Genomic DNA, 72,089 nt, shown 5'->3' with positions numbered 1-72,089 from the left:
GTTCCATAAGTTACAATAAAAAAAAAAGTTATTTTTTTATTAATTAGTTTAAAGTCTTCCATAACTTGTCCTCAAGTTATGGAACTTGAAGAGTTTTTTTTTTAATTAAAACTACTTTAAACTCATAAGTTATGGAATTAATTAGTTTTGAATACTTTCAAAACTTGCCCTCAAGTTTTGGAATTTGAAAAGTTTTCACTTATGAATACTTTAATTCCAAGTTAGCCCTTAGAATTTTAAAATTTAAAATTCAACCCTTATACTTTATAATATTATAAGTTAATAATATTTATATATATGTATAAGAGTAAAGTCAGTCTTACCGTTAGTAGGCCTCATTCACGAAACCGGTCTATAAGGGGGGTATAAGGTTACTGCCTATAAAATGGCAGTTTAATGGGTGTCCACTCTCACCCACCGCTTCCTTGACTGGTGGAGGGTCGTTAGCCGAACGGGTAGGACAAGGACTAGAATTCTCCTTTCATTAAAAGTATTAATGATAAATACTAAGTAACTAAACTCTTATTAATACCCAATCTTAGTTACTTAGGAAAATGTGAATTTGGTGCTAACCCATGAAATTACACTTTGCACTTTGCTTAAGTCGTTAGTGAAGCGTGTGTGGTTAACCGACACACTAACCTGGACTTAACAAGGTAGGCAAAGGGTAACTTAATATTTATCATAGTATCGGTGGAGCGTGTGTGGTTAACCGGCACACTGATTAAGGGGTAAATATTAAGGGTACCAAGTATATTTGCATGGTTATTCACACCTTGTTTTGTGATCCTCGGTATCCCAGTCACAAAACCTGAAGGGCACACTCGAGATTGAAACATGCCTTTGAACAGTTCAATGAATCTCAAAGATCTAGGACTTTCAAATCCAATTAAAACCTAATAAATTATTTCGTTTTTCATGGTGGAAATTGGTGAATCGTCATTCACCTACCTTCAAATATTTTATAGCTTGGATTACGGCTTCCCTCTTCTAAGTTATAAAATAGTTTGTTGGGTCCTAGCCTTAATATTTCATATTGGGTGTCATATTAAGGACTTTAAATCAACTATCTTGAATATCTCCCAAAAAGATGTCTGGTCTAGACATTTATGATCTTCCCAAATCTCTTGAAACAAGCTTTCCTAAATAAAGATGATGTCCCATGGATATCATACTTCTTTCACCTCCTCCAATTATTCTCCCTAACCCACAAGTTCCTAAAAATTTTAAGGTCACTCAAGCCCTATTGGCAAGGCAAGGTCTAGGTGTGATCACATCTTGGAGATGTAGTCACATATTGACAAGCCGGGAGAGTTGGGTGTCAAAGTCTTGAGAAAGTTGGTGGCTCAACTACTTTCTAAGTCACATAATGACTTCTTTTGGGAATCCTATGAAACAGACTAAGACAAGACCCTTAATGATCTTATCTATTTGCTAAGATCAACTTCCTAAAACGCTATGGACATTGACAATGATGACATTGGATATCTAGTAAAGCTCTCTCTTCCCAATGGAAAGGGATCGGCCATAGTCAGCTCGGTTGACCCAATGGTAAAGAGAGAGGCGAAGTGTGAGATAGTCCCATTATCAAGGGTCCATAGGTAACTATTGCCAAAGGAAGGGGCATTGGTTACGAAGCTGCCAAATTTACCTAAGGATGTTAAAGTCAATAAGTTTGGCTCTACTTCAGGTAAAGTCCATTGTCTAACTCTATTAAGTACATGCTGATTCTGATCGCGAAGATGGATTTCAATCGCATGGTTCGGTGATCAGAATTTTGGGCTATTACTTAAGAGTTATGATATTTATATTGCTTAGGAATAGATAACAACAAGGTTTTCATATGGATTGTAAGGATAAGTTTTTCCGCAAAGTTTTAAAATAAAAGAAAAAGGTTTTGATTTTATTTATTTTAAGTATCCTTACAATGGCATTTGTGAAAAGTTGTTGCTTATAAGATTCCATTGATAGCAATATTGGCAAAATGGATTTGATTCTTTCAGTTGTGGTAGTGTCTAATATTACCAAATAAGGAAAGATTCTCATCACCCAAGGTTCAATTGGACCGAAACTTGGAATCATGCAAGTTGTATAGTATGATGAATGAGAACTTTCAGCTTGGAAAATTAAGACTAATTCCTTATGTGAATAAGGAAAGGACTAAGGGATCGAGTACACATTCTTGTGCACTGGTCAAGTCCACCACAAAAGATCAAGAAGACTATTCGTCATGATTTACTTAAGTTCAGTAAATATGCTTATACTTATAAGTTTAAGTATAAGTCTGTAGCATTGGAGAAGTTTCAATGTGAGACAGAACGAATAAGAAGAATCAAAGTATGGCAGAAAGATAAAAGTTTCTCAAATCTGAAAAGATGGGAGAGTACTTTAGTATCATGTTTATGATCATCTTAATGATTAAGATACCATATCATAATTGGTCCTCTAAAGTCATCTTAGTGCATTCTTATGACTAAGAAGAGGAGTCATGAATTGTTGAAATGGTTAAATCAAAAAGATGAGTCATACTTCGTTCCAAAACAATTCTTAGAGTCATACTCCAAGATTGTAACTTGAGTGACATATCTTAAATAGGGTTTGTTAACACTAGTCAAATGTAAGAGTAAAAGGTTATTTACTCTTGTACATTTGAAATTGGTAAGTTGTGATGTTTTGGATAAAACAGAGACCAACTTAGGCCAATTGTGTAAAGTGTTAGTCTTGATAAAGAATCCGCACTATCTCTTGAATATTTGACAAGGGAGTCTTATATGTGAAGAGGACAGTGGGAGTCTTAAAGCTCTTGAAAGTTTCAAGACTTAATCAAGAATAAAACCTAAAGTCCTTCACTAGCACACGACTTGAGGTTTATAACCTATCGTGTTGAAATTTTTGTGCCTATTCAAGTTGGCTTTGCATAGGAGTTCTGAGAGTTCTCAATTGGTTGCATAACTACTTGGAAGCAATGGCAGGCACCTGAGCTGCCAAATGGCAAGAATTTAAGATTGCACAAGTTTAATCAATATGAGTTTGGATTTGTCACTAACCTTGTCTTGTGATTATGGTTTTGACAAATTCACATGGATAAGAACACATACACTATTAAATCTAAGTGTCATAAGGTTTCTCTCCGATTCATGAAAATGATGGTGAGGAAACACTTTTACTAAGTAGATTTTAGCTAGATAGAAATTGTGATATTTGCATTCTCAAAGTCGTTAGTGGAGCGTGTGTTGTTTACCGGCACACTAACATGGACTTGTGAGAAGTGGCAAAGGTCTAAACAATTGAGACTATGATTACGGCATCCCTTTTCATAGTTCTAAAATTGTTTAGACACACATGTGAGCTATCTAAGAGAGGTGTATGATTTTGATAAAGTTTTATCAAAACAATCTAGTATCAGAAATCTGAACTTTGGTAAGAAAGTCAGCTGATTTCTGAGTACATGTCAAAGCTAGTGGGAGCATAAGTGTTATGCTAATAATCATCATGTTAGTGGGAGCATGATAATTATGACAAAGGTTGCAAGTTAGCAATGTTAATTATAGAAAACAAAAGTTTCAATTCGTGAGGTTGCAGGGGTTGAAAAAGTTGTTTTGCTATAATTAAGGGAGAGGAAATTATACTTTATTTCAATTCTAAAAGCTTAGATTGAGATTTTAATCGTATTTAATCAAGGATATATATATGAATTTCATGTTGGAATGGCTCAACATAAGGAAATTCTATATATGGGTCCATTATTTACGTTCTAAAATTCGATTATGATTACGGCATCCCTTTTCATAATCTGAATTTTGAGAACTTGGCAAATTGAAATGGAAATATTATAGCAAAAGACTGGTTTAGTCTTTATGTGAGACATCATGAATCGTGTCCCACATGCTTCGGATATAGGATCGATTACATGTGCTATATTCATCCTTTCTAAAATTTTCCAAATGCCTGGGGCATTATGAAGGGAAAAGGTCTAGAATTGGATATGACTAAAATGATTAAGCAATTATCGAGGACAATCTAAGGTTTACCAAAGATTGGTTGCTCAAGGACAGTTGGAAGTATAATGTTAATTCTGGAAGGACCATATTGATATAATCTGTAAGGAGGCAACTCTTGTTCAGAAGTGATAGTCAAAATGGAATATGGAAATGTTTCAAAGTTAGAAATTATTCAATCTGTGTAAGATTAGGAAACTTAATGAAAGAAGGATGTTTCCAAGGAGCTGATCTCCTTTGGATTGCTCTGTAATGATTGTTGTCAAGTCTTTCTGACTTCGTGCATAATCATTAAGAGGATCAATGCATATAAGTTTAGAATCTAACAGATTTCAGTAAATGGCATGAATTTGGAATTCTTGCATTTGCAGTAAGGATTTGGGACTGTGAAAAGAGGATCATTGGAGTGATGTTCAATTGATCTATTTTACAAAGTAAAGATCATAGACAAACATAGTATGCATACTTGGTGTATGGCATGACTAGTGTTTAGAAAACATAGTGTACATGCTTGGAGCATGGGACAACTATTGTTTTAAATTCAAGTATAAAGTTGATAAAACCGAAACAATGAATAATGAGTAATCAGTATGGGATAAATAAAAGTGTTTATTTATATTCATAGGGTTTGATACCATATTTGATTCATTTATTCTTGTGTTTCACTTTGCATGTTTTGACTTCCAGAATAACTAAGTCGCTCTTCCTGAATGATTAAGTTATTCAAACCATCCACAGTCGGTCATATGTTGGAAGTAGATATGAATCAAGACTGTCATGGGTTGGTTTGTAGAGGTCCAAGTTGGTGGACAAAGTGGTGCTACAACACTCATGAGTGCTCATAAGTTCTGAGTATTGGATTCAACCCGCGCTCATTTGAATCACTTCATGGATTTTATCACGAGTGATCATGAGATGATAATATCTTATATTCTTCAAACCTAGAGATATGAGTTGTTACTATGAGTTGGTTATATATTGATTGCACGAAAACGCATTGGTAACTCGATGTTATAAAACGTGCCTTTGTGTATGATTCAACAAGTAGTAGAACAAGCCATATGAGTCGAAGTTTATCCATTCCTTTTACCTTCGGGATAAAAGCGATATATGTGGGCCCCTCGATGATTTAAAGATGATACATGTGAGTGCTTGGCCAAGCCAGGACTGATTTGATTTGTTCAATCAGTCAGTCATCATGAATCGGAAATCGGGAAACAACAAATGGACAGAGAGAATGATTGATAATCCATGTCTCAGTCCATATGATATCTATAATGGAGGAATATATGATCCCTTATCTACTGGACAAGTCATTGACAAAGGTCAGAGTTTGACAGAAGCTTTTGAGAGCTACGATTGCTGATCGGTTCCTGAAGTCATACGCAATAATAGTTTTAGAATTATCCAAGTGGGAGACTGTTGGATTAATGTCTAAGTCCATAACTATAATTGGTAAGACTTGACCCGACCCGGCATGGTTCATTTGGGTTGCATGGCATCATGCATTTGGATAGACTATAATGAGAGAAATAACACTTAAGGTTGGTTAATATATTATAAGTTCTAATATATTAATAAGGTTATTTAATTAGTATTGATCAAGAATTAATTTGGAATTAATTAAGTGATCAAAAGGAGACTAATTATATATATGGGTTGATTGTGTAAATCATTCATTCTTATATATGTGGGCTTGTGATCCAAGATTCCTTATGTTGGACTAAGTCCATGGGGTGACCCATGGATACTCCATGGAGGTTAAAATCCATGGAGCATAAGGAATGGGTAAAGTTATGAGTTACATGGTGTAACCCTAATAGCCACCATATAAAAGAATCCCATGGCCCAAGAAATCGTGCACTAATGTGTGAGTGTGAGGGCTAGACGATTTCAAGGAGTGTTCAAGTTTCTCTCAAGTTATTCCAAGTGTATTTGGTGTTGTGTGAACCATTTGAGGTGTCACACTTGGGGCACTAGGCACTCAAGCTTCATGAAGACATTCTACATCAAAGAGGTATGTATTCTATCTTGTTATATTTATTATTTTGTATGCTAGATTAGGATAATACCTTGGATGTTCATAATTGTATGTATAATAGAGAAAACATAGATCCAAGGTATTTAGGGTTGCATGTACACTTAGGAGTGTTAGAATGCTCATAACCCAACAGAATATACATACATATTCATATGTGAAAAAGAAAATGAATATATATGTTTTATTTAGATATTTATTTGTGAATATCAAATTCATTTATCTTCTACTCACTACTGAATGAAGGTAAGAAGACTAACATTTCCGATAAAGACTCACCAACAATGAGAGAAACATGATCAATGCTGAAAAATCAAAAAGGTATAAAATACATATCATATCTTTTATATCCCTGCTATAATTTATAAATAACTTGTATATCCCACCTATAATTTTCTTCTATTAACATATGAATAATTCAATCTGTATATGTTTTATATTAAAAAAACTATTGAATTCTTTTATTCATATATGAATAAATATACGGCTTAGCTTTGTTTGTATTCAAAAGCTAATCATATGTGAATGGAAACAAGTATTCATACCTTTATGTTGTTTTGTTTTGGAACATTTTTCTTTTGAAATTGGTGATTGATCTTTAGTGTCTTCACATATGAATATAGCATACACACACACACACACACACACACACATATATATATATATATATATATATATATATATATATTCACATGTGAATATATAAATATGTATACATTTGTTATATTCATTTATGAATAACTTATATATCCCAGCTATAATTTTCTTCTATTAACATATCAATAATTCAATCACAATCTTGATATGCTTTATAATAAAAAAACTATTGAATTCGTGTATTCATATAATAATAAATGTATATGGCTTAGATTTGTTTGTATTCAAAAACTAATCTTTATGGAAACAATTATTCATACATTTATGTTGTTTTGTTTTGGAACATTTTTCTTTTGAAATTGGTGATTGATCTTCAGTAACTTCACATATGAATATATATATATATATATATATATATATATATATATATATATATATATATATATATATAGGTTCAAATGTGGATTAACAAATATTGTGTGGATATAGGGATTAATATGAGCCAAGTACTATTTAATTTTAATAAATAATTAATTAAATCATCCACCCTTTAATTTAGGCAAATTACTTTATTTAAAACCCTATTGCCTCTTCCATCATCAACACCCACAAAATCATATCCCTCCTGCTTCTACACTTCTACCCATCTCAATCTCTTACCGGCGATCAATCCTAACCCACCCACGTTCGAAGATGACAAGATCGTTGGATGGAACGACTTCAAAATTGAAATCAGAATCGAGAACCAACCCTCCAGGGCTCGTTCAATCGATGTGCGTTCAATGTACAGTTACAATAAAATCTGATCAACCATGTGCAATCGTTCATATCAACTTCATTATCTTCACACACTATCGATGCCCTTAATACAAAGAGAAGGAACGAATTTTCTTCCACCTGCTCGAATTTTCATTTCCAAAACCCTATGGTATGATGTCCCTCACTGTCTCTCTCCTTCTTTCTCACAAATACACGTTCTCATCAATTCCAATACGCAATCGATTCCCCAATTCAGTTTTGATTTGAAATTCAAATGGGTTTCCATAAATGTTGTTCCTTTTTTCATTATCAATCTCATATGCAATCGTTAATAAGATTTAACTCATATGGGGAATTCTTATTATTGGAAATTGGTAAATGGTAAGGGTCATTTCAGTATGCCTTACAAGTGTTCGATGTAATGCCAAAGAATAATTTTCAACAAAATTTGGTGTTTTTTAGAACATGTATGTGTTCTTAACCTACTTTTTACTCAAATCTGTTACTGGAAATGGTGATACAGATGCAAATGCATCTTATATGTAATTTTTTGTTTCAGTTCCTATTTTGATGTGCATCTTATAGGGGGTGCCAGATTCCATGGGATTTGGTGAAATTGGACTTGAATTTTATTCCAATTTGTCGTTGGTTAAAAATGAGTTGGGATTATGTGAAATGGGTTTGGATTCCATCAGATTCTTAGCCATCATTCCACGTACCTTCAAATCACTAAGTGCGTAGATGGTTTCTTTGGGTGTTTTTAATTTTATTTACAATGCATATGTTTTTGGTTTAATTTGATTTATGTTTTTAATGGAAAATGACAATTCTCCTATATTCTATACAAATGCAAATAAGTGAAACAGTAGGAAATGTAATGAATTTTAATTTCCTTTCTTTTTTTGAATGCTAATGAACCTTCACCGCATATTCCCCAAAATCAAAACCTTTTTATTTTGTGTTTATTTTCTATTCTTAATTAAGTTAATTGGAATTTGTGTTTACAATGTAATTTTTTATATATTAATGTTCATTTCGTGTATTACAAAACCTGCATAAAAATTTTTGTTAATTTTATTTTTACTTTATTATAGAATTGTTAATCAAACATCTGTTGTGACTAATTATATGCACGAGGAATATGATGGAATATTTAACATTTTTGAAGAAGTGGATGATGAATTCAAGGATGTTGATAATGAAGCAAGAAGTTTATGCAGCCAAAGGACAATGTAATGTTTAGTTTCATATATGTGATGAAATTTTAATTATTTGAAAGTTGATTATATTTTTTTTGTGGTTTAGGTTTTGAAGAGGTTGTCATTGATGTGGAACAGGAAGAAAACGGAATGAAAGTGTATTCTAGCCAAATACGTTATGTCAGAATATTTAGAATATTTACCACAAAATTTGAAGTGATTCTTAGCAATAATATTCTTTAAGAATGAATTAGTGTTTTTATAGATTTTGATGTTTTTTTAATCATTCTTAGTTTCAGTATTTAAGAATGACTTACTATAAAGCTTGTATTCTTATAGAACGTGACAAAAATTCAAAAAATTATATTGTATTTTTATAGAATGTGACAGTTTAAATTGTTTTTTGTTTATTTTTTGACCTTAGATTCTTCAATAATATTAATAATAGATGATTATTCTTTAAGAATGTTGTTATTCTTGAACTCATGGTTCAAAATTTTGTTATTTTAAAAAATTTCATTCAATCAGAATATGTATTCTATTAGAATATGTATTTTAAACTCTTGGTCCACATTCATCCCTATATCCACACAATATTTACAATCCACATTATAACCTAGCCCTATATATATATATATATATATATATATATATATATATATATATATATATATATATATATATATATATATATATATATATATATATATAACTGTTATCTTCATTTATTCATTTATAAATATAAAATATTTTCTTTGTAAAATGTATTTCAAAATTATTTATCTTCTGCTCACTAATTCATGAAGGTAAGAAGATTGTATTTTTGATAAAGACCCCACAACAATGATAGAAACAGATTTGAAGAGGAAAAATGCGAAAGGTACAAAATTCCTATCATATCTAATATATTCATATATGAATAAAATTGTATATCCTAGTTATATTTTTGTAATAAATAAATATTAATAAATAAACGAGCATATATCGTATTCATATATCAATAACTTATTCAAATATTATATGTTTTCATTTCCCAGATAAAAAAGAAACAAAAACACCAAAGAAAAGAAGGCATCAATGCAGAAAAAGTCCATCAAAAAGGAAAACTCCTGAAAAACGACAACTACATGATTCAGAGTATGATTTTGAAAGTAGTCGGGAATCAAAGAAGGCAAAAAAAAGGAGTCACCAATCAAGAAAGAGAAAAAAACCAGTGGTAAAGGAATTTTACTTGATGAAAAACAGATGTTCACCAGAGTCATTACTATCTATAATCCTTGGGTTGAGCAAAAAACAAAAAGAGTGTGTAAGATCTATGAGTTTTGGAAGTTTGCTAAAAATGAAAATCACAGATATACCACTGAAGTTGTGATTTTATATTCTTCAAAAATTTGATTATGAGAGAATGCTGATAGATGTTGAAGGAAAGGAACAAAAAGTAACAACACAGTCTGTTCATGACATGTTGGGCATTCCAATAGGTGGAACCATACTTACACAACTGGATCAATGACCTAAAGATGATACTAGTTATGATGAATTGAAGCAACAATTTCAAGAAGGATCAATCATCCGATTGAATGCGATCAAAAAAGTTATTGTTAGTACAATAGAAGCTGATTTCAATTTCAAACTGAACTTCTTAGTTCTTTTTGTCAACACGTTGTGTGAGTCAACATCAATGGGAAGATGCAACCTGTTTCCTTTGAGTTATATTTCAATAAAAATAGATATCGGCAACATAAACTGGTGCAGCTATGTTTTGGACTGTCTTGTCAGAACAAAGAACTCGTACATACCATACTCAGATAACAACTACTTTGTTGGACCTTCAGCTTTCTTGGTGGTAAGTTATTATAATGTTTATACTCAATTTTTAATAATATTAATTATTCATAACTAAATAGCACATATTCATATATGAATAAGAAAAATATACTTGTTCACATGTAATGCTTTACATTACTTATTCATATATGAATAAGTAAAAAATAATATTACTTGTTCATATATGAATATATATATATATATATATATATATATATATATATATATATATATATATATATATATTCATGTATGAATAAGTAATGGTTTGAAATACTTATTCATATATGAATATCAATTAGTTATCATTTATGTGTAGTTGTTCTATGCTGATAACATCCACTCAGAAGCTTTAACGGTAACACGTAAACGTCCAACAATTTGTTATTGGAGTTCAGAGAAGATTAGATATCGAGAGACATTTGAACAAATAGAAGGTAAATTTGGACTTGGAGAATTAAATGAAGAATTTGTTAATGAACAAGATGAAGGAGATACAGATCTCGAAGACAGTGATTCTGATAAAGATGAAGATCATTCTGTTGAGGTAATTAGTTTGAACATGTTAATAGTATATGATTACATTAAATTATTATATTAAATTCTAATCATACTTCTTTTTATTACATAGGCATATGAATCAAAAATATCTAAAATGCTTAATAGTTTTGAGAGGATGAAGGAAAAGCTGAATTCAAAGCTCAATGATGCGATAACAAAGTTCCCTGAAAAGGAAAGTTTTAGGATTTCCAAAGAAAAGATGACTAATATAACTGTTGAAGAAAAAACTGAAAGCACAACACTTTTTAATTTCCAAGTAATGAAACTTGAGTTGAAGGAATCAATTTGACACCAATAATGGGTCAAAAAACAAATGATCAAAAAGAAAATGAAGATAAAGAGGAAAATGGTGAAGAAGACAATGATAATGATGAAAGTCAACCGGAAGTAGATTATTTGCTTGATTCAAATGAAACAGAGAATGAAGGAATAAAGAATGATGGAGGTAAGAATCAAAAAGAAGGTGAAACTGAAGTAAAAGAGAAAGATGGAAAGAACAATGAAAATGACAATGATGAAGAGAAAAAAGATGATGATGCTGAAGAAACAAATAATCATGAAGAGACTATTCAACAAACTGAAAATGAAAATTTGTTGGATAAAGTTGTTGACAACATTGTGGATAATGTCCTTGGAATTGGATTTTCCAATTTAAATAGTCAAGAAGATGAAATCTAGAATGACCCTGAAATGAAAACTATTTTGGATAATATTGATATAGGTAAATTTAGTCTTATTTTAATTTTAAAAAAATATATAAAAGTATTAATACACAATAACAATTTTGTTTATTAAATTTTGACCAGGCTCACCAATGACTAGAAGTGAAACTAATACTCTGATCAGTCAAGTTATTCAAGGTATGTTACTATCAACTTATTCTTTAATCACTAATTCATAAATTAATTATATTTAATATATAACATTAAATTGATCTTGCAGAAAAGGGAAAACCAGAAGGTGTACATAAACAAGGAAAAGAAGTTGAAAAAACAAAGGGTTTTGTTTTTTCAACTTCTTTTCCTTGTTTATGTACACCTTCTGGTTTTCCCTTTTCTGCAAGATCAAATTAATGTTATATATTAAATATAATTAATTTATGAAGATGATACAGGTAAATGAATGATTTAAAATATATTACAATATTTATATAGATTTTTTTAATAACATTGTTTATTCATAAGTGAATAATACACTATATAAATGAGTAAAAAATATAAAATATTCATATATGATGTATATGTTTCAGGCAAGGAAAACTCTGAACATGGAAATAAAGGAGGATCAGAAGCTAAGAACACAAAAGATGGAGGTGCAGATAAACAAACAGAAATTGATAAAGGAAATGCAGAAGATAGAGGTAAATAGTTGATTCACTAATAAATGAATGTAATCAGTTTTATTATTCACAAATAAATAACACAATATACGAATAAATAAAAAATATAGTTTTACTTATTCATAAGTAATGATATGCATTACTTATTCATAAATGAATACATTACTTATTCACAAATGAATTACTTAATCAAATTTCTTTATCTTTCAGGAAAGAAAAAGTTAGAAAATGAAAACAAAAAAGGAGAAAAAGCTGACAAGACAAAAGGAAATGAAGGAGGTAACAATTTGGAAAAACATTTCAAAATATAAAAAATTATTATAATTAACTTACAACTTTATATGATAAATCTCCTGACATGCAGATACTCATCCAAGCTTTAGTCTAGGTCTCAGTCAAGATTCAGATCAAACTTCAAGTAAAAAATCTAATGAATCTTCACCAAAAAAACCACTTACAATGAAACAAATCAAAGACGACCATCAGAATGTTGTTATCAGATTAGCAAACAAAAATGTTCTTAATCCAAAACTAATCTCTGTAGCAATTCCTACTGAAGTAGGACCATCAAAGCATAATTTGGATCAACCAAGAGAGAAGAAGCTTGCCGATGTTTTCAAATCACCTTTTAAATGCAGAATAATAGACACAAAACCTAAACTGACACATCAGGAGAGTATTGTCTGTGAGTGGTTGTTCAACTTGCAAGGGAATACATCGTAAGTAACGTTATTTTATATACATTCATATATGATTATCATATAGATAATAATGTATGACATTTTGATTATATATTTGCAGAGATGTGGTTGTCCAGACAAAATATGGTCAGATAACAGAAAGAGAAATTATGGAAAGTCTATATGCAAGCACATAAATTTTTGGAGAAGTTTTAGACACTTGGGCTGATTTACTTAACCACCAAGAACTGGAAAGGGATTTTGGAAATTCACCATACAGACTCTTCTTGAAAGTTGCAGTTTATGTTCTAACCTTAGTTTCTTCTTTATTGATAAATGAACACACCAATATGATGTATTCATTTATGAATATTATATTTTTTTTACAGCTGAAATTCACATATGATTATACCAATATGATGTATTCTTTAATATAATTATGTATATTCAACTGAAATTCACATATGATTATGTATTTATCTTTGAATAAAAAATCAAAAATAAATATCTTTAGTATATACTTATGATTATTATACCAACATGATGAATTCATTTATGATTAACAATTTACTAATCCTTTAAAATTATATTGGTTACAGACTGCTTATCTAACTTCAACATTGTCTGATGAAAGAAAGTACGAAAAATTCAAGGAGAACTTTCATGACAGTACCGATGGGTACAAAAAAATCTTGAACATAAAAGATATTGACATGGTATGCTAATTAAACTTGTTTTTTATATATATTTTATCAACAAAATACTTACCATTATATACATAAAAACATGTATTCTTTCCAGTTGTTAGAAGTGCTCACATTTTTGTGATTGTCTTCAACTTAAAGAAACCATCAATTGAAATTCTGGACAACAGTGCAGTTGAGGGGGATTATGAAGGGAAATACGGAGTACTATTGAAACCTTTGGTATGTACACAATTCACAACAACATAAAAGAACCAATTTATTACATATCTAACTTTTATTTTATTTAATGATCAAAAAAATTTGTTTGTGAGATACTTTAAAGAAATAAACCATCCAAGAGCAAATGAAATCTCAAAAGAAAGTATCACACCCTAACGACTTGAAATGCCATGGAGAACAGTTAAAAACAATGTTGATTGTGGGGTCTTTGCAATGAGACATATGGAGACCTATATGGGACAACCAATCTCAAAGTGGAAACCAGGTCTTCATAAAGAAAGTGCAATTCAACAAACTACTTTAGAGAAGCTCAGGCAAAGGTATGCACACCGAATGCTAACTTCTGAAATTAACATGGTGAAGGCTAAGGTGTTGGATCTTGCTGAAAAATATCAAAAAGTTAAATTCAAAGTGCGTATACAAGGCTATGCAAACAATTCAGAAAATGTTAAAAGAATATTGATGATTGCTTGTGATGAAGTGTGATGGTATAGAACAGTTTGTGTTGGAGATGAATGAATTTGAAGTACATGTAAGATGATTCTGCGAAACAAGTTTTAGATGGTTTGTTAAATGTTATTGAACATCGTTTAAATAGTTTGTGAAATGCTTATGAACATGTTTTATTATCTTGTGTTGAATGATTATGTAATAGAAACAAGTTTGCTTATTTCTGTCATTTTTTTATATTCAAATATTTTCAAAGTTTATTTCTGTTTATTCATAAATGAATACGAATATGATATATTCATTTATGATTAAGTTAGGAGTAATATGTCCGTATAAAAAAGTTCAGATATGAATATAACAAATTTCAGATATGAATATAACTTATTTATTAGTAGAAACAAGTTTGCTTATTTCTGTCATTTTTTTATATTCAAATATTTTCAAAGTTTATTTATGTTTATTCGTAAATGAATACGAATATGATATATTCATTTATGATTAAGTTACGAGTAATATGTTAGTATAACAAAGTTCAGATATGAACATAAAAAAGTTCAGAATGAATATAACTTATTTATTAGTATAACAAAGTTCACATATTTGTATTCATTTATGCTAGTTTTCAATTTTATTTAAGTTTATTCATAATTGAATAACAACATTGTATATCCATTCACTTTTAATATGTAAATAATAACATCTTCAATGATAAATAAATCCACATATTATGTATTCATTTATGAATAATTTACAAATAATATGTGTATTTCACATATAAATTTACCATATCAATATAACTTATTTAAAAAACAAATATGATATATTCATTTTAAAAGAACATATATTTCAAATCTCAATTTACCATATCAATATAAATGTGTATTATTCATACATGAATATTATTGTTTATGGTTATTATCTGCATATATTCATAAATGAATAAAACCAAAAGCATAAAAAAAACAAAAACAAAAACCATAAATGTCTTTTGTTGATTGAGCAGCTGCAATTCTTACTGGACATGTACGTAAATTGTGAGGAACTCGTTTTCCACATCCTGAACACATTCTATGTTCTTTTTTAGAATTTTCATATACTACTTCACCTACACTTGGAATTCTTTTCTTGATTCTAGAACCTTTATTGCTTTGAACTTGAGGAACATGAATATTAATCTCTTTTGGAATAGGAAAAGAAACACCCATAAGCTTGCGTACGACTTCACCATCTGTCTTGCTTTTCAATCCAGCAGATGTATAATCACTCTCACTCTCAAATTCCTTCAACAACATCTGTTGTTTCTCAGCAAACAAAGCCAATTTCTTTTTGTCATCTCTTACAATATCCAAACACGATTCAAAATTATAATATGAATCAGTGACTAGCTTCACATTCTCACAATCCCCTGAATCAGATTGAAGAGAACTAAAACGATAATTTCTTGATATCACATCCTTTCTCCATCTTTCAGAATGTACCTTTCAGGAATTTCTTTCACACCACATCTCATCATTATTGTAAAAGCATGTCTGCATAAAACACTCATACGCTTGAAATGTTCACAACTGCAATTTATTTCTTTCTCTTCAGCTTTTATTTCAACCTGATACAAAAACATAATAAAAAAATTAAAAAACAATTTAAACAAAAATTACACATTTACATTCATATATGAATACTCATATATGAACAATCATATATAAGTATTCATATATGAATATATATAAACATTACATTTTTCTTAAAAAAACTATTAAATTACCTTAAATTCATTTTTAAATTCGCTTTTAGTGTTGTTGTGTTGCACAATATAAACTTCCCACCCATCTTCAATACCAACATAGGAGTATGTACAGAAAACACTTGCTTTATATATTTCCTTTTGCACCTCAAAAAATAATGTACTTGTATAAACCTTTGATGCTTGTAGTTCTATTTCTCGAGGTGTTTGCATTTTATATGATGCTTTCTTTGATGCCTTATAAAGCTCTCATTGAGTATTCCTTTGCTTTTGAATGACAGTGTCGTAATTCATCATGAAATTCAAAAGTAAATTACCACTTTCTGAGTAGGTATTAAAGAATGAATTCATACTCTCTGACCTCGACGTAGTCTTCATCAACCCACACATTGCAATATCATTAAAATATCCAGGTATCCATGAATCACGTTTTGTAAACATGTCTTTAAACCATCTCGTGTCTTCCAGATTGAATTCCTTCATAAGCAAACCCCATTTCACCTCAAATACACCAGGTTTCATATTAATGCCCCAAACAAGCTTCGAGAATCTTTTTCTAAAGTCTGTGTTCGTAAATAAATCATCTGATATCTGTATTAAAACAAAAATAATATAAACTTCTATATTTATTCATAAATGAATAAATATGAATAAGTAAAATATCAATAAATATTTATAAATGAATAAACTAATATTTGAAAAAATTACTATATTCATCTATGAATAACTAAATACTATCATACATATTTGAAATATAATAAAATAATACCTTGTTTTTCAACTTCTTCATTATATGCCACATACATAATCGGTGCTTTGAATTAGGAAAAACATTCTCAATAGCTTGTTTTATTGCAGCATCTTGATCGGTTAAAACAAGTGTTGGTTCTTTCCCATGAGTTTTACGAAACGCTTTAAGCAACCAAGAGTAGGTCTCAATGCTTTCATTTCTTAGAAAACCCGCTCCAACAGTAACTGATTTTTTATGATGGTCAATACCAGTAAATGGAACAAAAACCATTCGATACCTAACACACACAAAAAAAGTGTTCATTAAAGTCAACTTTTGATGTATTCATAAGTAAATATAAAAATATTCATGTATGAATACAATTACAGTATATTATTAGAATAATTTCAACAATAAAAACTGAACATGAAACGTAAAAGTTAAAATATTCATATATGAATAACCAATAAAAAAGTGGATAGAATAACTTACTTGTTTGTTCGGAAAGTCGCATCAAACGAGATAACATCACCAAATTCAGCATAATATGTCTTCTCAATTTCATCAGCCCAAAACATACAGTCCAAAACATTATCTTGACAATTAAACTCAAATGAGTAATTTGGACAGTGAGCTCAATGGTTATTCACTGTGCTTACTATCATTTGGGCATCTTTTTAACCTATAACCCTGTTGATATCTCTCCTTAAATTTTTATAGTCAACTACGTTGGTTTTACAAAATCATACCCACCTCTCAGACTTGACCTCAACTTATGAGCCATAGTTGGGCCAATTTTTGATGTGGAATCACGCACTATAAACTTTTTTTCTGAATATGACATTTGCCTTGCTTTTTTTAAATCACTTCTCTTCTCAAGTGGATGGTTGTGAAGTTCATCAAAGTGAAAAACTTTATAATCTGGAGTTCCATACACAGATTCAAATATAATATTTGCTTGACAACCAATAACTGTTGAATTTGAATTTCGTTTCCTCCTAACACCACTTGTACCCAATGTGTCACAAGATTTCTTTTTCTGTTTGCCACCACGATTACATATAACATGTTTCTTCTTTATAATATTGTTATCAAACCTTGACTGCGTGCTCAGTCTAACATCAAAACCACCAATTTCAGCATACTCAGAAGACATTTTGATGGCCAACTTTATTTTTGAAAGATTAAACCTTTAAATGGAATAAGTTGAACAGGTACATCTGGCTTATAGACATGTTCTCCAATTATATCACCACAATATTGCGCATCATCTACTGAACTCGAAGATTCACCACCTAAAAAATTATAAATCTAAATCAATCTAATAATGCATGAATAAAACAATCATATATGAATACATGAAATTCATATGAATAAAACAAAAAACAATGTTTATTAATGGATTAATAAAACATTTATATATGAATACATAAAATTCATGAGGATTCAAAATATATAAAATAAACTTAACTTATTCATATATAAATAAAACGAAAATAATAATAAATTCGAAATTACAATTATCACACGTTTATTCATATATGAATAAGACAACAATTTATTCATATTAACATATTCATATGTCAATAAATGATAATCAACAAAATTAAAAGCAACAAAATAATTCAATAACTGATACCTTCAAAAAATGAGTTGTTAACATCTTCTTCTTCACTCTCACACATAGAAGAATACAAACCACCATCAATAACACAAGAATTCGACATAATAAACCAAATGATCTGTATAAATAAAAAAAACAATCTTAATATCGAATATATCTCACAAAAAAGTCGTAAATATGAAAACCTGGTTAATTTCGAATATATCTCACATCAACATACAAAATATCTGAAAGCAACTTAAATCAGCTCGATCAGATGATGCACTTAAGCAATCTCTCTAAGTTTAGAGTGTAAAAACTACAACGATATATCCGATTGAAAATTAAATCAGCTTCGATTTGAAATAAAGATCTCAAACTACATAACAAAAATCCGATGAAACAACTCCAATACATATTCGAAACTTCAACAAAAACGAAAATAATACACGTAATTCCAAACAAATTATATAAAGCAATAATCTTGATAATGAACTCCGATATATCTGATTCAAACGATATACATACCTGATCAAATCGGAAACTGAATACGAAGAAGAAAACTGAAACACAGATGCGAAACTTCACGATTAATGGAAAAAATACGTATAATTGCTAACGAGTTATATAAAGAAAAGATTCTTGATAATGAATTCCTCATATCCGATTCAAACGAGCTAAAGATATCATCAAATTGGAAACTGATAACAACGAACATGTTAGTTCTATATAAAAAAGTTGCTAATTTACAAAGATACCCTTAATGAAAAATTACATGCGCATTTTTTAAGGTGTACATGTTATATAAATGATTGGCTGAGAATGATTCCTCCATTCTCAACATTTTTTATTTTCTCAATTGAACATACCTTTCTCTCTCTCTCTCTCTCTCTCTCTCTCTCTCTATATATATATATATATATATATATACATATATATATATATATATATATATATATATATATATATATATATATATATATATATATATATAATGAAAATAATTTTGGCACATGTCACTCTCTCATTAACTTGGACACATGTTATTTTTTAGTATTTTTGAATAAATGTTTTTTCCATTTGTTATTTTTTCATTTTTTAATCTTTTTCTTAATTAACACATCATATTTACACCTCATTTAATAATTGCCTTAATTGAAAATAACCAATAAATTACAATATTACAACTCATATAGTATTTAATATGCTTCCTTTTAAATCCAAAATTTAAATTTCAAACTTCAAATTTAAATAAATTTTTGTTTAAACCTTGATATTTAATTTTTTTATTTTATCCAACCCGTATAACATACGGGTCTCACAACTAGTATATATATATATATATATATATATATATATATATATATATATATATATATATATATATATATATATATATATATATATATCCCTATTTTAATAAAAGAATAAGTTTATTCTCCTTTTGCCATGTGTCATCGTATTAGGTCCATTAATCAATGTCCTGCCACTTGTCAACCTACTAATTCTCCATTTCAAATTTCAATTTTCAAACTTTTCATTCTAATTACATTAAATTAATAACTTTAGAATAAACATTAAAATAACATTAATACAAACTATAAGGTCACGTATTTATTTAAATCAACGATTATAATTTTATATAACTAAAAAAAATATCTCTTAATTAACAATTTAATTAAAATAATTGATTAATAATTTTGATTTTTTTACAATGAAATTTTAATTAGTTTTATAACCGTGGTTCCTACGGATTTATATATATATATATATATATATATATATATATATATATATATATATATATATATATATATATAAGGTAAAGTGAATATACCTAACAACGTTATATAAGCTTAGGTAACTAACATCATCGTATTACGTCGTTTTGTATCAAATATGAATTGTAATCACCCAAGGTTGTTAAACTTCAACCCCATAACTTTGATTTACTTTAAATTTTTTTGAACTTTCACCCTTATCATCCTTTTACATCATGTCATTCTGTCGAATACCTCTTGATTGGCTTCATATACTACCGCTAAAAATGAAATGATGTCTGAGGAAGATAATGGTGAATGTCCGAAAATCTAGGAAGTAAATCAAGTTAAGGCTGTGGGAAGTGGTCACATCCAAACCACCAAAAAAACGTTACAAACTCAGCGTCACGTCAACTCCACCACCAGCTCACTAGACATTGGATATGGTTTCCACTCTATAAAATATTTTTATGATTAAATTAAATAAAAATCATAATTTAAAACATAATAAAATATTTTACATTAATTAAAACCACATTACATTAATTAAAAAACATAGAAATTTATAGCTAAAAACATAAAAAAACATAGAAAAATAAACCTAAATTACTAAAAATAAAATAAAAAACATAGAAAATTAAACCAAAATTACTAAATAAACAACATAAAAACCATAGAATCTAGTTGCAATATTTCTCGAGAACTTCTTGTTAAATTTTTACAAACGCGCTTAAATTTTCCGGGTTGAGATTCGGTTGAGGCACCGTGTTTAAAATTTGAAGATTGGTGAGTGTCATTTTTCGCTGACGAGCTTCCTTCGTTGATTCAAATTTTTTTTGAATAAATAAACTTAGAGTTTTGTCTATTTTGTCCGCTAGTACGTCCTCGTTGGTTGATTTTCCGCTTGAAGACACTCCCTTTCTCGCTTTGTCCCTTCCCGGTGGTCGACGAAGTTGGACGTCTAGTGGACCCTCCCCCTCGGTGGCGTCGAACTCATCATTGAGGTCGAGGCTAACACCAATGTCCGACTCAGAAGTTCTTGCCCTTTTGTTGGAGCCGGTGGTAGATCCTGAATGCGTCATATCAGGATAAACGACTTATTTTGGACCATTACGACAAACTTCTCATGCTTTTTGGTTGGCAAATGGTTTACCATTGTTGGTAATTTTTTATTGGTACAACGCGGTTCATAAAATGTTGAAATCATTGTTACCACTTCTATGCATATTTTTAAGATTGTCAAATACGCTGTTAAATTTGGTGCTAGCCGCTAGAAGGTCACGCCATTTTGCCTTAACCGGGTCGTATGTCTGGTTCGTTTGCCTTCCTAATAACGTGTGGAAGTGGTCTAAAACACGATTCCAAAAACTTTGACCCGTTTGCGTGTTGCCGACATCCCCGTCTTGTGATATGAAAAATCCAAGCTTTAGCAAAAGAATCTTTCTCATCTTCAGTCCATTGCACACTTTTCTTTTTTCTTGGATCTTTTGATTTTTTTGCCTTCTATGATTTGGTTGTGTTTCTTCAACCGGTTTGTTGTCGTCATTTTCGAGGTTTATAGGTTGAGATTGAGATAATGGAACTTGAGATGGTTGTGCGTGAAATTGTTGACGTTGAGAAGTTTGGGGTTGAAACTACAGAGAAGGTTGTTGTTGAAACACTTGAAATTGGGGTTGATTGAATCGTGGTGGTTGTTGTTGGTAGTAGTGTGGGTGGTATGAAAGATTGGTGAACAGAGGTTGTTGTTGGATTGAAGATGTTTTTGGAGAGACTCGACGAGTCGAAGGTCTGACTCGCCGAGTCGTGTCGAGTTGCCCACGTGGATTTAATGAGTGGACTCGACGAGTCAGAGGACTGACTCGCCGAGTAGGTCCTGGGCAGAGAAAACCCTAAGTTTCCGGGGTTGGGGCCTATTTAAGGGAACTTATAACCTATGATGCACCTCACCAGCTGCCCATACCTCCTGTGAGAAACCCTAGATCGCCATTGGAGCCATGAGAGAGTTCTTATGATGAAATCAAGTAATTTGGTGGGTCTTTTGGAAGGAAAAGAGTTTGATTCAAGCAAGAAACGAGATGGGGGCTGTGGATCTAGCACTTCTTCACATAGGGTTGCTGTAGAAGGTATAAGCTTACCTCCTTTTCATCTATTTCGATTATACCTCATGATCTTGGGAGTTTTAGGGTTTTAATCCCCTTCTTTTGTACCTTGAGCTAATTGAGACATGATCTGAGGTGGGAAACCTCAGATCTGAACCTTGTGAGGTCCTTGAAGACTAGATGCCCCAGCTTTAATTGTCCAAATGAGGGTTGATGAGCTAAATCCTTCATGAAGAGCATGTAATCGCGTTTTGAAACAATAGCATCATGCATGAACGTAAAGCTCGAAGCTTTATGTGATTATTGAGCCTTGAGATGATAGATCTATAGTTTAAAGTGATAGATCTGGTTAAAATCGTCTGAATGAGAATGAGACTGGATAGACTCGCCGAGTCAATGAGCCGACTCGACGAGCCGGGTAGGGTTTTCCTGATCGAGCTGAATCGCGTACTAACTCGGCGAGTTGTGGGGTCAACTCGACGAGTTGAACTGAATCTTCTCGAAACTTCGGAGAAAGTGAGTGGACTCGACGAGTCACAAGGGTGCACTCGCCGAGTCGGGTCAAATCCGGACTGTGGACTCGAGTTTGACTTCGGTTGACTTTAGGGTTGAATCAACCATGTGTAATGGAGACCATGGAGGGGTAAAATGGTCTTTTATCCACTTCAAGAATTAGTCAGCGAAAGAGAATAGCCTTGGGTATGTTTGAGTATGAGTAAGTATTGCTAAGAAATGTTTATCCTATATGTTAGGCGGAAGCTAGGTCGAGATTTCTGAGTACGAGGCTATCGCTTGGTTGCTTTCAAGGTGAGTCTTCTCACTATACTTTTCCTGGAAAGGTAACTATGTGTGACCGGAAGGTCTTATGTGTATGTATGAGTTATGAGACTTTATGTGGTATGTGATTGGAAGATCTTATGTATTTATACGAGTTATGTGACTTTATGTGATATGTATATGTTGTATGTTTTGGGACCGGAAGGTCAACGGAGTTAGGGCCGGAAGGCAATTAGAGTATGGAGCCGGAAGGCAAGTCATGGTAGGGCCGAAAGGTCTACCATAGTTGTGGGACTAGAAGGTCCCACTGAGACACATTGACCGGAAGGTCTTACAGAGCTATAGCCTCGAGTGGCTAATATGTTTATGAGGTATTTTGGGGAACTCACTAAGCTTCGTGCTTACCGTGTTATGTGATATGTGTTTCAGGTTTTCTCAGGATCGCGGGAAGGCACTGACTTGATTGTACACAGAAGAGATAGAGTTATGTTTCGAAGATCTTGAAAATTTTAATTAAACAATTATGGAGTTGGGTTTTATAAATTAAATAAATGAGATCTTTGTGAAACGTGTTCCGGGAATATTATGATTTTAAAATGAAAAATTGGTTCTAAAATTTACGGTGTTACAATTTGGTATCAGAGCCTTGGTTTGAGGGATTCGGATACACCTTCGGGTACGTCTGGACTCAAATTGAGGAATTGAGAAAGGTTTTCAAAGAAACGATTTCTACAAATGAGTAAAAAGTTTTAAGAGAAAGAGGTAACGAGCAGTGTGTACAATCAGCCAGCACCCGAACGGTGATTTCCCAAAATACCCTTACTTTATGTGTTATGAGATGATATGAGATATGTTATGCATGATAGAAGTAGGCTAGGTATTTCATGATTTAGGACTAGAGTGGCCTGATTTGTGATGTCTTAGCCTAGGGATCTTGCTATATGTGTTATGCTTTGAATAGAGAAGTAATCTAGGAGAGATACCTAGATGAGCATTGGAGAAGCCTTTTTAAAGAGTAGTAGATACCCACGAGGGGTATAGTTGCTTGAGTTCGATGATACCCTTTTGAGGGTGTGTAGAGCGAGCAGAGTTGTAGCCTAGAGTGGTTTTATGTGTTGATGGAGTATATTCGATGCCCGAATGTTGCTTGCTCCGTGCTTTGTGCGACTCTTGATGATGGGAGTCAGCTACTAAGTGAATATGACGATATTCATGAGGTAGATGACTGGCATCATAAGGAGTTCTTCAGCAGCTGATGGCAGAGAAGTGTGAAGACCTAGGGAGAGCCTAGGGAACGACCTTGGTCAGATGAGCATGCTGATGGAAGAAGAGTATTCGCAGGAGAGCGGACAAGTATGACGGGATTGGTGAATTGAAGAGAATAAGTAGCTACTTAGGAAATCTGGGATGATTCAAATGGAAAGTATGGGTAGATGGGGCAGGTAGTATGGGCCCGTACTACTAAAAGCAGAGGACCCATACTCGATACCAGGAAAATTCTAGAGGTTCTAAGTAGCAGATAAAAGGTGATCGTATGGTTCGAGTACCATGATTCGTAGCAGATGAAAGGTGATCGCATGGTTAGAGTACCATGATCCGTAGCAGATGAGAGGTGATCGCATGGTTCGAGTACCATGATCTGTATCAGATTGAGGGGAGATAGCATGTTTCGAGTGCCATGTTTCGTGGCAGTTAGTGCCTCCGGTTTTACCAGTTATTCCGTTGAGATTGATCAAACTAGGGATCAGATGTGATAGAGTGTAGGGCTAGAGGGCCATGTGAACGAGTTCCAATGGAACATCCCTTAAGGAGGGTGGAAAATCGAGTGGTTTCCGAGAAATTTTGTGAAGAGGTTAATTGGAGTCGCAAGACTCAGGGATGAATAGAAGTGATGCCTTATGGAGGATTGCAGTCTGAGCTGAGCAGTCCGCCGATAGCGGAGATGCCACTTTCGGTGATCAGAGTTGTACTATTTTCTGTGAGAAGCAGAAGGGAATAATGAGATTCCGGTTTCAGGGTTGGAGGTAGACCCTGTGAGGGTAGCAAAGGGTTGTAATCTTTTCACCAGAATGTTTGGGCGGTAAGTTGTGACAGATGTTCTTATCCCATGAGTGAGTCATTAGTGGGGCTATGATGGTTGGGAACGAGGAGGTGCTTTGTTGAGAGTGGTGCATTGTTATTGTCAGTTTCCGGTGGATGAGATGAGTATATCGGGGTGGTGGCCCTCGTGGTCTACATTGTGTATCGACAATGAGGATGAGGTCTGTGCTTTTATGATTATCCCGATGTGGTAAGCGGGGCGAAGAGTTAGAGTCAAAGTGTGTGAGAGGGCACTATTTCCAGATTCGAGACATATTGGATTCGGAACAGTGGGGTTTCCGGTGGTGTATCAGTTTGAGGCCTCGAAGTGTCTAGAGGCAGTTATGTGGGGAGGATTCCGAGATGCTGTCAGGGACGAAATTTTTGGGAATTGTTTGGTTTCCTTGGGGAAGTCCGTGGGATGAATGCGTTATATATTCAAGATTCAAGTGTGACATACCTGGTGGGACAGTCTACTGAGTAGATTGTGGTCGTGCCAAATGGTGATGATTCGAACCCTGAGTGGGGGAGAACTGCTCTCCAGTAAAGGGGATCGGTGATCCATTCAAGTGTGGTCAGAGAAATGGTTATGGGAACCTACGGTACAGACTTATGAGACCTGAGCTAGTGAAGGATGAGGCAAGGTGCCAGGCAGGAAAATGTACGAGTACGTGTTTAGGAAAGGATGAGTGGATCCCCGGCAGGTGACCCTTGGTTGGAGAATTCATTATGGCCTAGGATTTTCGGAATTGCATATGTCGAGTTCGAGTGCGACGGGGTCGCTGGATTCAGGGTGCAATAGCAGAGATTTACAAGTGTAGGTATAGATTGTGATCTATACCCCAGGAAGGGCAGCAGATGATGTGTCAACCAATTTCAGGATCGACATGAGTATTTCTGTATGGGTAGTGATCAGTAGAGGGTGGAGCTTCGAGTTTTCGTCAACGTGTTCTGAACCTTTGACGATGCCTCTGTGTTTCAAATTGGAAATGGAATACTCTGAGGTTACGAGTGATGCGAAAGGAAGACCGGTTGTGAGATTCTGAATGAGCAATGCAGTATTTGAGTATGATGGCGTGAGTGTGAGATCAGTGGTTGAGGCAGAACATCGTGAGATTCTGTGATGGTGTACCGAGGTATCCGAGTATAATGTTCTTAATTCCATATTATTTTGAGTTCTGAGTTAAGAGATGGCAAATGGGTAGCAAGTATCTATGGTTCCAGTGGGAGCCCTTCGACAAATTGATGACAAGCAAGATTATTTAAGAATGTGGATTGCAGCGAGAAAGGAGTTTTGTGATGGCGGTTGCCATCCAAAGTAGTGAATGCTTACTTTTGGATGGGTGTGTGCGCACCTATCAAGGTTGGGCCGTGGAACAAGAGTTAGTGAACGCATTATAGCATCGATTGAGGATGAGATCGTGGGGTGATAAGAGGAAGTGTTGTAAGACTGCGGGGAGCTGCAACATCCATGAGTTAGTGTGAAAGGGTGTGGTGATACTACAGGGAGCCGTAGTATTCACCAGTCAGTGAGAGGGTGTGGTGGTACTGCGGGAAGCCGTAGTGTCCACCAGTCAACAAGATGGTGTGGCGATACTGTGGGGAGCTGTAGTATTCGCCAAGCAGTAAGAGAGAGCATCATGGAACTACGGGGAGCCGTAGTCTTCACTAGTAGAGCATGACACATAAGAGTTCCTAGGTATGGGTAGCCTTATCTTTGGGTCTGTGGGCCTGGTGGTCAGGCCATGTGCGAGACTGGGGTCTCCCTAATGGTCGGAAGTTATCATATTCAGAGCTTCGGTGTGGTGATAGCAATCAGAAGAAATTGGATGTAATGATGTACACGAGAGAGTTGCGAGTCATGGATTATGAGTTGAGTGCTTCGTTGGGGCGAGTGGTTCTAATTTCACGACAGGCCAGATTCTCGAGTTTGAGTTGGCTCTAGTGGTACAATATGAAGACGAGATGAGATTCCGAGCTTAGCGGTGGGTTCCTTTTGAGGGGTATTGTGTATCATCTGATATTTTAGACCTGTGTGGGGATGGTTCGTTTATATGGGAAGGACCTCGGGACGCATTGAGCTAATGAGTAGTAGACGTCTGAGACCGATGGTGTCGAATTCTGGGGGGTGGCAGTATTCGCTTGATTGAAGGGCAAGTTTCGTGACTTGTGTGTCACAATGGGGCGAGATAGTTATTGTGAGAAAGAAGTCAGTGGGACGTTTTGGGGTGTGCAATGGGCGACCTTTGGGGGTTCAATAGTGGGTGGGGAGTTGACCTGGTGCTCAGTGTTTGAAAGAGATATCTGCAGGGGATGCATCTGAGCGAGACTGATCACTTCTTTTGTCTAAGGACAGGATGTTAGGAGTTATCCGATATATAGGATTTCGATTGCAGTGAAGTGGACGGGTCTCTAAGGTAATGTGACCCTTTCGTTCCTTGGAGTTTGATGTGAAGCACTTAGTATGTATGGCATAAGTGATCAGTGGCAAATTATTGGGGCTTCGACTGGTTTCTATCAGTTGCTGCGAGAAAATAAAAAGGGGCAATGAGTTTTCAGGTGTATTAGAGGAAGACAGTGTATGGTATGAAATCCTCTTTGGTGGTGCTTCGCGGGCTTTTGGGTTGTGACCTGTGTAATGCTAAAGAGCGATTTCGAGGGCGAACTCAATTTAAGTGGGGGAGATTTGTAACATCCGGATTTTCAGGAATAATATTTTTGTGTTTCAATTTTGAGGATTAAGAAGAGACTCGACGAGTCGAAGGTCTGACTCGCCGAGTCGTGTCGAGTTGCCCACGTGGATTTAATGAGTGGACTCGACGAGTCAGAGGACTGACTCGCCGAGTAGGTCCTAGGCAGAGAAAACCCTAAGTTTCCGGGGTTGGGGCTTATTTAAGGGAACTTATAACCTAAGATGCGCCTCACCAGCTGCCCATACCTCCTGTGAGAAACCCTAGATCGCCATTGGATCCATGAGAGAGTTCTTATGATGAAATCAAGTAATTTGGTGGGTCTTTTGGAAGGAAAAGAGTTTGATTCAAGCAAGAAACGAGATGGGGGTTGTGGATCTAGCACTTCTTCACGTGGGGTTGCTGTAGAAGGTATAAGCTTACCTCCTTTTCATCTATTTTGATTAGACCTCATGATCTTGGGAGTTTTATGGTTTTACTCCCCTTCTTTTGTACCTATGAGCTAATTGAGACATGATCTGAGGTGGGAAACCTCAGATCTGAACCTTGTGAGGTCCTTGAAGACTAGATGCCCCAGCTTTAGTTGTCCAAATGAGGGTTGACGAGCTAAATCCTTCATGAAGAGCATGTAATCGCGTTTTGAAACAATAAGATCATGCATGAACGTAAAGATCGAAGCTTTATGTGATTATTGAGCCTTGAGATGATAGATCTATTGTTTAGAGTGATAGATCTGGTTAAAATCGTCTGAATAAGAATGAGACTGGATAGACTCGCCGAGTCAATGAGCCGACTCGACGAGCCGGGTAGGGTTTTCCTGATCGAGATGAATCGCGTACTAACTCGGCGAGTTGTGGGGTCAACGCGACGAGTTGAACTGAATCTTCTCGAAACTTTGGAGAAAGTGAGTGTACTCGACGAGTCACAAGGGTGCACTCGCCGAGTCGGGTCAAATCCGGACTGTGGACTCGAGTTTGACTTCGGTTGACTTTAGGGTTGGATCAACCATGTGTAATGGAGACATGGAGGGGTAAAATGGTATTTTATCCACTTCAAGAATTAGTCAGCGAAAGAGAATAGCCTTGGGTATGTTTGAGTATGAGTAAGTATTGCTAAGAAATGTTTATCCTATATGTTAGGCGGAAGCTAGTTCGAGATTTCTGAGTGCGAGGCTGTCGCTTGGTTGCTTTCAAGGTGAGTCTTCTCACTATACTTTACCTGGAAAGGTAACTATGTGTGACCGGAAGGTCTTATGTGTATGTATGAGTTATGAGACTTTATGTGGTATTTGACTGGAAGATCTTATGTATTTATACGAGTTATGTGACTTTATGTGATATGTATATGTTGTATGTTTTGGGACCGGAAGGTCAATGGAGTTAGGGCCGGAAGGCAATTAGAGTATGGAGCCGGAAGGCAAGTCATGGTAGGGCCGGAAGATCTACCAGAGTTGTGGGACCAGAAGGTCCCACTGAGACACATTGACCGGAAGGTCTTACAGAGCTATAGCCTCGAGTGGCTAATATGTTTATGTGGTATTTTGGGGAACTCACTAAGCTTCGTGCTTACCGTGTTATGTGATATGTGTTTCAGCTTTTCTCAGGATCGCGGGAAGGCACCAGCTTGATTGTACACAACAGAGATAGAGTTATGTTTCGAAGATCCTGGAAATTTTAATTAAACAATTATGGAGTTGGGTTTTATAAATTAAATAAATGAGATCTTTGTGAAATGTGTTCCGGGAATATTATGATTTTAAAATGAATAATTGGTTCTAAAATTTACGGTGTTACACATGTAACTAAGATTTGTTAATGGATCATTGAGGGTGTTTGGATTGAGAGGGGTATTTTGATTTGGATCCATATAGAAGATAAAAAAATATATGAGATGAGTGTTTTTGTAGAAGGTAATAAGTATAGAGTGTTTTTTGAAGTGTAAAATGTTAGGAAATTAGTGGGTATTTATAGTTGAGGTTGATAAGTTTTAAAATGAAAGAAGATTTTTTTTATTAATGTTACTAACGGTCAAATGAAATTGGGGACCGTTAAAAATTTCCAACTATTGCTAGCTGCTCCTTCCTCATTGGTCGTCTTCAAGCGTCTTCACAACCACGTCACACGCAAGCCACCGGGTTTGGGGACGGTGTTCATGTGTCTTCAGACCGTCCAGGTCAGCTTCACGCATGATTTGAGGGTGCCACTCCGGATAGCCTAAGGGTTGAAGTTCAAGAACCATGGACGATTTCAATGAAAATATAATACAAAACAACATAGTATGATGATGTTAGGTATCTAAGCTTATATAGTTTTATATATATATATATATATATATATATATATATATATATATATAGATTTACTAAGGCGAAAATATAAAATTAAGAAATCAAGATGTCTTATGAAATTTATATATAAACTAAAGAGAATAAATTCGTACAAATTTGTATATTAGATGTAGCTTAAGCTTTTTACAATCCTTTTTTATTCAACTTCTGATTATATATTAACCTAATTGATTTATAATAACTTTCGTAAATTTAAGATTGTAACAAAGAAGAGACATTGACTTTCAGGGGGTGTTTGGCTAAGCTTGTGACTTTTCATAAGCACTTGTTAACTTATACCTATAACTTATGAGCTAATAAGTTAGAGCGGGACTTACTTATAGATTTTGACTTATTTCCGATATGGCATCTTGATAAGTTATTCTTATCCAAACACCTTTTTAGCTTATACCGGTGTGGAACTGGTAATAAGCTAAAAATGATCTTAAATAAGTTTAGCCAAACACCCTCTTAATGCTAAACCATAAACCACAGTAACAAATACTTTGTTATTGTATTTACAAAACTTTTGGACTGTACAACAAATGAAAATATGGATTTTCTAATATGTGCCCCCTAAGGGCACATATATAAAAGTATTATTTAATGCCCGATGGTTCCAATGTATTACTTAGTTAATCATTTATTTAATTTTCTTAATCATGTAAGTTATGTTGGGCTTAGAGGATTGGGCCTTTATGTGTAGGCTTAGGTAAGGTTATACTGGGTAAGCTTGGTGTACGCGGGGCGTAGAAGGATCACAAGGAAACGCGAAGGCATGCATGTACGCGCAACCTATAAGGTTGTATGCGCACCGTACGTGGTCAGACTCAAAACCCTAATGTCTAGGGTTGAAGCCTTATATAATGTCATTAAGTCCCATGTGTTAGCCTCCTTATCATCCTCTATTTTCCAGAAACCCTAATATCGAGCCCTATAGCATCTTGGTGTGTTCTTGACCTTGTGGAATGCATTTTTGGTAGTTTGGTGCCTTGGAAGGAAGAAGAAGAAGTTGGTGAAGGAGAGTTGTTGGAGTTTGAGCTTGAAGATCCGAGTTATCATCATCTTTTGGCACTCATTTGAGGTATAAAGCTCAGAACTTGCTTCCTTAATACTTAGATCTTTTTTTTTTTGAGTTTTTACTGGTCCCATAGATGAGATCTTGTTGATTATTTTTCATTTCTGAAGCTTAGAGTTACTACTCTTGGTGTTCTTTTGGTCCTAGAGTCATAAAGTTTCCATCTTTGAAGCGTTGAACCATCCATGCATGAGGTTGAGTTCATTTTATGGAAGTAGAGTGTTTTATTTCGAGATTGGGCTCATTTAGGGCATGCAAAACCACCAAGTTTACGACTTTATGGTTTAAGATACTTCATATGACTCAGATTTGTGATTGGGACCCTTAGACTTCAGGATTTAAGAGCTTATTGAAGAAATGGCTTAATGAGTGAGTACGCTGGAGGTACAAGCTCGTACGCGTAGCGTACACGCCATGCAGCCTGTACACTTAGCGTACAGTTGAGTACGCCCTGCGTACTCAATGATTTGGGCTTTGCATATTTTGGGCCTCAGTTGGCATACTTCCTTGGACATTGCTGTTGTGGGCCTTAGTGGGCCATCTAATATCGAACCTTTGGACTAGGGAACATTATTGGACCTTGGGCTAAGGCCATGTGAAGGAATTAGGACCAATTGGAAATTGGGCTATATTGTGGGCCTTGATGGATTGTGTAACTTTTGGGCCCATTGGATTGTGGTTATGGGCTCCATTCTTGGACCAAGCTAGGTTAGGGGTAAAATGGTCTTTCTACCCCAAATAGGGATTTTTGGTTATGATGTGAATTCCAAATGTTAATTCTGACAATTGGCAGTTCAGGGTCAGCAAAAGTCAAACAAGTCAACGAAAGTCAACTAGGTAGGACATAAATTATGGTTTATACTTTGCTTTTAGAGTTTTCAGTTTAGGACCGAAAACACTATGATCTCGCTTTTAGAGTTCTCGGTCTAGGACCGAAAACACTATGATCTCGGTGGTACTTGGACCGAAATCACCATGTGATTTCAGTGGGCTAATGATATTTTCGGTTGGAAAAAAAAAAAGAAAAAAAAGAGTTGACTTGTGACATGAATGATGCATCTTTTCCCAACAAGAAATATTACACAACATATAACAATGCCTTTACCCAACAAATAACAATGCAAACATCACTTCACCCCTACCCTCCCCCTCCTACCCCCCCCCCCCCCCCCCCCCCCCCCGCATTTAAGGTTCGACCGAGAGGGGTATCCCTCACCTCCATCATCTTCATTCTTCAATCTTCTCTTAAGAACAAGTCCAAATCCTCCAAAGGTCAATACTTCCAAATTGGTTCTTAGGATTTTTGGTAAGCATTACTTATTAATCTAGTGTTTCTACACATTTTCATACTAGTTTCATCTCATTTACACACATTATCATGTGTTAAAACCCATAGGATAATACCATCTTCAGAGAGTTCTTCAACCACCTTCAAGTGTTCTAAGCTTGAAGATCTTCATCTTCATCTCCTTACCAACCACAAACACACTCAAAGTGAGTTCATACTCCCATATTTTCGAGATTTTTCATGTTTCATGGGGGGGGGGGGGGGGGAATACAAGATCGTTAAAAAGGGGCAAAAGCATGAAAAATCTCGAAAATATGGGAGTATGAACTCACTTTGAGTGTGTTTGTGGTTGGATAAGGAGATGAAGATGAAGATCTTCAAGCTTAGAACACTTGAAGGTGGTTGAAGAACTCTCTGAAGATGGTATTATCCTATGGGTTTTAACACATGATAATGTGTGTAAATGAGATGAAACTAGTATGAAAATGTGTACAAACACTAGATTAATAAGGAATGCTTACCAAAAATCCTAAGAACTAATTTGGAAGTATTGATATTTGGAGGATTTGGACTTGTTCTTAAGAGAAGATTGAAGAATGAAGATGATGGAGGTGAGGGATACCCCTCTCAGCCGAACCTTAAATGGGGGGGGGGGGGTAGGAGGGGGAGGGTAGGGGTGAAGTGATGTTTGCATTGTTATTTGTTGGGTAAAGGCATTGTTATATGTTATGTAATATTTCTTGTTAGGAAAAGATGCATCATTCATGTCACAAGTAAGTTTTACCAAGTTATATTTGTTTTGTCACCGGTAAATATCGTTAAAAAGGGGCAAAAGCTAGAAATGGACTTTTTCATACCAATTTCTCATACTTGTGTTAGATGTAAGTTTATATGATATAATCTTTTAAAAACATCTAGACAAGATAACTATTACACATTTATATAAATGATTATATAAATAGACTTAACAAAAAATCATAATAAACTATAATTGATATAGTTTGGGAGTCACAAATACTACTTTATCATTTCGGACGAAACAAATAATTATTTAAATGTATAATTATTTTACAATATGTATTTACTATGGAAATGCAATATTTCCGCTTACAAAAGGGTTTTCATAACACTATACGTAAACCTGTTGATACAATTTTGTAAGACATTGTCCTCACCGTACCTACCAAATTACACACTAAAGTCCTGAATTATAACCAGAGTCTCGGTAAGAGAGCATGACACTTGTGTATAGATCTATACGGGACTGACAACCCCACACTCAAGATTTTAGCTACAATTAGACCGAATGGTCTAGGGTGACAAATGTCTAACATTCCGACGCCTGAAGAACGTTGTAGCAGGCCACTAGTCACTAGCACGGTTATAATAACTCATATGGGTATTGACAATACATTTGGTTTAAGGGGCTAATATACATTCAATTAGTTTTGTATAATTATAAAACTACATAATATGATTTTCCAGTACAACATTACTTACATTTTTGGTCTTTGGGTTTAAGACTTACAACTCATTTTTAAAGAAAATATTGGATTTTCTTAAAGCACACTCTATCATTTTACAAGTAAAAGTTACCGATTTTTCTCATACAAACTCTTATGAACTCACCAACTTAATTGTTGACACTTTTTAAAATCACTTGTATTCTTATGAAATCAATAGACAGGTAATCAAAAGAGTTTTGAGGATGGGACGTCGCAACATCACGTTATTTACTGTTGTCATATGTATTTGGTATCAAGTAAACAATGTTTTGGATACAATGTAAACTTCTTAATTATCAATATTATGGTTGTATGGCTTGGATCACTATTATTCATTATGTTATGATACTATACATGAAGTCATTCACCCCAAACGTTTCCGCCGTTCTGGTTTGGGGGTGTGACTGATTGGTATCAGAGTATTGTTTGTAGTGAACTAAGTATATCAAACCATGTAAGATATACAACTATAAATACAATGGGGCTAAAATACTCTGACTAAAAATATACTTTTAAAATATAAGGGTAATTATATAAAAGTGGGCTAATGGCATAAAAACCCTCAAATTTGCACAAAATTGACGGATTTGTCAAAAGTTCAAATTTAGGTCCGTTTTGCCTTAAAATTGCATTTAATGTGTTGTTTTTGCCAAGTAGCCGGTTTCCCTTTAATCAACCGGTTACCACTTGCTTAGGTGGAAGATATGTGACATTTATCATTTAAAAACTCATTCACAGACATCCTCGTGTGCAATTGATCCCTTCGACCCCCACAGTTAGTCACAGAGCTACAACGGAAAAATGACAACTTCGTCTTCAAGATCAAGCTTCAATGGTGGTACAAGAATGAGGAACAAGAAGGTAATAAGATGTGAATGTGGTGATGTTTGTGGTGTATCAGTCTCACGAACACCTGATAACCCAGGACGAAAATTTTGGGGCTGCCCTAATTTTCAGGTAAAATTCTATTTATTTTTGTACTAATTTCTCCCTAAAATTTTAGGGCTGCTCTAACTTCGCAAAGAGGAACGTATGTAATAGAACCCTAATTTTTTTTTGTTGTAGGTGGAAGGAGACAACTGTGGTTTTTTCAAATGGGTGGATGAAGAACTAGGTCAAAATATGGAGATGTGTCATACAGAGGAGATCAAGCCATTGTTAGAAGTGATCATAGGGTTGTTAGTGGTTATATCATTGATGCTAGCAATAGTGGTTATTAAGATGTAGTTTTGTTGGTTTTTCCTGTATTAGTAATATATTAAGGGTAATGAAGAATTGTTACATCTTTGTAATGTTTTTTTTTGAACGGCTGAATGTTACATGTTTGTAATGTATTAAGGGTATTAATGGTAATGTTATTAATGGTAGTTAATTACTATCTCATGTATATGTTGCATGAATGGAAGTATAATGAAAGTACATTGCATAAAAGGAAGGGCTAATGAATGGAAGCACAATGAAAGTACATTGGTTACATTCACAATGAAAGTAAACTTTGCATGAATGGAATTGCACTAACTTGCATAAAAGGAATTGAACTAATGAAAGTACATTGTTAATGCTTAACATTTGCTAGAAAATAAAATAAAAACATCATGGTTACCATAATAGGGGGCATCCATTATAAACCTTAATATAGAGCATCCATTACATAAGTTTTACTAGCATGTAGCAGCCATCCATTTTGTATACCAAAACATGTACCCAAAAGCCTAAAAAATATCCAAAAAAGGCAAGCCATAATGTAACACTAAACAAATGGATGTATGCTGCAAGTAGTGGGTGTATATAAAAAAATAACCAAAAATGGCTACCTATACAACTGCCCAATGATAGCTAGATGTGGAACCCCTTCCATCTTTGTCAAAACAAGGTTTCTTCAGCTTTTGCAGGATGATCCTTTCTGAGGGATTTCTTGTCCTTCTAGGTGGTACATGCCCTTCATCATCAGCATCATTTCCCTCCATATCTGCTGCATCATCCTCACCAGCACCAACACCACCACCTTCATCCTCAATATCACCATCACCCTCTCCATCATCCTCACCAACACCATCGCCCTCTCCATCACCCTCACCAGCACCAGCACCATCACCCTCACCAGCACCATCACCATCACCCTCACCATCACCTGCTACTTCACCAACATCATCAGCATCACCCTCACCCTTATTTCCTTCCATCACACCATAACCATATGGAATATGCTCAACTTCATTCACATCCTGTTAATAAAAATTTGAAAAATACTTATTAATAAAAGATATAAACATGTTTGTTACTAATGTTAGGAATTATAAAATGATGAAGTCAAACTAACCATCTCAACTGGTGGCATATCATCCAATTCAACTTGAACCCCTCTCATGCTCTCTATTTCAGCCATGCTATATCCTGCCCCAAGTAGGTCTGCTACACTTTCTAGATCTAGCATCACCATCTCTGGGAGAACATCACTTGCATTTCCTTCAGTGAATTCAGGTTCAGGATTACCCTCATTCTCAGATTGACTTTTTTCACCAGTACCTTTAAGAATAGCATCCATTGTATCTTCAACCTCATCAAGTGTTTTTGTCAGGTCTGGTTCAACATCCTTAACACCTTTTTCATCATTAGCATGATGAATACTTTGAATAATAGCATCCATTGCATCTTGGAATCAATCACCTTTCTTATAATTATACTTTGGTTGGCTAAGAGAAGCTTCAAAAGTGCACATCATATCAACCAAACTGTCATCATCAATATCTTCTTTGTCAAACAAATCTTTCATTTGTTCCTCACATCCCCTACCTTTAACATGACCATCTAAACCATCATGCTCATCAAGTAGAACTCTATCTTCCACAATGCCACCACCTCTTTTTATCCCCAACTTCTTTTTGCTTCTAACAGATTTAGAACCTGATGCTTGATTTGTGTCATATTGGACCTTTTTCCTTGGCCTTCCTTTCTTCTTTGGTGGCATAGGGACATGTTCCTGCCTCTCAGACCTATCACATGATGCTTGACTAGGTTCACATTGTTCCTTCCTTGGCCTTCCTTTCTTCTTTGGTGGCATAGGGACAGGTTCCCTGGTTGCATTCTTGCATCCCCTCTGGTTATGGCCATACTCAAAGCACTTACCACAACTTACAGTTCTTGGGGTATGTACTCTTCCATCATTTTCAGTTACATGTCTCCTTCTATTGACCTTTGGCCTACCAGGCATTCTCATTGACACTGGTGGCAAGGGCTTTATGAATTCAGTTTGAGGCCATAGATTTGAACCATTCACTGGACTAATGTTAGCAGAGTAACACTTAAGGAATTGTTCCTTGGAAAACATGTGATCAATGTACTCATCAAGTGTTTGCTGGATATAGTTGATGGTTGCAATGACATGAACACATGATATCCCAGCCAGATCCCATAACCTGCAGGTACAATGACTTCCATCTAAATCCACCATGTAGCTATCACATCCTCTCCTTGCTTCAAACACATGTTGTTGACTATGAATTATTAACCAAAACCTACATCCACAAGTTACATGTTAAAGTTTTACCTAATGAAATTAAAACAAAAGTTACATGTTAAAGTTTTACCTAATGAAATTAAAACAAAAGTTACATGTTAAAGTGTTACCTCATGTTCTTCCCAAAAAGCTTCATCTTCTTTAACATTGCTGGACATATACGGGTATTCCATTTAGTGCTTTCCTCAATCATGTGAGCAAACCTATTCATGATGTATATCCTTATTTCTTCAAGCATTGTGATCAATGGTTTTTTCCTAGCATCCACAATGATGGAGTTGAAGCACTCTGATATACCATTCTCCACCGCCTCACATACATACCCTGTACTCATGTAAGCTCTACACCATGTTTGGGGTTCTTTGGACATCAGATGCTCATATGCACAAGGATTGAGCTTTTTAATTGTGTCCATATGTCTCTTGAAATCACCTTCCACACAGCTCATAGCTGCAACCCAAAACAGCTTCTTCAACTCCACCCCAGTGTAAGGTTTTCTAAAATTTGCATATATGTGTCAGGCACATTGCTTGTGCTCCACATTTGGCAATATATCTTTAACAGATTGCAACAAACCCTATACAAAAACCAACATACATGTAAGTATTTATAAGTAATTTGAAAAGGATTAATATGTTATAAAGAAACTTACTTCATGTTGATCTGATATAACTACCAAGCCCCTTCCATCAATAAGGTCTAGATCACCACTGAGTAGCTCAAGGAACCAAGTCCAGTTGGACTTATTTTCCACATCAACAACAACCCAAGCAATTGGATAAACCTGGTTGTTGGCATCTCTACCAATGACTGTTAGCAGTTCACCCTTCACCTGCCCCTTTAGAAAGCACACATCAAGCCTAATTACTCTCCTACACCCTCTTTTCCAGCTATCACTTAGTGCTTTGAAACAAATGTAAAACCTGTGAAAATAATTCTTTCCATCCGGATTGGTTGTTACACCAACTTGACATATGGACCCCGGGTTTGACCTTAACAATTCATGGGCATAATCCCATATCCTTGCATAATGCTCAGCGAGTTTACCTTCTATTAAATTTTTGGCCCATTTCCTTGCCCTTCTAACTTGTCCTATAGATACCACACACCTATACCTTTGTCTGATGTCATCAATCATTTTCTGAAGTTTCATCTTCCGCTTATTTGCAATTTCAGTCACATAATGTCTTCCAATCCATTCAGGGGACACAATGGACCCAAACATAAACTGCCTAGAAAATTTATGGTCACCATTCATAGCTTTGATCTGAAAAGATCTTTCTTTGTACATCCATGCATCATAAATTCTGAAAGGGCATTTATTCTCTTCCTTCCTATTGTCACATCTAGCTACAATTCTTTTACTATCACATTTTTCAAAGTATATTCTATAGCCATGTGACACTGCATAATTGGTGACACAAAACTTCAGTTGGGCAGGGGATTCAAAGATGTCACCAAGCTTTGGTACCGTCTTGTCCCACTGGATGGTTGGGTCATGAATTCTATAGTTGTTTTTCAATACCTCATGTTCATCTTCATCACTCTGCCAATCAATAGCATGGTACACTTGGGCTCTGATTTCATCTGCCATACTAGAATTTCGTAGGTTTTCATCACTTAATAGAACATTTAGGAATATATCCTTACATTTATCGAGTGAGGACAAAAATTCTTCCTCTGGTTCGTGGTCCATGTAAATGCCGTGGAGTTCAAAATCCATTTCACTCAAGCCAGCAAATGGCTCATGTATGCCATCAAAGGGGTCAGCGTACCCTTCGTCTGATGAAGCCATTACACCCTCCAGCATCAACACACTAACTTTAGGAACACATTTCAAGAAATGTTGAATGTAAACGTAATTTCAGTCAACCTGTAAAAACCTTACCTTTCGAAGAAACTTTTACCCTAATCGTCTCCAAGAAAACCCTTTTTTTTCTCTGCGTATACAGTCGATGAAATGGGAAAAGGTGAAGAGTGATTGGGTTATAGAGGGAGATGAGATGCGACAATTTAACGTATGTAACGGAATTGGAGTTTTTTTTGCCAAACGACGTTAATGAGCCTTCCACCTAACCAAGTGGCAACCGGTTGATTAAAGGGAAACCGGATACTTGGCAAAAACGACACATTAAATGCAAGTTTAAGGCAAAAACGGACCTAAATTTGAACTTTTGGCAAATCCGTCAATTTTGTGCAAATTTGAGGGTTTTTATGCCATTAGCCCTATAAAAGTATAGGTATATACATACATACTAGGACTGTGTCATAACAAGAACCATATAAAAGTATTATGATGAGTTAAACACTAGGATTAAGCCTAGATAGTTATGTGATTATATCTGGGATAAATATATCCTGATCAACTATATTTATGCGAGATATGACTAACATGTGTTTGGGAATGGTCGTGGTGAACAACGAATCTAAAACTTACCAACCTTATATACCAAGAAACTCTAGAATCAAAAATAAAGTTTAAAATACTATAGGAGTATTTTAGAATACTACAGAGTCATACACTTATACCCTTTATGTATTTCTCTTACCTCTATTCTTGCACAGACATCATAGAAGGATTCCATATGCCGGGAGAACCCTATTTCCCTAACCAGGGAAATGGCGGTTGGGTCGAGGAGGATCCCGAAGAGGATCCTGAGGAGATAATGGAGGAAGATCCCGAAGAGGATCCAGAGGAGGAAAAAGACGAGGAGGAGATAAAGGAGGACTCAGACGCAGAATCCGAGGTCATTAATCCTCCCTTTGTCGCTCGGGTTCCCGCACATCGTTAGGGCTACCAGGGGCCCACGCCCCGTTGGGCGGAGGACCTGGACAGGTGGAGCAGATAGCAACACTTGCGTTCCCCATACGGAATGGAGCGAGGTTTCTATAACCTTAGTCATGGAGGTCCGGCAGACAGGGCCCTCCCCGTCATGGTTTAGTGGATGCGCATCTCGGGGATCAGACCAGGGCATCATCAAGTCGGATCTTGGAGGTAGGGGCTGCCGTTGAGGTCATTGATGCACGAGCTCGACGACTGGAGAGGAACTACCCCCGGACATGTAGTGTCATCGACCACCTCCAAGAGGATCTCACCACCACCCGAGCGGAAACGAGAGAGTACCAGGAGAGACACTCGACCCTCGAAGAAAGGGTGATCGTGGCTGAGCGCTGGATAGCGGAGATACAGTCCTCCATGACTTCATCCCATGGCCTACAGGAGACCACACGCTGCGAGTAGGGCTTATACAACTCACATTTTGTTATAGATGAGGTTTACGAGTAAGCATTGGTGTTACTCTTTCCTGTATGTAGGTTCGTCCCTACGAATAAGTGATTACACTATTCAAGGGCTCGTTATGCTGCCAAAAAATTTCTTGTCTCTTGATGTATTGTTGACCTTCTTAAAGGTCAATTTTCACAAAGTTATGTACTAATGCTATATTATCAATGAAATGGGCATGCATTTTATTTCATTGGGTGTTGCTATTTGTTTTGTAATTGTTTACTTATTATAGTAAATTCCATATATGAATTACTTTCAAATTACAATAACAATGATACTTAATACATATATAATCGAGACATTCGATTACGGTAATGCCCGACTTATAACCCTTGTCGAAGACTTATCATCATTCCACCTTTAATCGAGACCTAATTGTGATTTGATGAACAAGATGCGGAAAATAAGAACAAACATAATAAAGAAGATATGTCGAATGATCACTTGATTTATTCAAAACATGAGGAATAAATTACACTTTCAGAATAGACTAAAGAATCTAAATCTACATAAGAAACCTCATAATGTTTGGTGGCTACATTTTGCCTCACTCTTAACCCTAATTATGAATAATACATGACTATTTATAGGGAAAAGACAAGTCTTGGGCTTTTAACCTACACTTCATCAAGGGGGCCCATTGCCATAATCCATGAAGTACTTTGAACCCTACAATATCCCCCTCAAATTATGGAATGGATGACAAGGCTTCAACTTCCAAAACAAGCATCTAGCAAATAAGAAAAGATCTCGCAACGAGGAATATTTGAAGCATCCACAAATCTTGATTCTTCAGTAGTCTTCAAAAATGGGTTCTAGGATATACATAAAACAAAAACTGAAGTAATGTGTTTAAACTTCATTTTCTAATGTAATCCCAAAGATCTTCAAGAAAGCCAAACCCGCCATAAAAACCCATTTCAGAATTAAGAAACACAATCACTTCTTGTCTTTGAAGAACTCCCCCTCCAAGTCACAATGATCTTCAGATAAGCTAATGATATAAGCCACTAAAAAGTATCATGTAACAACCAAAATTTTAATATTCGTAACGCCACTTGATCGAGAAAATACTAGAAGTCGGAGATATATCAAGGCCTTAGAAGAGCTCGATGAAGAACTGCTACTGTAAAGGCTACTTCTCTATAAGAACCCAAATTCTCCCCCGATTTATAACAAAAAACGTGATTATAAAATCTTAAAATGGTCATGAGAATGATCTTGAATGGATAAATAATTACTGTGCTACCCCGCGACAAAATGATATAAACAATGAAGTTTAAAATCCGAAATAGTCGAAAAAATTTAACGTTATCGCGAAAAACGACTTTCCGAACCGCCAAGACTTGTTGGAATCCTTATTTTTCTGTTCATGAAAAAAATATGTGCATTAAAGAATCCAAAACTGTTCACCAGCCCTTAAATTTGCAAACTTTTCGAAAAATGGGCTAAAACTGTCACAATGCTGAAATTTTGGGACTGAAAAGGTAATACTGCATCAGTTGCCCCTTTAATTGTAACAATTTCTGGAAATGGACCAAAACAGCCAAGTCACGAAAAATATCGGGACCAAAACCATCAAATCGCTGAAGTTGCAGGGACCAAAAATGTAACTTGAGTCATCTTCCTCATTTGATTAAATAGGAACGGACAGCAACTCGCGATTGAAATCCGAATCCAGGAAATTACCAACCCTCAAGTTAACCGTCGTTCCGAGCACAAAGATGCGAATCCGAGCCATTCGTAGTCGATTGCAAGCCAGTTCACCATTACGAACCCGAGTCCAGTCTTGTTTCCAAGCCGACTGGAACTCCGAATCCATATCAACGTAAGATACGAATCAAAGTCAACAGGTTCGCTGCAAATCAATGTCAACCACAAATCCAAAGCTCCAAACGATCGTGGGAGAAAATGAGTGCGAGCCCAAATTCCGATTCCAAATCTGAATGTTCACAGGTAATCCCTTCGACCCAATTTAATGCTGATGCGAATCAGTATGACCCTGAATGCGAGCATTACAAGCTCCTGAATGTGAGCCTAGTCGAGTCTGAAACCGGTCTTAATTTAGACTTTCGCTAGGATATGAGGGAAACCTAGAATCCCAATCCCGATTACTAGACCATTCGGAGGTAAGATCATTCATATTGATTTTGACTTCCAAGGTTGACCAGTAAAAGCGAGTTATGTGCTCAAATTATTCCGATAAGATCCAATTTCGATTTCATTCGATCGCATTACACTTCCGGTCACGAATATGATTAAGATCGCAATCCCAATTTCGACTTTCTATGGTTTGACCCTCCAAATCGAAATACAATCCAGTTCAACTGACAACCATTCCAACTGAGTTTTCACCCAGATAGCGAAACCCTTCAATAATTCTTGACTATAACAGATGCTCTTACACACAAAGCGATATAATCTGGAAGCCAAATTGATATTCGATGAATGAATATACCGACATAGATCGAACACAAAACCAGATAAATTCAAAATCGATCTTAATAAAGGCTTGATTATGAGAATCGACTCAACAGAAGAAAAAAGGATTTACAGGAACGAAAATCACAAAATCAATATTAGACGAAAGCAGTAAGCAGATTCAAGAATGGGATATATGGGCTTAACCACCAGTGAACAGTGCACGAAAACAGTAACTGGCCCAAGTATATATAAACAAAATTGGATCGGAATCAATAGTGATAAAACGAAATAAGATTCGATTATATGGCCTCAAACGGGATCTATTGATCTCAAGACAAATTAATCAGATCCAAAGAACAGAGAGAAAAAAATATACCACGATGAACAGTAGAGGAATAACATAAAATTTCATGAACAGTAGCTTGAACAGAGTTTTGATTCCAAGATGCCAAAACACCAATAATCTTCAATAACTTGTGAAAAAATCATCAAACCAAGAACCGATACTTCAAAAATCAATAGATCTTCAAAGACCCACTCTGATACCACTTGTTGAGTTGAAAACTAAAGATCGAATAGATTTAAACAGTTAAAAACAATTAAACACATAATATGAATCAAGAATGTGTTGAATGATTAAAAGTCACAGCCTCAGAAGAGCTCGATAAAGAACTGCTACGGTAGACGTGTGTAGGGTTTACAATGACACAATTAACAAATACACGATGCATGCATGCATCTTAAATAGTAAAACCCTAATTAATAACTCACGAGTGGTCAGGCCCAACTCGGATACACAAAATAAACTTAAACATAAAGCCCATAAAGACGCAACACTAAATACCCAACAGAGGGAAGTGATGGAGACGTTGAGGAGGGAGATATTTTTACGAAGTTCTCCAAGTATGAGTTCTAGTTGCGCGAGGTGCATTTTCTGGGGACCTTGTCAACCAGACGGGTATTCTGGTCGATCCGGCCAAGGTCGAGGCCGTGATGCTATAGGAGGTTCCGAGGTCTCCATCCGAGATTTGGAGTTTCCTTGATCTTGGTGGTTAGTATCGGAGATTTATACAAGATTTCTCCAAGATAGTTGTTCCTTTGACCCGTTTGACAAATAAGACTGTTAAATTTTGTTGGGGGCCTGAGTAGCAGGCATCGTTTGATACCTTGAGACAGCGGTAATGCGAGGCACCGATTCTGACTCTGCCGGAGGGTATGGAGGATTTTATGGTTTATTGTGATGCATCGATCACGGGTTTGGGAGCGGTATTGATGCAGAGGGGTCGCGTGATCGTTACGCTTCAAGGAAGCTGAAGCCTCATGAGGCGAATTATCCGGCGCATGACTTGGAGCTGGGGGATGTGGTTTTCGCCCTTAAGGTTTGGCGGCATTAACTCTATGGGGTCCGTTGTACCATTTACACAGATTACAATAGCCTGAGGTATCTGATGGATCAGCCGAATCTAAATTTGAGGCAGTGCCGGTGGTTATATGTGGTGAAGGATTATGATTGTGAGTTCCTTTATCACCCAGGGAAAGGCCAATGTGGTGGTCGATGCTCTCAGCCGCAATGTGGTTGTGGCTCCAATCAGAGATATATGTTTGAGGATGATCGTGATTACTCCGCTGTTGCAGCGGATTCGTGAAGCTCAGGTCGAGGCTATGAAGGAAGAGCACCAGAAGAGTGAGTGTGTTGTGGGTCAGGTGGCTTCCTTCGATTATGATTGTCGTGGGTTGTTGACTCTGCATCGACGGGTTTGGGTTCCATATTGGGGCGGTATGCGTCAGGTTCTGATGGAGGATGCACACAAGTCTAGGTTCCCCATTTATCCCAGGGCGACAAAGATGTTTAGGGATCTTCGTCCTTATTATTTGGTGGCCCTGCATGAAGAGAGATGTGGCTTGGTATGTGGAGCAGTGCTTGACTTGCAGGAAAGTCAAGGCCGAGCATCAGCGATTTCACGGCAAGATGCAGCCGTTGGAGATTCCCGTATGGAAATGGGAGGATCTTACCATGGATTTCATCACAAAGTTACCCCGAACTGCGCACATAGTAGATTCGATTTTGGTCATCATGGATCGTTTGACCAAGAGCATGCATTTCATTCCGATTTAGGAGAGTATTTCTACAGAGAAATTGGAGATTTATGTCAAGGAGGTTGTGGCATGTTATGGGATGCCAGCTTCGGTGGTTTTTGATAGAGCTGTTTGGTTTACTTCCAAGTTTTAGAAGAGCTTCCATGACGAGTTTGGTACTCGTCTCCCTTTCTGCACAACATTCCATCCGCAAACTGATGGTCAGAGCGAGCGGACTATTCAGACCCTAGAGGATATGCTACGGGTATATGTTTTGGACTTTGGTGGGAGTTAGGATACATATCTTCCGTTAGTAGAATATTCGTATAACAACATTTATCACGCCATCATTGAATGACCTCCTTTTAAGATGCTCTATGGAAGGAAATGCAGGACCCCGATTTGTTGGGGCGAGGTCAGTCAGCGGGTTATGAGGAGTACTGAGTTGGTACTAAGACCATGGAGCTGATTCAGCAGGTTCGTTGTAACATCTGGTTTTGAAGTACTTCCATTATTGCTTCTTATATTGATGTGTATTGGGTTTTGGTCCCTAAGTTCAAAAAAGTATGCAAAAGGAGCCCTATTGGCATTGTTGTAATATTGGGCCTTTGGAGTACGCCATGCGTACGTGGTGTACGCTGAGTGTACATTAGTATACGCTGGGTGTACTTGCTTACTGAGGAAACCCTAACTTTTAGGGTTTGGTTGGTATTTAAGCACTCTTATGGCCTCATTTCTACCACTTTAGCTACCTCCATCCCTCTCATTCGTGGTTGTAACCCTAGTTCACCTTGAGAAGCCATTTCTAGTCTAAAAGTGTGTGTTTGTGAGCTTAGAAGAAGAAGGAAGGAAGCCAAACTCATATTGGAAGAGTGAAGCACTTTGGATCTGGGGCTTATTCTTTATTTGCAACCTTTAAAAAGTAAAAAGATTGCAACTTGATCCATCTATCTCATAGATCTAGTTTTGGTTGTTTTATGGAGCTTTTTGGGTCCCAAGATGTTAGATCTTGAATATGGCATGTTCTTGACCTTTGAGTTGTCCTTTAAGACCCTAGGAGGGGTCTTAAATCATAAAAATGGTTCCAAGTGGTTGGTTTTTCTTCACGCATCTTGTAGAATGTCTTAATGGAATAAGACCTTGTATTAAGCACTTGTTAGACATGTTAGATCACAAAATTAGAGAATTTGTGACTCCTAAGAGTATTTTGGCCATGGATCTGAAGTTTAGGCATAAGAGCTTAATCCATTAAGCTATTAAAATGGATTTTGGGCTTGCAAGGATACACCCTGCATACTCAGAGTACACCCTACAGACGACGTCAACCACCCCGATGGTGGTCAACCTACTAGGTCTCGTGTACGCCCTGCGTACGCAGTCTGGGTTGACTCGGTCGAGTTGGTTCGGTTGGGCTGACTCAGTTGACTTATGGACTTTGACCAAGTTTGACCTCAAGGGTATTTTTGGTATTTTGGTATTTTTGGATTTTGATGGATATTGGTCACTTGGATGGATAGGTGTTGGTTGGAGCTGAGATTCAGAGTCGGGACCTCATCAGCTATGGATCAGATCGAGAGGTGAGTTTTCCTCACTATAGTTTTGGGTCGAAGGCAATAAGGCTGGCCCATTGGATTGTTATCCTGATTTATCGCATGTTGGTATGTTGTAGTGATCTGTTAGATCTGTATCTTGGTATATAGGACGATGTTATGTTTAGTGATCTGTAGGATCTGTTTGATTGTCTGTTGCCTGGTTATATGTTAGTTGGTGGTTGAGGTTTTACTGCTATGTGAGTGAGCCAATAGACCGGGGGCATTCCAACCCGATGGTTGATTAGACCCAAGGGTATTCCATCCCGAGGATAACTGGACCCGTTGTATATTGGCATTCCAACCCGATGGTTGATTGGGCCTGGGTTATTCCAACCCGATGGTTGATTGGACCTTACATGTTTGGTATTCCAACCCGATGGTTGTTTGGACCAAACTGCTTCTGATGTAAAGGTATTCCATCCTCAAGATGAGTTGGCTCATCGTAGACATCCCTGGTATTCAAGCCCGAGGCTGATTGGGCCAGGCATGAGTGTTTGAGCAAGCTAGTTTGTATATAATCTCTATTGGTGTGGTAGTAATTTGGGGGAACTCACTAAGCTTTGTGCTTACAATCTTGGTTTATGCTTTTAGGCACTTCAGTGGACTGTGGCAAGGTGAAGGCGTGACCGTACACATCCTTGGTTATATAACTGATTGGATCTTGGGAGACTCTGATTTTAAATAATGTTTTGAAACAATGGTTTTGTAAAACTTCTATTAGACAGAAGGGTTGTTTTGAAAGTTTTAAGTTTGTTAAATTTTGGGATGTTACAAGTTGGTATCAGAGCCTTGGTTTGAGTGAATTGGAGGAACACTCGTGTGAATCCAGTCTCAAAATAAGGAAAAAGGTTTTAAAAATGATTTTCAAATTGTTTTTTATTAAATAATCAAAGAGGATGTGATGTGTACGATCAATTGGAGCCAATATGTTGACCCCAAGTTACCACACTGTTATTTGATATTATGATATGTTAGAGCAACATGCTAGTGATAGGCTAGGGATCTTTAGGAATTGAATGATAGAGGTTTCTGATTGTATGACACCTGATAGCCTAGGATCTTCCTTTTATAAATTTGACATCATTACTGTAGTTGCTTAGTGTATGCATCATAGTTGTAAATAACTAAGATTCTATAGCCTGAGAATGTTTGGTTTGGCCTTATTTCCTGTTCTTGTTTGATGAAGGGCTTAGGGTAGGATCAAGTATTCAATTGTCTATAGGATCCAGTGTTATGTATGACTAGCATCCACGAGTACTGCAGGGTTGGTGGAAGTTTCATGAGTGGGTGCGGTATAGCAGGTCAGCGTGAGAAATGATTAGTCACTCTGGAGAGAGTGCGGGCAGGTTGAAGGTGCATCCGAGATGCTGGGAGATGGAGATCAAGAATTTAGTGTAAGTCCCAAATCTGCTTGTGTATCAATCAGATCCGTTTGATGGTGCGGAATATCAATCAAATGGATAATGCCAGATCAAAATAGAGAAGAAGGAGAAGAAGAATAACTTGAATCTATGATGTAATCAAAGATATGAGTGATGCTCCATACACATTAGATTCTCTCACACACACTATTCTTCTCTCTAGTTTTCTCTCTCTAGAATATGCTCTCCTTCTCTAGCCTTTTTCTCCTCACATGCACTCCTCACTATATATATATATATATATATATATATATATATATATATATATTTATATATATATATATATATATATATATATATATATATATATATATATATTTATATATATATATATATATATATTTATATATATGAGACAGTTGGCCGTACACAGGTTTACGGTCGTAAACCCGTGTACGGCCGTACACACAACCGTAAACACATATATAGCCGTAAACACCGAGCTGTTTACGGTCCTAGACATAAAAATACATTTTCCTAGAAAAGCAAAGTATAAACCATAATTTTGACCCAACAATCTCAACATTGGTTTATAGCTTTCTTTTCTAATTGACCCAATAAACTCCCCCTAAAAAGGTAGCTGTCCTTTCTTTGTCAATCTTCAGTTTGGAGCTTGACTTCAGCGTTTATCTTCAATTTCTTTACAGCTTCAAGATGAACTTGATGAATCTTTCAATGAATGACTTTATCTTGAGCAGTTGGGCTTTTCTTCAGAATTTGGTATTGAACGTACGTTGGGTGAGGAGTCTGCTTGTGTATCAATCAGATCCGTTTGATGGTCCGGAATCCCAATGAAACGGATGATGCCGGATCAAAATAGAGAAGAAGGAGAAGAGGAATAACTTGAATCTATGATGTATTCAAAGATATGAGTGATGCTCCATACACATTAGATTCTCTCACACACACTATTCTTCTCTCTAGTTTTCTCTCTCTAGAATATGCTCTCCTTCTCTAGCCTTTTTCTCCTCACATGCACTCCTCACTATATATATATATATATATATATATATATATATATATATATATATACATACATATATATATATATATATATATATATATATATATATATATATATATATATATATATATATATAAAAGACAGTTGGCCGTACACAGGTTTACGGTCGTAAACCCGTGTACGGCCGTACACACAACCGTAAACACATATATAGACGTAAACACCGAGCTGTTTATGGTCCTAAACATAAAAATACATTTTTCTAGAAAAGCAAAGTATAAACCATAATTTTTACCCAACAATCTCCCCATTGGTTTATAGCTTTCTTTTCTAATTGACCCAACAAACTCCCCCTAAAAAGGTAGCTGTCCTTTCTTTGTCAATCTTCAGTTTGGAGCTTGACTTCAGCGTTTATCTTCAATTTCTTTACAGCTTCAAGATGAACTTGATGAAGCTTTCAATGAATGACTTCATCTTGATCAGTTGGGCTTTTCTTCAGAATTTGGTATTGAACGTACGTTGGGTGAGGAGTCTGCTTGTGTATCAATCAGATCCGTTTGATGGTCCGGAATCCCAATGAAACGGATGATGCCGGATCAAAATAGAGAAGAAGGAGAAGAGGAATAACTTGAATCTATGATGTATTCAAAGATATGAGTGATGCTCCATACACATTAGATTCTCTCACACACACTATTCTTCTCTCTAGTTCTCTCTCTCTAGAATATGCTCTGCTTCTCTAGCCTTTTTCTCCTCACATGCACTCCTCACTATATATATATATATATATATATATATATATATATATATATATATATATATATATATATATATATATATAAAAGACAGTTGGCCGTACATAGGTTTACGGTCGTAAACCCGTGTACGGCCGTACACACAACCGTAAACACATATATAGCCGTAAACACCGAGCTGTTTACGGTCCTAGACATAAAAATACATTTTCCTAGAAAAGCAAAGTATAAACCATAATTTTGACCCAACAATCTCCCCATTGGTTTATAGCTTTCTTTTCTAATTGACCCAACAAACTCCCCCTAAAAAGGTATCTGTCCTTTCTTTGTCAATCTTCAGTTTGGAGCTTGACTTCAGCGTTTATCTTCAATTTCTTTACAGCTTCAAGATGAACTTGATGAATCTTTCAATGAATGACTTCATCTCGAGCAGTTTGGCTTTTCTTCAGAATTTGGTATTGAACGTACGTTGGGTGAGGAGTCTGCTTGTGTATCAATCAGATCCGTTTGATGGTGCGGAATCCCAATCAAACGGATGATGCCGGATCAAAATAGAGAAGAAGGAGAAGAAGAATAACTTGAATCTATGATGTATTCAAAGATATGAGTGATGCTCCATACACATTAGATTCTCTCACACACACTATTCTACTCTCTAGTTTTCTCTCTCTAGAATATGCTCTCCTTCTCTAGCCTTTTTCTCCTCACATGCACTCCTCACTATATATATATATATATATATATATATATATATATATATATATATATATATATATATATATATATATATATATATATATGAGACAGTTGGTCGTACACGGGTTTACGGCCGTACACACAACCGTAAACACATATATAGCCGTAAACACCGAGCTATTTACGGTCCTAGACATAAAAATACATTTTCCTAGAAAAGCAAAGTATAAACCATAATTTTGACCCAACAATCTCCCCCTTGGTTTATAGCTTTCTTTTCTAATTGACCCAACAAACTCCCCCTAAAAAGGTAGCTGGCCTTTCTTTGTCAATCTTCCGTATGGAGCTTGACTTCAGCGTTTATCTTCAATTTCTTTTTACAGCTTGAAGATGAACTTGATGAATCTTTCAATGAATGACTTCATCTTGAGCAGTTGGGCTTTTCTTCAGAATTTGGTATTGAACGTACGTTAGGTGAGGAGGCTTCTTGAAAAGATTCTTGAAAGATAGCGCTTTCAGCTTGAGAATATTCAGAGAGAACAATAGAGAAATCTACTCTTCTGGATCACTTCAGCAGGTACAAGAATAGCAGCAAATTGATTGAGGAGGCTTTAATGCAATCTGTCACATAATCTTCAAGTACAACTTGACCTTGCTTCTAGGGTTGAAGGATTGAAAGTTGAAAGAATAATCTTAATTTCTTGCTCCTTTGAATGAAACTTCTTCGACACTCACGGATGAAGTCTTGGCTCAGAAATTCTTGATACAGTCTCCACGAGTCTCATCTACATCTGAATTCACTTTTCAAGACAAACAAAGCTAAAAATGGAAACAAAACTAAAATAAAACTTAGCGTACAATATTTTTGGATTTTTCATATTTTCTGAAAAAGAAATAAAACAGAAATAACACTATTTTTTTGGATTTTTTTTTTGATTTTTGTTTGATTTTTGATTTTTTTTTAATTCTCCCCCTAAATTTGTGCATAGAGGAAAACTATGAACAAATTTAACAAAAACTAAAATATTTGGGATCAAAGTTGTCAAGCAATCCAATATCGTTTATCAGCACACGCCTGCATGTCTAGATCTGGGCAATCACCGGTATTGTGGTCCACTTAGACACAAAGGATGTTGACAATTTGGACAGATTATAACTGACAAGTCATTGTGATATATATTCCTAAATGGACATTTAGCTGACTAAGACCAAGGATATTGTTGTCCACTTAAATTAAGCAGCAAGATCTATAGACAACCTATTAAATGGTTCAATTTTAGATGTACTAGAACATGTTTCCCACTTCCCGATATACCCCGGTAATAAAGAACTTCCAAAGAACTCCTTACTTTAGGTGAGTAAACAATTATTAAGGAGGAAGTCAGATTTAGAAATAAGTGCATATGTTGTGTCCCAGGTCGGATCTATTTCAATCACGCAGAGGGGACAACATATGTCTAACTAGGATAGAGGGATTGAGAGGTAGAATGTTGCATATGTTGTGTTCCAGGTCGGATCATTTCAATCACGCAAAGGAGACATCATATGACTAACAGATAGAAAGAATTGCATAGATAAAGAAGATGCATAGAAATGGAGTTGCATATGTTGCATTCCAGGTCGGATCTTTTCCAATCATGCAGAGGAAGCAACATATGACTGACAGATAGAAAGCATGAAAATAATTTCCTACATACCTACTTTATCAGAACCCCCCAGTCGCCCTATTAGAACCAGAATTAAGGACATAACTCCGTACATCAAGGAAGAGTTAAGCCACAGTTCTAGATGCGTATTAATTTAGTGTATCTCATGGGTTCCCGTGTTTATCTCACTGCTCAATCTACCCGAGCGTCGTATGGTCAGTCCAAATGAAACTATCTAAGTCTATATTGTCTAGTCCTTTCATAGTCAATCAATGTCTAGTCCTTTTGAATCCTTTGTTCCTACCAGCACATTGAATACAGAGTCTAGACAATTCGGATTTATTGCATTACACACATCATAAATTGCCCTTTAGCGCTATACTTCATATCACTTCCCAAACAATACCTACTAAAGAAAGACATATAAGGAAATTAAAGAAAATTTGTCTTTGAAATGAATCAATGTAAGATAAACTCAGGAGTATCGAGAAGAAAACTCAAACCGTAAGTCACCGATTGAATTTGCATCAAGAAGGTCTGAGAACAACACGCATAATCTCAGAACAGATCCGAAAATTCTTCACATCGTTAAGCACAAACCCCATGAGTGATCCTTTCCTTTATTGCCTTCCCGCAAAGGACACATACTCTCAAACAAATTTCTAAGTGTTGTACAGTTGAGAGATGTCTCCAATCATGTGCCTGGAACAACCACTACCAATAAACCGAAGTCTGGTGATATGCCTCCATAGCTGCTCCAACACATAGCGGGATTAGTTGGTCTTTGGAACCCAGTCCATTTTGAAACTGGGTTGACCTTTATCATCTTTGCAAGGTACTCTCTCCCATGACATGTCCTGTTTATCACAAACAGAATATGTAGAAATATTAGAATCATTAGAATATTTGGGAGATTGAACCTTTGGTACCCATCTGTAGTTGGGTTTAACCCATTTCTTTTTTGAGCGGATGGGTGCCTCGGCACTTGATTTTGAACTTGAAGCCGATCTTCGAGATGAATTTGAGTTAACTGATCTTGGTTTCACAGGAGCATCTCTTGGATTGGACTTCTTGGCCGACATTCCCTTCTTGTCCTTGGGATTTTGATTCTTGGCCTTCTGCGCGTTCTGCCAGCCTTGTGCGTAGTAGGGAATGTATGCATGATTTGGACAATTTCTGGCAATGTGTCCAGGTGTTCCACAATGAAAACATGTCTTTTTCTTCACTGGGAAGTTGTTTCTTCCTGCCCCTGGTGGTGTGTCCATGCCTTGTCTCTTATTGTTCCCATAAGCACAATTACAGCAAGCACTCTGTTTCACTTGTTTTGGTGGCCTGTATTTCTTAATAGCAGGTTGATCAGAAGCAACTGAGTTCGAAGCAACAGATTAAGAGTTCAAGGAGACATTGGTTTGTTCAATAGTTTTCTCCTTGTTCTCATCTTCCGTTACTCTACCTGCACAAGAAGTAGAAGCATTAGAATTGTTCAGCTCAACACTTTCTGGCACAACCACGGCAGAATTATCAAAGATATCATCAAATATATCGAAAAAATTTAAGTCATCAGACTTTGATACAATTTTATTATTAGACACACTCTCTTCAGCTGCTTGCTTGCAATGACTTAGTGGTTGATATGTATAAGAAGTATAAACATTAGTACTTGCAACCTGAGGACCACATCCCGACACAAATACAGCAGGTTTGCCATATTTGAGATGTGCCTCTCTGTCCATTTCCTCTTTTGTCAAAGGGTTATACTGATAGGTGTGATTAAAAGGATGAGGCACTTTATCATACCCTAAACCCTTTTGCTGGTTATTTTTAAACCTCAAACTATTTTCCATCATTGACGCCTACTTCACTCGACACATCAAATTTTCTGAAATTAAAAATCTGCATTTTCAAGCTTATTTTTCAATGTGTCAAGTTCAGCAGTTAACTCAGCAAGTTGTTCTGTCACAAATCTATAGTTTGCAAATTTATTGCTGTATTCTTCCTGAAGTTTTCTAAAATCTTTGGTTTTTGCTTCTAATTGTGCTTTCAGAGGTTTCTGTCCTTTCCTAAGTTGATATCCTTCGTATTTTAGGTCCTCATTTTCCCTTTTTAGCAAAGCAATTTGTTCGCGAAGAAATTTAATCGTAGCTTCACAAGATGGAGTACATGAAACTTTAGTGACCGGGATGTTTGAGGAACTCATTTTTAGCCCTTTGACTAAAAACTCAAAAGTCAACCTTAAAACTCAAGCTTAAAAAGTCAAACTTAAAAGTCAAAGCTAAAATTGAAAATTTAAAGGTTAAACGAGAAAGTCAAAGTTTAAAGTCAAAGGTCAAACTTGAAGATCAAAGTCAAAATTTAAGGTCAAAAGTCAAAAATAAAAAAAAACCTAAAATATAGTTTTTATGAAAATGGATTTTGAAAATTAAAAAAAAAATTGAATTTTGGGCAAAAAGTGTTAAGTTTGCGAAAATAGGAACCAGAAACGACTCCTTTTGAATTAAATTCGGAAGGATTGGAACAAAGCACTTGCTAGTCTAACTGGTAAGACGCGTTGGATGATTACACAAGGATCCGGGTTCGATTCTTGCAACACTCGATTTCTTTTTGATTATTTTTTGCTTGCTGCGAAGACTATATGACTAAAAGGAGGGAAGTGTTAAACGTCTTGCAATGTAGTTGAGCTGGTAAGGCGCGTGTTTGATCAATCAGGGGACCCGGGTTCGATCCCCCTCCACCCCAATATTTTTAATAATAGGACCGCACACCTGCTGAGCCGAGAACGAGGACCGCAAACCACCGACCGTGAACTCCTAGCCGTAAACGCGAGTCTACGACCGTACACCCTTCAAAGGCCGTAAACACTGCTTCCAGGCCGTGAACCAGCTTCAGATACGAAAAAAAAACAGCAATTTCTGCCCCTTTTTGCTCTAAAACTCGATCAAAAACTCGTTTTTAGGAAAAATGCAAAGAAGAACCCCCCCTTAATTTTCAGATATCTACCCAAAAACGCAAAAATCTTTCAAAAAATAAGATCAAATACGCTCCAGATCTGCAAAAATTAATTGATACAATCCAAGCTTTGATACCACTTGTAAGTCCCAAATCTGCTTGTGTATCAATCATATCCGTTTGATGGTGCGGAATCCCAATCAAACGGATGATGCCAGATCAAAATAGAGAAGAAGGAGAAGAAGAATAACTTGAATCTATGATGTATTCAAAGATATGAGTGATGCTCTATACACATTAGATTCTCTCACACACACTATTCTTCTCTCTAGTTTTCTCCCTCTAGAATATGCTCTCCTTCTCTAGCCTTTTTCTCCTCACATGCATTCCTCACTATATATATATATATATATATATATATATATATATATATATATATATATATATATATATATATATATATATATATATATATATGAGACAGTTGGCCGTACACGGGTTTACGGCCGTAAAACCGTGTACGGCTGTACACACAACCGTAAACACATATATAGCCGTAAACACCGAGCTGTTTACGGTCCAAGACATAAAAATACATTTTCCTAGAAAAGCAAAGTATAAACCATAATTTTGACCCAACATTTAGTATGAGGATCTGTCTGATTTTATTGTGTCTTAGTACCAGTCAACTCCACTGCTCGAATGCTGCTTGCTTTGTGCTTTGTGGAACTCACATTGATGTGAGCTGACCATCAAATGAATACACTGAGTTACACGCTATGAAGGTTAAATAATCTCAGAGTGAAGGATTTGGCCATATTGCACAACTTTTGTTTGAGTCTAACAGTTGTAGGGTTGGGTCCATTAGTAGAATAATTATTTACGTTTGTTTGCATGTTATTGTATTCATGAAGTGGTTGGGTGACATTGATGGGAGTTCTTTAGCACTTGATCGCAGGGGAGGTGAGGTAATCCTTGGAGAGCCTAGGAAGTGTTTTAGTGCGGTTGTTTCGCATTTGAGCGGGTGTTGGGAAGTATTATGAGTAGGTCTTGGAGGACCCGAGATGATCATTGAGGAAAGTATGGATAGGTGTGGAAGGTAGTATTGGGCCCGTACTACTGGAAACATAGGATCCATACTCAAATCAAGGTAGGTTTTAGGAATTTAAAAGGTTTGTCGGGGAAAATAGCATGGTTGGATACCATGAGTCGTGGAAGTATCTCTGTATCTGTCGATCTATGGTTATGGTTGCTCGGGCATGAGGTTGGGTCTGGTAATTGTTCGGCCCCAGTGGCGATATCGGTTTGGATTGATTGGTGTAGACCTGCATGAGCTTGTTGGTTTCGAGGTCTCGAGGGATTTGGCTCGAGGCCATGCATTTGAGTCACGGGACTCAAGTATGGAACGACCTTCTTGATCAGCTTGGAAATTGTAGTTGGGAGCATAATGGTTGATTGATGGTTCAGTATGTCGCTATATTTGATGGGGATTTTCCCTTTCAGTTTTTTGAGTTTGGGAAAGGAGTGAGCAGGCTTGCGGCCTTCAAGGATGGGATGTAATCCCAGATGAGGGTCTATTGGTCGCGGGGTTTGGCGAACATATGTCAGCACAGGAGTACGTAGGTTGGTTGATGTGTTATGGACGCTTTGTGATGTGATTAAGGGTCCATGTTCTTGGGTAATAGCAGGACGGGTATCGGATCGTCGGTTGGGATTTCAGGAAAGGAGGGTGCGTTTTGGATCGTAAGTCGTTATTTGCTTATGCTTTGGTGTGAAATCCAATAAGTTAAATTGGTTATGATTGGAAATTTCATACGTCTTCAGCTAAAATTCAGGATTTTCATAGGATTGGTTTCATCCCTATCTGGAAGGTCATCCTGTGTGTGTGGTACATTCCAGGGTCAGGAATGGTTGTACTTGGTTGAGTCGGTTTGAGTTATTGTTTGGTTTCAACACTAGTGGGTGGTATTTCGAACCCTAAATGGGGGAGAACTTGGTATTCTGCTTGGACGATCATCGACCTGTTCAGATTCGTGGTTTGGTGGAAGGGTATTTAGGTATCTGCGGTACGGGTATGTGGGATCTCAGTTCAAGGTTTGGTCAAGGAAGAGATATATAGGAGGTGGTATACGTATGCATGTGATATGGAGACACATGGGTTGTTACTCAGCAAAGAGTGGGTGATCAAGGAGCGTTACAACTATTGGTTCCTTTTGGGGTGCCAATGAATAGAGGAGGAGCCACTTGGATTTCTCAGGTTGAGGATCAATGACGGAGGGAAATTGTCAGATGGTGGTATGGATATCTATTTATAATCTCGCTTGGGTAGAGATCGATCAAGGAATTAGTTTCAAAATATGGTATGTTCAGCTCTGCAAGGGTTTTGGTTCATTAGATTTAATTGAAATGCGTTCTCGATTATTGGTTGCATTGTTCGTCTTTCAGCAAAGGTTCTCTGAAAGTTTCAAGTTGTGTCGGTGGAAGTTCAATGTGTGTGCCATCTTATCATTAAGTTAGTATGTTTTATGTTCCTTTGGTCTTTGGGTATGCTTACCCTCATCGGGGTGTGGAATTTTGGTTCATAGCAACTTGGGTTGGGTGGCATTCTGGATCACTTTAGAAGTCTTCTCGAGTTGGCTGCGTGTTGGTGGAACATGTTCAGTCTCAATCAGGTATGGAGTTTTGTTTCGATCGATCATGAGGATGTCTTCTGTTAATGTTGAGGCTCGTCGTTCGAAAAAACTTGGGTATTTTTTGCTCTTTTGGATGAGGTTATAGTTTCTCTAAGGGTGTGCATTGTAGTAATGCATTGTGTGTATGTGGGCTGGATAAGATGGCTTTTTGGTTGGTTCGAATTATGCGTATGGTTCTTTTGGGTGATAGCCTTTGAATGGGATCAAGGGTGCAACCATTGTCCTGTTCTCGGGTCGTGGGCTGCCATGATTTCATCGGGCTTTACACTGGTAAGAGCTAGTTCTGTGAAAGGAATTGGGCATGGTATAGTTCTACCTTTGTTGTGCTCGGTTCACGTTGGGGTGGGGGGGGGGGAGGGGGAGGGACGCTGATTAGGTCCCTACAAGGCGGTGGAAAGAGTTTGAGAGTTCTTTTGGAAGTGGTGTGAGTCGCGAGTTCTAGATATAGGTTGTGGGCTCAGTGATTGATTGATTAATTTCTTCTGATTACGGTACTTTCGGTATTGGTGCATTGATGGAAGTCCGGAGGCTTGCCAATCAGCAGATTTGGATAAAGGGAACAATTAAAGGTTGTTAGGAGTATGGGTCGTGTATCATAAAGTCTCTGCGGAATGGTTGCATGATAACTCTCATTTGTTCGCAAGCTGTTTTAGGGGTTGATGATCAAGGTTGGGAATCGGTCATAAAGTCTCGAATCAAAAGTTCTTCGTTGATGTTTCGGGTATATGGTCAGATGGGGGGGTACACCTAAGTTGTTAGGGATCGGGGGTAAATATAGAGTTCTTGGGATTCTCGTCTTTGCTCGTAGGAGAAGTGGTTGGAATGGCATGTGAGGGAGTTACGTGTTAATTAGACGCTTTTGGGTGTATCTTATGGTTGGGGATTTAGTGGGAAGTTCATGATTGACGTGGTTGGGTTTTTCTCTCGCATGGTTGGTAGTGATCATACTCTCAGGAAAAGGGCGGATTCAATGAATGGGTAAATGTCAGTTATGGATTATGGGTTTCCGGTCTTGAGAAGCATATGATTCGATTCGATGTTGTAGCCTTGAGGAAGTTCTTGACTTTTGTGGATCTCTCTCAAGACTTCCAATCTTAGACAGGAGGGTATGGATTATGCTGGCATTGTGTGTGCCTTTTTGCAGTGGTTATCTAGTTGAGGCTCGTGTTTGGAGCCACCCTGTTTTCGGATGGAGGTTTTGATAGTAGAGGTTGGTCAAGGGTCCTGAATCCCCACTGGATTCAGCAAGGAAAGTCAGGATCGAAAGGGTTCTGTATAGCTCGGATTGTGAGGAATATCATATCAACTACGTTCTGAGGTGGTTCTGCATGCTTAAGAATCAATTGAGGTAGTGGATGTCTGAAGTTTGTAAATATGGTGATGGTTTCTCCAGTATTGAAAGTTAGCAAGTCAAAGATGGTATGGGTAGGTGGCCGTCGAAATGAGTCGAATTTTAGTTCAGATCGGGTCCTGGGGAAGGACCGTCTGAGTGACTTAAGGCGGAGATTGTGAAACACTACCTTGGGCTAGTTGCGACAACAGACTTCGAGGACGAAGTGAAATACAAGTGGGGGAGAATTGTAACATCTGGTTTTGAAGTACTTCCATTATTGATTCTTGTATTGATGTGTATTGTGTTTTGGTCCCTAAGTTCATGAAAGTATGCAAAAGAAGCCCTCGTGACATTGTTGTAATATTGGGCCTTCGGAGTACGCCATGTGTATGTGGTGTACGATGGGTGTACTAGCGTGTACCCTAGTACGTTGGGCGTACATCAGTATATGCTGGGCGTACTTACTTAATGAGGAAACCCTAATTTTTAGGGTTTGGATGGTATTTAAGCACTCTTATGGCCTCATTTCACCCAATTTAGCTACCTCCATCCCTCTCTAATTCGTAGTTGTAACCCTAGTTCAACTTGAGAAGCCATTTCTAGCCTAAAAGTGTGTGTTTGTGAGCTTAGAAGAAAAATGAAGGAAGCCAAACTCATATTGGAATAGTGAAGCACTTTGGATCTGGGGCTTATTCTTCATTTGCAACCTTTCAAAGGTAAAAAACCTTTCAACCTGATCCCTCAATCTCATATATCTAGTTTTGGTTGTTTTATGTAGCTTTTTGGGTCCCAAAATGTTAGATATTGAATATGGAATGTTCTTGACCTTTGAGTTGTCCTTTCAGAGCCTAGGAGGGGTCTTAAGTCATAAAAATGGGTTCCAAGTGGTTGGTTTACCTTCATGCATCTTGTAGAATGTTTTACTAGACTAAGACCTTGTGTTAAGCACTTATTGGACATATTAGGTCATAAAGTTGGAGACTTTATGACTCCCAAGACTATTTTGGCCATGGATCTGAAGTTTGGGGATAAGAGCGTAAGCCATTAAGCTCTTAAAATGGATTTTGGGCTTGCGAGGGTAAACCTTGCGTACTCGGAGTACGTCCAGTGTACGAGGTCAACCACCTCGATGGTGGTCAACCTTCAAGGCCTCGTGTACGCCCAGCGTACCTCCGGAGTACACCCTGCGTACACAGTCTGGGTTGACTCGATCGAGTTGGCTCAGTTCGGTTGACTCGGTTGGGTTGACTCAGTTGACTTATGGATATTGACCAAGTTTGACCTCAAGGGTATTTTGGGTTTTTTGGTATTTTGGGGTTTTGATGGATATCGGTTACTTGGAAGGATAAGTGATTGTTAGAGCTGAGATTCGGAGTCGGGACCTCATCAGCTATGGATCAGATCGAGAGGTAAGTTTTCCTCACCGTACTTTCGAGTCGAAGGCACCAAGGCCGACCCATTGGATTGTTATCTAGGTTTATCACTGTCACATCCGAATTCCCAGGTATATTATTTTATCATTTAATTTGAGATTTGTGGAGTGACTCGACGAGTTGGTGCCTCAACTCGTCGAGTAGAGTCGCGTCTGGTGACGTGGATTAATGAATGGACTCGGCGAGTCTGTGAGGCGACTCGCCGAGTCAGCGCTGTTGAAGGAAACCCTAAATTCTCAGGCCTGCGGCCTATTTAAGGGCACTTATAGCCTCCATTTCGTCTCATCAGAACCCTTACACCCTTGAGAGAAACCCTAATGTCCATAGTGAGCTAGAGTGGTGTGGATAGCTAATCTTGTGTTCATTTTGGCTCATTTCCTTGAAGAGGAAGGAAGGTTCATCAAAGATCAAGAAGGGAGGGCCAGTTGATCTGTTTCTTCTTCATCTTAGGCTTTAGATCAAGGTAAAAATCTTTTACCTTTCTTGTAGCATGATTAGATCTCATGTGCTTTAGATTTAGGGCTTGTAACACCTTCTTGATGGGGCTATGGATGCATCAATCCCGTTTTCGAGTTTAGACTTTAGATCTGGACCTTGTGAGGTCCAGAGAGTCCAAAAGTTTAGAGCCTTAGTGAATCAACCAAGGAGTTTTGTGTTTTGGAAGCATTAATGGAGTAGTGATGGCATATAGAGCAATATATGCCATGCATGGTCATCAAGATCAAACCTTTACGTGACTTTTGGGTATTAGGAGGCTAGATCTAGAGGTTGGAGTTGCAGATCTGACCTCAGGTGCTCAAATGAGAGATTTGAATGAGTCAAATCGTCAAGTCTATGAGACGACTCGACGAGTCGGATCGGGTTGCCCCAGCGTTCTGGACCTAGTGATAACTCGTCGAGTTGGGGGTCAACTCGACGAGCTGAGTAAAACCCTAGGAAGAGCTCTGAGGATACGAGTGGACTCGGTGAGTCACAAGAATACACTCGGCGAGTCGGGTCAACTTTGACTGTTGACTCGTATTGACTTCTGTTGACTTTATGGTTGGGTCAAGTATGAGCATTTGAGACAAGGGAGGGGTAAAATGGTCTTTTACATATTCCAAGGGTTAGAAAGAGTGTAAGAGAACTTTTGGTGTATTTGAGTAAGAGTGGGATATTGATTAGAGATGCTTATCTAATATGCTAGGCGGAGGCTAGTTCGAGATTTCCCTGTACGTGTCTGTTACTTCCTAGCTTCGAGGTGAGTCTCCTCACTATACTTTACCTAGTGTGGTAATTATGTGTGACCAGAGGGTCTTATATGTTTACTTGAGTGATGCATGTTATGTGTGATATGAACTGTGTACTATATTATGTGATACTTAGACCGGACCGGAGGGTCCAACGAACTATGAGGCCGGAGGGTTCTCACTTAGACCGGACCAGAGGGTCCAACGAGCTATGGGACTGGAGGGTGCCACTGAGACACATTGACCAGAGGGTATTCCAGAGCTATAGCCTCGAGTGGCTAATTGTTTGTGCGTGGTATTTTGGGGAACTCACTAAGCTTCATGCTTACCGTGTTATGTGTTATGTGTTTCAGGTACTTCCGAGGATCGCAGGAAGGCACCGGTGTGATTGTACACACCTGTTCGAGATTATGTTAAGGATTCTGGGATTTGACATTTGTAGTGGATTTATGTTGACTTTGAGAAACTTATGATTTTTATGAAATATAATATATGAGTTTTATGTGTTTTAAAAATGAAAAAAATGGTTTGAAAATTTACCTCGTTACAAGTTGGTATCAGAGCCTTGGTTTGAGGGATTCGGATGCACCTTCGGGTATGTTTGGACTCAAGCTGAGGATTTAAGAAATTTTTCCAAGAGAAACAATTTTTCTAAAATGAGTAAGAGTTTCTAAGAGAAAAACGAGAAAGAGCAGTGTGTACAATCAACCAGTGCCCGAACGGTGATTTTCCCAAAATACCCTTACTTTCAATGTTATGAGATATTTATGAGATGTTATGAGATATATTATGATTGCTAAAGAGTAGGCTAGGTATTTCATATTTAGGACTAGAGTGGCCTGATTTGTGATACCTTAGCCTAGGGGTTACTGCTATCTGTGATTTGCTTTGAGTATGAGTATGTAGCGGAGATGAGCTTGTGAGAGGTCTACTAAGAGAGTAGTCTCTGTTTGACGAGATATAGAGTAATTGTGATCTGGAATCCTAGGAGGAAGACTTGGGATGAACATGGATGCAGTGTGAAAGGTAGTATTGGGCCCGTACTACTGGAAATACCGGATCAGTGAGCAGTCAAAGTAAGAATCTTAGGGTGCTAAGGAACAAGTAGGGGCGAGTGATCGAGTGTTAGTATACTCAAGCGAGTCTCTGATTATTTTATGTTGTGTTTCAGAGACATCATGGTGGCTACGCGCCACAACCTAGGGGGCAGCATTACCAGTGGTACCAGTGACGAGGAGATTCGCAGGATGATCCACGAGGAGGTGGCCGCAACCATACGAGAGGCGATACCAGAGATGTTTGGATTTATTAAGACCACATTGATTGAGACATTTGACGAGCGATATGTTGCTGTTACCGAGGCGGCTGCTGCTGCAGCCACCGCAGCTGTCGCTGCTGCCAGGCCACATGGGGGTGACTCGTTGATGTATCGGGAGTGCAGCAACACGAAGCCACCAACGTTTGATGGGACTCAGGATCCGATAGCCGCGATGAGATGGATATCTGACATCGAGGGGTGTTTCTACACTTGTTCCTGTCCGGAACATTTGAGGGTACGGTTCGCGCTGAACCAGCTTCGCTTGGGAGCGAAGGACTGGTGGAAGTTTGTGACAGCCAGTTTCACTTCTGCAGAGCTCACTGTAGTGTCATGGGAGAGGTTTACTGCTATGTTTCGAGATGAGTATGTTCCCCCTGTGGAGAGGGATCGGTTGGCCCAAGAGTTTCTGTCACTCAAGCAGAGGACAAGGTCAGTGACAGTGATTACGAGGATGTTCCATGAGAGGGCGTTGTTTTGCCCTGAGCACGTATCTACCGAGCAGGCACGTATGAGTCGGTATCTGAGCATTCTGAGGAGGGACATTCGCGAGTTCGTAGGGAACTCGACTTACCGGACATTTGCTGAGCTCCAGGAAAATGCCCGGAAGAGGGAGATAGAGCTGGAGACTCAGGCCAGGGAGGAGGCGGAGTCTCAGGGGAGAGATCGGCGGCCAGCACAGTCTCAGCCGGTAGCCAAGCGGGCAAAGCCCGCTGATTCGAGATCTGGAGGCCAGAAGGGCCACACTTGTGGGAAGTGCGGCAAGAGTCATGATGGGGTTTGTAAAGCAGGTGTGTGCCACAAGTGTGGTAAGGAGGGTCATATCGCGAGGGATTGCCCCAAGGGGTTTGCAGTTTGCTTTCACTGCAACCAGACCGGCCATCGGAAGGCTGAGTGCCCACATCTGCTTCAGGGATCAGCACAAGGATCAGCCCCTGCTGCTACTCGAGCTACAGAGAGCCGGCCAGTGAAGGCCGGGGTACCGAGTGTTCGCGGGAGAGCCTTCCAGCTGACGGCGGAGGAGATCCGTGCAACACCCGATGTTGTGGCCGGTATGTGTTCTTTTATTTTTCTGTTTCGATTTATATTGTGCTTACTTCATGATATGCTTAGGTATTCTTCTTGTGAATTTTGTACCTGCCTTGGTGTTATTTGACTCGGGTGCGTGTCGGTATTTCGTATCGTTAGCGTTTAGTCGTCACATTAGTATCCAGCAAGAGGCGTTGAGCCGACCTTTGAGAGTCTCCATAGCTGACGAGCATGCGGTGTTCGCGACTGATGTGATTCGGGGATGTGTGCTCGAGATTTTTGGTGTTGAGTTCCTGATAGATCTAGTCCCGATCGCGATGGGTGATGTCTGTGTCATTGTGGGCATTGACTGGTTGAGTCGATTTTGAGCTGTGATCGACTGTGAGCGTCAGTTGGTGACCATACGAGACCCTAGTGGGGGAGTGCTCACAGTGTATGGCGAGGGTACTCGATCTGGGCCAGCTTTCTGCTCGGCTGCCAGAGCGAGACAGAGTCTACAGCAGGGTTGCAGGGATTTTGTAGCGTATGTGATGGATACGCAAGTTGCTGTCGAGAGACCTAGTTCCATCGCGGAGGTCCCCATAGTGAGTGAGTTTCCAGATGTTTTTCCCGAGGAGTTGCCGGGTGTGCCTCCCGAGAGGCAAGTGGAGTTCCGGATTGATTTAGTTCCGGGAGCGGCGCCTATCGCCAAGGCACCTTATCGCCTTGCGCCGCCTTAGATGCAGGAGTTATCCTCAAAGATCCAGGAGCTGTTAGGGGAGGGCTTTATCTGACCGAGTAGCTCGCCGTGGGGAGCACTGATCCTTTTTGTCAAGAAAAAGGATGGTTCACACCAGATGTGCATTGATTACCGGGAGTTGAACAAGCTGACGGTCAAGAACCGTTATCCACTTCCGAGGATCGACGATCTGTTCGATCAGTTGCAGGGTGCGTCTTGGTTTTACAAGATCGATTTGAGGTCCGGGTATCATCAGATGAGAGTTCGTGAGGAGGATATCCAGAAGACGACCTTTAGGACTCGTTATGGGCATTACGAGTTCGTGGTGATGCCTTTTGGACTCACCTACGCACCGGCGGTGTTCATGGATCTCATGAACCGGGCGTGCAAGCCTATGCTGGATTGATCGGTGATCGTGTTCATCGACGATATTTTGGTGTATTCGAGATCCAGAGAGCAGCATGGGGAGCATTTGAGAGGGCTTCTTGGAGTATTGAGATCGGAAAGGCTTTATGCCAAATTATCCAAGTGTGATTTCTGGTTACGAGAGGTCCAGTTTCTAGGACACCTTGTTAATCAGAATGGGGTTTTGGTTGATCCGGCCAAGATTGAGGCGGTTATGAGATGGGAGGTGCCGAGATCCCCCGCCGATATCAGGAGTTTTCTGGGATTGGCCGGCTACTATCGGAGATTTATCCGAGATTTCTCCAAGATTGTTGTTCCCCTCACCAGGTTGACCCGGAAGGGCGTCACTTTTACTTGGAGTCCCGAGCAGCGAACCTCATTTGAGACCCTTCGCCAGCGGTTATGCAAAGCCCTAGTGTTAGCTCTTCCCGAGGGAATGGAGGACTTTGTGGTTTATTGTGATGCATCTATATCCGGGTTGGGTGCGGTGGTAATGTAGAGAGGACACGTGATAACATACGCCTCGAGGCAGTTGAAACCTCATGAGACGAGGTATCCCACCCACGATCTAGAGCTAGGGGCGGTGGTATTCGCCCTCAAGATCTGGCGCCACTATTTGTATGGGGTTCGGTGTACCATATACACGGACCACAAGAGCCTAAAGTATCTCATGGATCAGCCCAACCTGAATATGCGCCAGAGGAGATGGTTTGATGTTGTCAAAGACTATGACTGTGAGATCCTGTATCATCCGGGCAAGGCTAAGGTGGTAGCCGACGCCCTGAGCCGTAGAGTAGAGAGTGCCCCGATTCGAGATGTGTGTATGAGGATGATTGTGATGGCTCCAGTCTTGGATACTATTCGAGAGGCCCAGGCAGAGGTCGTGAAACGGAGAACCGCAAAAGGGAGTGAGTGATTGGGCAGGTGTCCGAGTTTGTGACGGATAGCCGAGGACTTATGACTTTTCGAGGGCGGATTTGGGTGCCCTACACGGGCGGAGCCCGACGTATACTAATGGAGGAGGCGCATAGATCGAGGTTCTCGATCCATCCCGGGGCTACTAAGATGTATTTAGACCTGAAGAGAGATTATTGGTGGCCCTGTATGAAGAGGGATGTTGCTTGGGTAGTTGAGAGGTGCTTGACCTGCCGCCGGGTCAAGGCAGAGCACCGGCGTCCACATGGTCCATTGCAGCCTCTTGAGATTCCCCGGTGGAGGTGGCAACAAATCTCGATGGACTTCATCACCAAGTTGTCGAGGACTGCGCGTGGAGTTGACGCGATTTGGGTGATTGTGCACCGACTGACGAAGAGTGCTCACTTCCTTGCTATTAGTGAGATCTCTTATGCGGAGAGATTGGATGAGATCTATGTGAAAGAAGTGGTAGCGCGTCATGGCGTGCCGGTCTCGATAGTGTTGGATCGAGACGTGCGTTTTACTTCTAGGTTTTGGAAGAAGTTTCATGAGGAGTTGGGCACGCGCTTGCATTTCATTACTGTGTATCACCCACAGACAGAGGGACAGAGTGAGCGGACGATCCAAACGCTTGAGGACATGTTGCGTGCATGTGTCATGGACTTCGGAGGAAGTTGGGACACCTACATACCACTGGCTGAGTTTTCCTACAACAACAACTATCATTAGAGTATTGGTATGCCTCCCTTTGAGCTTCTGTACGGGAGAAGGTGTCGGACCGCCATTTGCTGGGGAGAAGTGGGACAAAGAGTGATGGGTGGCACGGAGATAGTGCTGAAAACGTCCGAGCAGATTTAGCAGGTCATACAGTGGTTACTGACAGCACAGAGTCGCCATAAGAGTTATGCGGACAGGCGACGATCCGAGCTAGAATTTCAGGTTGGGGATCTTTTGCTCATGAAGGTATCCCCATGGAAAGGGGTGATCCGATTTAGGAAGCGGGGTAAACTGGGACCCCGATACATGGGTCCTTTCAGAGTGACCGCCAGAGTGGGTAGAGTAGCATACCAATTGGAGCTACCTGCGGAGTTAAGTCAGATCCATAACACCTTCCACGTGTCCAAGTTGAGCAAGTGTGTAGCCCATGAGACGGCAGTGGTACCACTGGAGGACATTCAGGTAGATTCGAGCCTGAATTATATTGAGAGGCCGATAGTGATCTTGGATCGAAAGGTGAAGGTTCTGAGAAACAAGGAAGTGTCCCTGGTTCAGGTTCAGTGGCAGCACCAGAGAGGGTCCGATTTGACTTGGGAGCCGGAGTCAGAGATGCGGGAGTAGCATCCTGAGCTATTTGCTGAGCATGACTTCGAGGGCGAAGTCTGATTCTAGTGGGGGAGAATTGTAACATCCGGATTCCCAGGTATATTCTTTTATCATTTAATTTGAGATTTGTGGAGTGACTCGACGAGTTGGCGCCTCAACTCGTCGAGTAGAGTCGCGTCTGGTGACGTGGATTAGTGAATGGACTCGACGAGTCTGTGAGGCGACTCGCCGAGTCAGCGCTGCTGAAGGAAACCCTAAATTCTCGGGCCTGCGGCCTATTTAAGGGCACTTATAGCCTCCATTTCGTCTCATTAGAACCCTTACACCCTTGAGAGAAACCGTAACGTCCATAGTGAGCTAGAGTGGTGTGGATAGCTAATCTTGTGTTCATTTTAGCTCATCTCCTTGAAGAGGAAGGAAGGTTCATCAAAGATCAAGAAGGGAGGGCCAGTAGATCTGTTTCTTCTTCATCTTAGGCTTTAGATCAAGGTAAAAAGATTTTACCTTTCTTGTAGGATGATTAGATCTCATGTTCTTGAGATTTAGGGCTTGTAACACCTTCTTGATGGGGCTATGGATGCATCAAGCCCCTTTTCGAGTTTAGACTTCAGATCTGGACCTTGTGAGGTCCATAGAGTCCAAAAGTTTAGAGCCTTAGTGAATCAACCAATGAGTTTTGTGTTTTGGAAGCATTAATGGAGTAGTGATGGCATATAGAACAATATATGCCATGCATGGTCATCAAGATCAAACCTTTACATGACTTTTGGGTATTAGGAGGCTAGATCTAGAGGTTGGAGTTGCAAATCTGACCTCAGGTGCTCAAATGAGAGATTCGAATGAGTCGAATCGTCGAGTCTATGAGACAAATCGACGAGTCGGATCGGGTTGCCCCAGCGTTCTGGACCTAGTGATAACTCGTCGAGTTGGGGGTCAAATCGACGAGCTGAGTAAAAACCTAGGAAGAGCTCTGAGGATACGAGTGGACTCGGCGACTCAGGTCAACTTTGACTGTTGACTCGTATTGACTTCTGTTGACTTTATGGTTGGGTCAAGTATGAGCATTTGAGACAAGGGAGGGGTAAAATGGTCTTTTACCCATTCCAAGGGTTAGAAAGAGTGTAAGAGAACTTTTGGTGTATTTGAGTAATAGTGGGATATTGATTAGAGATGCTTATCTAATATGTTAGGCGGAGGCTAGTTCGAGATTTCTGTATACGTGTCTCTTACTTCCTAGCTTCGAGGTGAGTCTCCTCACTATACTTTACCTAGTGTGGTAATTATGTGTGACCAGAGGGTCTTATATGTTTACTTGATTGATGCATGTTATGTGTGATATGAACTGTGTACTATATTATGTGATACTTAGACCGGACCGGAGGGTCCAACGAACTATGAGGCCGGAGGGTTCTCACTTAGACCAGACCAGAGGGTCCAATAAGCTGTGGGACTGGAGGGTGCCACTGAGAAACATTGACCAGAGGGTCTTCTAGAGCTATAGGCTCGAGTGGTTAATTGTTTGTGCATGGTATTTTGGGGAACTCACTAAGCTTCATGCTTACCGTGTTATGTGTTATGTGTTTCAGGTACTTCCGAGGATCGCAGGAAGGCATCGGCGTGATTGTACACACCTGTTCGAGATTATGTTGAGGATTTTGGGATTTGACATTTGTAGTGGATTTATGTTGACTTTGAGACACTTATGATTTTTATGAAATATAATATATGAGTTTTATGTGTTTTAAAAATGAAAAATTGGTTTGAAAAATTACATCGTTACAAGTTGGTATGAGAGCCTTGGTTTGAGGGATTCGGATGCACCTTCGGGTATGTCTGGACTCAAACTGTGGATTTAAGAAATTTTTCCAAGATAAACAATTTTTCTAAAATGAGTAAGAGTTTCTAAGAGAAAAACGAGAAAGAGTAGTGTGTACAATCAGCCAGCGCCCGAACGGTGATTTTCCCAAAATACCCTTACTTTCAGTGTTATGAGATATTTATGAGATGTTATGAGATATATTATGCATGCTAGGGAGTAGGCTAGGTATTTCATATTTAGGACTAGAGTGGCCTGATTTGTGATGCCTTAGCCTAGGGGTTACTGCTATCTGTGATTTGCTTTGAGTACGAGTATGTAGCGGATATGAGCTTATGAGTGGTCTACTAAGAGAGTAGTCTGTGTTTGACGAGATATAGAGTACTTGTGATCTGGAATCATAGGAGTAAGACTTGGGATGAACATGGATGCGGTGTGGAATGTAGTATTGGGCCCGTACTACTGGAAATACCAGATCAGTGAGCAGTCAAAGTAAGAATCTTAGGGTGCTAAGGAAAAAGTAGGGGCGAGTGATCGAGTGTGAGTATACTCGAGCGAGTCTCTGATTATTTTATGTTGTGTTTCAGAGACATCATGGTGGCTACGCGCCACAACCCAGGGGGCAGCGGTACCAGTGCTAACAGTGACGAGGAGATTCGTAGGATGATCCACGAGGAGGTGGCCGCAGTCATACGATAGGCGATACCGGAGATGTTTGGGTCTATTAAGACCACATTGATTGAGACATTTGACGAGCGATATGTTGCTGTTACCGAGGTGACTGCTGCTGCAGCCACCGCAGCTGTCGCTGCTGCCAGGCCACAGGTGGGGTGACTCGTTGCTGTACCGGGAGTTCAGCAACACGAAGCCACCAGAGTTTGATGAGACTCAGGATCCGATAGCCGCGATGAGATGGATCTCTGACATCGAGGGGTGTTTCTACACTTGTTCCTGTCCAGAACATTGAAGGGTACGGTTTACGCTGAACCAGCTTCGCTTGGGAGCGAAGGACTGGTGGAAGTTTGTGACAACCAGTTTCACTTCTGCAGAGCTCACTGTAGTGTCGTGGGAGAGGTTTACTGCTATGTTTCGAGATGAGTATGTTCCCCCGATGGAGAGGGATCGGTTGGCCGAGGAGTTTCTGTCCCTCAAACAGAGGACAGAGTCAGTAACAGTGATTACGAGGATGTTCCATGAGAGGGCATTGTTTTGCCCTAAGCACGTGTCTACCGAGCAGGCACGTATGAGTCGGTATCTGAGCATTCTGAGGAGGGACATTCGCGAGTTCGTAGCGAACTCGACTTACTGGACATTTGCTGAGCTCCAGGAAAATGCCCATAAGAGGGAGATAGAGCTGGAGACTCTGGCCAGGGAGGAGGCGGAGTCTCAGGGGAGAGATCGGCGGCCGGCACAGTCTCAGCCGACATCCAAGCGGGCAAAGCCTGCTGATTCGAGATCTGGAGGCCAGAAGGGCCGCACTTATGGGAAGTGCGGCAAGAGTCATGATGGGGTTTGTAGAGCGGGTGTGTGCTACAAATGTGGTAAGGAGGGACATATCGCGAGGGATTTCCCCAAGGGGTTTGCAGTTTGCTTTCACTGCAACCAGACCGGCCATCGGAAGACCGAGTACGATCAGCACAAGGATCAGCCCCTGCTGCTACTCGAGCTACAGAGAGCCGGCCAGTGAAGGTCGGGGTACCGAGTGTTCGCGGGAGAGCCTTCCAGCTGACGGCGGAGGAGGTCCGTGCAACACCCGATGTTGTGGCCGGTATGTGTTCTTTTATTTTTCTGTTTCGATTTATATTGTGCATACTTCGTGATATGCTTAGGTATTTTTCTTGTGAATTATGTACCTGCCTTGGTGTTATTTGACTCGGGTGCGTGTTGGTCTTTCGTATCGTTAGCGTTTAGTCGTCACATCAGTATCTGGCGAGAGGCGTTGAGCCGACCTCTGAGAGTCTCCATAGCTGACGAGCATGCGGTGTTTGCGACTGATGTGATTCGGGGATGTGTGCTCGAGATTTTTGGTGTTGAGTTCCCGATAGATCTAGTCCCGATCGCGATGGGTGATGTCTGTGTCATTGTGGGCATTGACTGGTTGAGTCGATTTTGAGCTGTGATCGAATGTGAGCGTCAGTTGGTGACCATACGAGACCCTAGTGGGGGAGTTCTCACAGTGTATGGCGAGGGTACCCGATCTGGGTCAGCTTTCTGCTCGGCTGCTAGAGCGAGACAGAGTCTACAGCAGGGTTGCAGGGGTTTTGTAGTGTATGCGATGGATACGCGAGTTGTTGTCGAGAGACCTAGTTCCATCGCGGAGGTCCCCATACTGAGTGAGTTTCTGGATGTTTTTCCCGAGGAGTTGCCGGGTGTGCCTCCAGAGAGGCAAGTGGAGTTCCGGATTGATTTAGTTCCGGGAGCGGCGCCTATCGACAAGGCACCTTATCGCCTTGCGCCGCCTGAGATGCAGGAGTTATCCTCACAGCTCCAGGAGCTGTTAGGGAAGG

The 72,089-nt window shown here is 38.2% G+C and overlaps 4 protein-coding genes across 4 annotated transcripts; 1 reads left to right on the top strand and 3 right to left on the bottom strand.

The window, feature by feature from the left end:
• Positions 1-15,273: 15,273 nt before the first annotated feature.
• On the bottom strand, positions 15,274-16,328 carry LOC145129461 (uncharacterized). The gene is made up of 4 exons (XM_079064201.1): positions 16,137-16,328; positions 15,853-15,977; positions 15,351-15,799; positions 15,274-15,293 (listed from the first exon to the last, which is right to left on the bottom strand). Exons 1-4 carry the CDS (start codon positions 16,326-16,328, stop codon positions 15,274-15,276), a joined length of 786 nt encoding a protein of 261 aa, XP_078920327.1.
• A 36-nt stretch (positions 16,329-16,364) lies between these two features.
• LOC145129460 (protein FAR1-RELATED SEQUENCE 5-like) lies at positions 16,365-18,001 on the bottom strand. Its single transcript, XM_079064193.1, has 4 exons — positions 17,599-18,001; positions 17,338-17,440; positions 16,885-17,143; positions 16,365-16,706 (listed from the first exon to the last, which is right to left on the bottom strand). Exons 1-4 carry the CDS (start codon positions 17,999-18,001, stop codon positions 16,365-16,367), a joined length of 1,107 nt encoding a protein of 368 aa, XP_078920319.1.
• A 16,850-nt stretch (positions 18,002-34,851) lies between these two features.
• LOC145129455 (uncharacterized) lies at positions 34,852-35,277 on the top strand. Its single transcript, XM_079064180.1, has 2 exons — positions 34,852-35,007; positions 35,116-35,277. The coding sequence occupies exons 1-2, from the start codon at positions 34,852-34,854 to the stop codon at positions 35,275-35,277; spliced, it is 318 nt and encodes a 105-aa protein (XP_078920306.1).
• Positions 35,278-38,084: 2,807 nt separating this feature from the next.
• Positions 38,085-39,362, bottom strand: LOC145129451 (uncharacterized). Its single transcript, XM_079064170.1, has 2 exons — positions 38,220-39,362; positions 38,085-38,144 (listed from the first exon to the last, which is right to left on the bottom strand). The coding sequence occupies exons 1-2, from the start codon at positions 39,360-39,362 to the stop codon at positions 38,085-38,087; spliced, it is 1,203 nt and encodes a 400-aa protein (XP_078920296.1).
• Between the last annotated feature and the right edge of the window lie 32,727 nt (positions 39,363-72,089).

Source organism: Lactuca virosa, chromosome 1, assembly GCF_052849685.1.
Source record: "Lactuca virosa cultivar CGN04683 chromosome 1, Lactuca_virosa_CGN04683_v6, whole genome shotgun sequence".
Lineage (NCBI taxonomy): Eukaryota > Viridiplantae > Streptophyta > Magnoliopsida > Asterales > Asteraceae > Lactuca > Lactuca virosa.
Note: the sequence above shows the minus strand (reverse complement) of the source record. Positions and strands in the feature narration are given on the sequence as shown.

Coding starts and splice junctions, on each gene's coding strand:
- LOC145129461 (XM_079064201.1), bottom strand. CDS start 16,328: ATGCAAACACCTCGAGAAATAGAACTACAAGCATCAAAGGTTTATACA. Junction 15,978..16,136: donor AATTTAAAAATGAATTTAAG/GTAATTTAATAG, acceptor TTTTTGTATCAG/GTTGAAATAAAAGCTGAAGA. Junction 15,294..15,350: donor ATCAACAAAAGACATTTATG/GTTTTTGTTTTT, acceptor GAATATATGCAG/ATAATAACCATAAACAATAA.
- LOC145129460 (XM_079064193.1), bottom strand. CDS start 18,001: ATGTCTTCTGAGTATGCTGAAATTGGTGGTTTTGATGTTAGACTGAGC. Junction 17,441..17,598: donor GTTGAGGTCAAGTCTGAGAG/GTGGGTATGATT, acceptor TTAATTGTCAAG/ATAATGTTTTGGACTGTATG. Junction 17,144..17,337: donor GCGACTTTCCGAACAAACAA/GTAAGTTATTCT, acceptor TGTGTGTGTTAG/GTATCGAATGGTTTTTGTTC.
- LOC145129455 (XM_079064180.1), top strand. CDS start 34,852: ATGACAACTTCGTCTTCAAGATCAAGCTTCAATGGTGGTACAAGAATG. Junction 35,008..35,115: donor GGGGCTGCCCTAATTTTCAG/GTAAAATTCTAT, acceptor TTTTTGTTGTAG/GTGGAAGGAGACAACTGTGG.
- LOC145129451 (XM_079064170.1), bottom strand. CDS start 39,362: ATGGCTTCATCAGACGAAGGGTACGCTGACCCCTTTGATGGCATACAT. Junction 38,145..38,219: donor TTATATCAGATCAACATGAA/GTAAGTTTCTTT, acceptor GTTTTTGTATAG/GGTTTGTTGCAATCTGTTAA.